Below are 72,089 nucleotides of genomic sequence, written 5' to 3' on the forward strand. Positions count from 1 at the left end.
TCTCCCATTCTGTAGACTATTGCCAAATTAATTTTTGTGCAATTTAAGATCAACTGGATCTGGTTAGCCTTCTGACCTGACTTCTGGGACTGTTCTCTGGCCCAGGCTTGTATCCTTCCTTCATACTATAGGATGTTCCCACTTTCCAGTGTGTCTGCTATGTAAGAGTTAGAAAAGCTAGACATCACTAGTGGCTTTAGGAATTGTCTTGGTATGCTCTCAGCATTCTGATCTCTTTGATTCCTGGATCTGACTGCTTAGTTCTAATCTTATTTTGGTGCCTGGTCTGATGGCGAATTACATTTTCCTTTTGGTACTGAAGTATTATGTCATATTACTGCCTAGCAGTTTTGGTTGTTGTTTTTAATGTCTTGAGTTTAGCCACCTATTTGAAAGAGCCCAAGAGCTCTTCAACCTGGCATTCATGACTTCCCTTCAACTGGAACTCTTTTTTTTGTTAAGATTTTATTTATTTATTTGAGAGAGAGAGAGCGAGCACGAGTGGAGAGAAGGAGCAGAGGAAGAGGGACAAGCACATTCCCCATTGAGCAGGGAGCCCAACATGGAGCTCAATCCCAGGACCCTGAGACCATGGCCTGGCTGAAGGCAGATGCTTAACTGACTGAGCCACCCAGGTGCCTCTCCTTATATATCATTTAAATGCACCTTCCCAGCACCACCATGTTGCACAACTCTAAGCAGGATCATTCATGTTATGAATCATTCTATGTTAATGATTTCCCATACTACAACATCCTATAGTTTATTTTATTTTTTTTTAAGATTTTATTTATTTATTTATTAGAGAGCGAGTGAGAGAGAAACAGCATGAGAGGGGAGAGGGTCAGAGGGAGAAGCAGGCTCCCCGCTGAGCCGGGAGCCTGATGTGGGACTTGATCCCAGGACCCTGGGATCATGACCTGAGCCGAAGGCAGACGCTTAACCATCTGAGCCACCCAGGCGCCCCCTACAGTTTATGTTTTATGTTCTCTTTTCCCAACCCATTGTGGCCATTCTTTCTCCACAGTTGTGGCTCCTAGATGCCCACCTATTGTCAGGGCCCCACTCCCATTTCTAGAACCACTTCAGGCCAGAAACAAGAGATTTAATAGTTCTAGGACTCAGTAGCATCTTACTCCTATAATTAGTCCAGTGTTATCACTCTGTTCTTCAGTTCTATTAAATGAGCTTCTTTCCAAGACCTGGGTCCTAGTTCTGGTACCTTGTGTTCTGTTTTGCCTTGGTAACACAACCAGGACTTTAGTCCTACAGGGAAGCTCTTACTTCATATTAAAACTCCCTCATGTCGGGCGCCTGGGTGGCTCAGATGGTTAAGCGTCTGCCTTCGGCTCAGGTCATGATCTCAGGGTCCTGGGATCGAGTCCCGCATCGGGCTCCCTGCTCCTTGGGAGCCTGCTTCTCCCTCTGCCTCTCTCTCTCTCTCTCTCTCTCTCTCTCTGTCTCTCATGAATAAATAAATAAAATCTTTAAAAAAAAAAAAAAAAACTCCCTCACGTCAATTACTTGCTAAAATGTCTGGCCAACTGTTGCCTATTGCCATATACTTGGGCTGCTGTTGGCATGCTGGACTAGACTTATAGCTGGGCCTGTCACGTTTACTGCCAGCCTCATCCCAGTAGAAGGGTCTAATCACATCTTGTGACCATTTCTCAGCCTTTCCCACCATGCTGTTCACTATGCCTAGCAATAGCTATCTCAAAATGAAAGAGTATTTAAGCTCTTTTAAAATGTGTTGCTCCATTGGGTGCCTGGGTGCTCAGTTGGTTAAGTGTCTGCCTTCAGCTCAGGTCATGATCCCAGGGTCCTGGGATCGAACCTCACATCAGGCTCCGTGCTCAGCGGGGAGTCTGCTTTTCCCTCTCCCTATGCCCCTCCCCCCGCCCCACTCCTGCGCACACATGCACTCTCTCTAATAAATAAAATCTTTTTTTTTCTTAAGGATTTTATTTATTTATTTGACAGAGAGAGACACAGCGAAAGAGGGAACACAAGCAGGGGGAATGGGAGAGGGAGAAGCAGGCTTCCCGCGGAGCAGGGAGCCCGATGCGAGGCTCCATCCCAGGACCCTGGGATCATGACCTGAGCCGAAGGCAGACGCTTAACCATCTGAGCCACCCAGGCGCCCCTCTAATAAATAAAATCTTAAAAAAAAAAAAAAAAAAAAGTGATGTTCCAGGGGATCCTGGCTGGCTCACTTGGTAGAATATGTGACTCTTGATCTTGGGATCTTGGAGTTTGAGTCCCACATTGGGCATAGAGATTACTTTAAATAAATAAATAGATAAAATGTGATGCTCCAATCAGAAAAGCAGTATTGAGATGTTATCTGATCATGAATATCAACTCTTTTGTTATAGATACTATATACTTATATATATATATATATTTTTTTTAAAGATTTTATTTATTTATTTGAGAGAGAGAATGAGAGACAGCACAAGAGGGAAGAGGGTCAGAGGGAGAAGCAGACCCCCCGCTGAGCAGGGAGCCCGATGCGGGACTCGATCCCGGGACTCCAGGATCATGACCTGAGCTGAAGGCAGTCACTTAACCAACTGAGCCACCCAGGCGCCTGATACTATATACTTATATTAAGTGAATTAAAGTCTCCTTGACTGTAAGAGCAGCAAACTTTTTTTTTTTTTTTAAGTAAACTACTCCCAACATGGGACTCAAATTCACAGCCCTGAGATCAAGAATTGTATGCTCTACCCAACTGACCCATCCAGGCATCCCAAAATTAGCAAACTTCTAAAATATGACTTTCTAAACATCTTTACCATATTGGGTACTTTATCTTCTACTGGTTGACATAAAATATATACTGGTATGAGTTCCTCTGAATCATAACAAAGCAAAATTCAAAAAGGAGTAACAAAAAGAAGAAATAACAAAAAGAATCATATCAAAGTGATCAAAATAATCCCTAGCAACTATAACCGTAAATTACAGTAAGTGAAAGTAAAAAGGACTGATTTGATGGATTACCTGCCCAAGTTATTTGTTCAAATGCCAAGAAGCAACTTCTGTACCATAAGAGTGTTTCCATATTTTCTTTTGCTTTCCTTACTCTAGAGAGAAATCTCAGGTGTGCTTACTCATATTATCAATTTATCACCTCATTAAATTCTGCCCTCCCCAAAATCTATAAAGTATATTTGGAATTACAACTGCAAAAAAGCAATGAAAAACCTTTATTTTGTTCTTGTAAAACTTTATTTCAGTTTAAACAAACAAACAAAAAAAGCAAATGTTATTTATGTCATAAAGGGATAGGTGGTGGGAGTATGATCATCCTTCATAGGTGCTAGCTGGCAAACTCCAAATGAGAGATGTAATCCAGGTAAAAGACCCTTATTATTCCAGAGTATATTTACCTCCCAAAGAGATAATGAAAATTAGTCAAAAAGATTAGAAAAATTTTACATGGAGTCATATCAGAAAAGCTGAGAAAGTGAAGCCTAATGCTTTGAGAAATTCTGCTTCCACTTAATTCAGAAGAATTAAACCTTAAAGGTCAAGAACAGGTGGTTTATACCATACGTATTAGAAACAATGATATGTACTTTCGTCAGTTTCATATGATTATTAGGATTCAAGACATTATTTAAAATCTAGATGTAGGCCCAAACAGTTAGTCACTGCCAAAAAATGGAAAATTTTGTTTAGAAGAAACATAATGTTTAGAGGAAACACAAATATATGACTATTTGGGTCTTTTAAGTCCAATTTTAATGTGTACCAAAAAGAAAGGACATGGTAACACTGTTACACCTGAAGATTCCAAACAGAATGTCCCCATTAACAACAGCAACCAAGAAATCTAATTGTCTACAGTTTTTATTTCTGATCAAGTATTAGTTTCAGTTCTTTTTTTTGAGCCTCCCTTCTGTTAATAATGTACAGCTTGTCAGATAACTATATCACTGATTTCTAAGCTCCCCTCCCACTGCATTTTCTTTCCTTTTAAACTAAGATGTACCTAGAAATAACGAGACAACTCAGCATAGCTGTAGTGGCCTTCAATAATTTTGGTTTACTAATTAGTTGATCTTATTCCAGTGAAGGCTAATATCAAATTTATCCAATAGTCTTTGATTTTACAATTACTTATAATAGAATACTGCATCATATACAGAACTCTTGATCAATAATCTACTTACATCTCATAACCAGTTATCTTTCTAAACAATTTACAAATGTAAAATATGCAATGTTCTTTAAAATAAATATACAATATATAGTTTCTACATTCTCAGACAAGCTTAAAAATGAGGTAATAAAAACTTAAATGATTAAACCTTTACCATTCTGGAAATGGCTTAGGGAAATGATGGCAAACTTGTTTTGTTTTGTTTTTCTTTAGGTCTTTTCATCTTTGAGTGCTTCTGAGTACCTCCTTTTCTATGCTGAAAAATTATGTAAAAAATCCTTAAGCTTTGTTGGATAGTCTGTCATCACCCCAGTTGCTCCCAAATCAAAAGCTCGTTTGTATTCTTGTTCTTCATTCAATACCCAAATATAGACCTGAAAATTAGAAGCATGAGAAGTATGAGATGAAAGGTTAAAATTTTATAATAGCCTTTACACACTACAATCTCAGCATACTTAGAAACAACCTTTTAAACCTGTAATTTTAAGAAATCATTGAACCCTTTGAATTTTTTTTTACTTTACCCATTAAATTTTTTTTACTTTACCCATTAAATATACACTGTCTGGCTTCAGCTACTGTCACCTATACATAAGTGGACTCCAGTTACTAAAATGCCAATGCTTTCTTGTTAAGTTTAAGGTCTTCATATGTGAACCAGTAAAGCAGCAGCATCAGAGTTGGAACCAAATTAAGTTCCTGCCCTTTACACTACTGTTAAACTGGTGAGCTATACTGTTTCCAAAATGCATCATTCCGGGCGCCTGGGTGGCTCAGTCGTTGGGCGTCTGCCTTCGGCTCGGGTCATGGTCCCAGGGTCCTGGGATCGAGCCCCACATCGGGCTCCCTGCTCAGCGGGAAGCCTGCTTCTCCGTCTCCCACTCCCCCTGCTTGTGTTCCCTCTCTCGCTGTCTCTTTCTGTCTTTCAAATAAATAAATAAAATCTTAAAAAAAAAAAAATGCATCATTCCAGAAACTTACCTGAATGCCTCTGGCAGTGAGGTGGTCAAACAAGGCTTTTCTCATTAGTAAGCTGGAAAAGAAAAGCAGGACAGATTTAGATATCTCTTAACTCTAACGAAGGACTCTTAGTCCTTAATCCTAATTTAGTCCATTTAGAGTTTGTAATTCCTAACTGAATTTAATCCCAATGCTGTAGCAACAATAAAGCAATGGCCTCAAGTAATAACTGCGGTGGATGCATTTATGTTCTAACCGCTGGATCTCCTTTCACTGCTGGCTGGCCGCTTGCTGGTGGACCACCAGAACCTCCTATTTCTTCTGTAACTACATCCTCAAGAGACCCAATCTTATTGAAGCCACTCAGTAGACAAGAGGCCTCCTCGATTTCCCTGTCGACACCATAACAAGTGAGAAAGAGCTGGGAAGTCTGACTGACATTCCAACTTAAAATAAGGCAGTGAACTTGGGCCAAGTTCTAGAATATCATAGTTCATTTATAATGGATTAGTCTTTCATGTGCTATCTTAGAAACCTAATGTCCATTGATTACACTATAAATAGGAAAACTGCAGCTTTTTTTAAAGTGCTAAATAATTGACTTAAAAGTGAACTCTTAGAATATAAATCACTTGAGCATGATGGGAACAAACTATACTGGAAAGTTATACATATTATTTCTATTCTGTTTATGTCTATTAAAGTGATGAAATAAGAGAAACTAAAAATCATATGCACTCAACACCAATTAAAAATGCATCCTTGAAAACTAGAAATTAAATCAGGAATAGAGCAAAAAAGAATAAACCCTGTGGCACAGAGAAAAGATAAAACTAGTTTTCCAACTCTCTGAGAGAGGAGGTTAAGTAACTTAAAAGGTTGTGATTTAGGACTATTATTTAAGCATTCCGGGTTCCATTTTAAAGCAAAATATAGCACAGCAACATTGTGTTATTTACCTAAAATTAAACTCAACATGTCTGAGAAATGAAAGTATTTTCTTTAAAGGAGATGCCCACCCTAAACGTGGGGCTTCCTGTCTGCTATTAAGTCTTCGTGCAGATTTTTCAGAGAAATGTGCCACTAATCAATATACACTTTTACATATACTTGTATTGCTATACACACTTCTTTCTGCCATGTCTCTGACTGCAGGTTAGTGAAAACAGCAAATAGGTAGAAGGGAATGGTTATACATACCACCACCTCTTCTACCTAGCTAGATAACCCTAAGTTAATCATTTACCTTTGGTTAGGAGGGCATTCAGTTTTCTCCTGAAGCTGGATGAGATTATCTCTCAAGATTCCTCTTAAGGTTTTGTGACTAGTAATTAAAGTAGTTCTAAATGATTCATATACATCCACCCACAGAGTAGGTGCTTATCATCCTTGTTACAAATCACATATAGAAAGCTTGCTCTAAATTATAAACATAGTATTTAATAGATTCAGCTAAAACAATAACTCGTAAATCAAGAAACTAAAATTCTTACATATCAGAAAGCCAGATGAGAAACTTTTGACTTCTGGACATAGTGTGTGGTTCTTTTAGCCTGAGGCAAAATAAAAATTTGAATCATAAATTAGAAACACAAGAAGGTATATCACTGTGATAAAATGAGTCCCAAAACAAAGTTGCCTTGCACTTAGTATGTGCTTAAAAAATACTTGTAAAAAAAACCCCAAAAGTAAATTAAAATAAAACCCATTTGGGTTCTCTGTTTTTTTTTGTTTTGTTTTGGTTTGGTTTTTTTAAGATTTTATTTATTTTTGACAGAGAGATAACGAGAGCAGGAACACAAACAGGGGGAGTGGGAGAGGGAGAAGCAGGCTTCCCGCTGAGCAGGGAGCCCGATGTGGGGCTCGATCCCAGGACCCTGGGATCCTGACCTGAGCCGAAGGCAGACGCTTAACGACTGAGCCACCCAGCGCCCCGGGTTCTCTGTTTCTATTGATTTTGAGACGACTTTTAGCTACTACTACTAAAAGGTAAAAAAAATAATGAAAGTAATCTTTCTAGACCCTGGGTGCCTGGGGCTCATGTCTCTTCTCTTTTTTGGTGAAGCTTCTTTCTCTCACTTTGTCTGCTATAACTTAGTATATAGTAGATTTACTATATGTGCTGCTGAAGTGAGCACTAGTATATAGTGAACTTAAACATACAACCAAACTTTACTACAAATTAAAAGATACATGGGGCAAAAATGTGACTAAAAAAACCCTAAAAGCATGTTTTTTCTTCCCCTTTCAATATTTGAAGACCTGGGCCCTGTTCTTTGTTTTCCCAGTTTTTATTTAAATTCCAGTTAGTTAACATACAGTGTAATATTAGTTCCAGGTGTACGATATAGTGATTCAACAACTCCATACATCACCCGGTGATCATCACAACAAGTGCACTCCTTAATCCCCATCACCTGTTTAACCCATCTCCCACCCACCTCCCCTCTGGTAATCATCAGTTTGTTCTCAGTAGTTAAGAGTCTGTTTCTTGGTTTGCCCCTCTCTTTCGCTCATTTGTTTTGTTTCTTGAATTCCACATATGAGTGAAATCATATGGTATTTGTCTTTCTTTGACTTATTTTGTTTAGCATTATACTCTCTAGCTCCATCTATGTCATTGCAAAACGCAAGATTTCATTTGTTTTTATGGCTCAGTAATATTCCATTGTGTTTATATATATATATAAACATACCATACACACACACACACACACACACACACACACACACACCATATCTTCTTTATCCATTCATCTATTGATGAACACTTGGGCTGTTTTCCATAACTTGGCTATTGTAAATAATCTGCTATAAACATCCAGGTGCCTATATCTCTTTGAATTAGTATTTTTGTATGCTTTGGGTAAATACCTAGTAGTATGATTGCTGGATTGTAGGATGGTTCTATTTTTACCTTTTCGAGGAACCTCATTACTGTTTTCCGCAGTGGCTGCACCAGTTTGCATTCCCATGAACAGTGCATGAGGATTACCCATTTCTCCACATCCTCGCCAACACCTGTTGTTTCTTGAGCTTTTTATTTTAGCCATTCTGAGAGGCATGAGGTAGTATCTCATCATACTTTTGATTTGCATTTCCCTGATGAGGAGTGATGTTGAGCATCTTTTTATGTGTGTGCTGGCCATCTGTATATCTTCTTTGGAAAAATGTCTATTCATGTCTTCTGCCCATTCTTAATTAGATTATTCATTTTTGGGGTACTGAGTTTTATAAGTTCTTTATATATTTGGATACTAACTCTTTAACAGATCTGTCATTTGCAAATACCTTCTCTCATTCCGTGGGTTCCTTTTAGTTTTGCTGATTGTTTCCTTTGCTGTGCAGAAGTTTTTTATTTTGATGTAGTCTCAATAGTTTTTGATTTTGTTTCCCTTGCTTCAGGAGACATACCTAGAAAGAAGTTGCTATGACTGATGTCAAAGAAGTTACTGCTTATGTTCTTTTCTAGGATTTTTATGGTTTCAGTTCTCACATTTTGAAATTCTTTGTGTATGGTGTAAGAAAGTGGTCCAGTTTCATCCTTTTGCATGTTGCTGTCCAGTTTTCCCAGTGCCATTTGTTGAAGAGACATTCTTTTTCCCATTGGCTATTTTTTTCCTGCTTTGTCAAAGATTAATTGACCATATAATTATGGGTTCATTTCTGGATTTTCTATTCTGTTCCATTCATCTGTGTGTCTATTTTTGTGCTGGTATCATACTGTTTTGATTACTACAGCTTTGTAATATAACTTGAAGTCCAGAATTGTGAGGCCTCCAGCTGTGTTCTTCTTTTTCAAGGTTGCTTTGGCTATTTGGGGTCTTTTGTGGTTGCATACAAACTTTAGGATTGTTCATTCTAGCTCTGTGAAAAATGCCGTTGGTATTTTGATAGGGATTGCATTAAATGTGTAGATTGCTTTGAGGAGTATAGACATTTTACCAATATCTGTTCTTCCAATCCCTGAGCATGGAATGTCTTTCCATTTCTTTGCGTCATCTTCAATTTCTTTTCAGAGTACAGGTCTTTCACCTCTTTGGTTAGATTTATTCCTAGGTATCTTATGGTTTTTGGTACAATTGTAAATGAGAGTGATTCCTTAATTTCTCTTTCTGCTTCCTTATTGGTTTATAGAAATGCAACAGATTCCTGCACATTGATTTTGTATCCTGTGACTGCTGAATTCATATATCAGTTCTAGCAGTCTTTTGGTGGAGTCTTTTGGGTTTTCTATTATAGTATCATGTCATCTGCAAATAGTGAAACTTTTACTTCTTCCTTGCCTATCTGGATGCTTTTTATTTCCTTTTGTTGTCTGATTGCTGTGGCTAGGACTTCCAGTACCGTGTTGAATAAAACTGGTGAGAGTGGACATCCCTGTCTTATTCCTGACTATAGAGGAAAAGCTCTCAGTTTTTCCCCATTGAGGATATTAGCTGTGGGTTTTTCTCAATGGCCTTTACTATGTTGAGGGTTTTTATTATATATGGATGTTGTACTTTGTCTTTTCCCTATGCTTTTTTGCATCTATTGAGATGATCATATGGTTCTTATCCTTTCTTTTATTAATGTGATGATGTAGCACGTTGTTGGATTTGCAAATATGGAACCTAGGCCCTGTTCTTTTTAATTATCCTTTCTATACTTGACCTTTGGACCTATGCTGAGTTTCTTCAATTTCCTCAGATGCCTGGAGCAGCACAACTACCTGTGTCATTAACTTTGGGTTGTACACATAGCAAATCTCTGGTAAGCCTCTCTCTACTATCAAAACTTCTCAGCTTCTAAGTTTAACAGCACGCAGTGATTTCCATTGCCCCTGGAGCTTCACTTCTTGTTTCCTTTCTAATTCGTCCTGTCTATACTCTTGGAATAATTCTGAGTCTCCACACTTAAATTCCTTTTTTTTCCTTTCTCTCTGAATTCAGTTTTTATTAGAAGCTCTCTAAATAAAATCCTCTTTTCCCTCGCTGTAGCCCAGGTGGGAAGTACTGCTTGCAACTTCTGGAATCTCAGGGACTTAGTATCTCAAACACTAATTACGTCATTAAACAAATGATTACTTTGTCTTAGGAAGTACCCACTGTCATCCATAAAAAAAAAAAAATTAAAATACACACAATATTCTACCTTGTCTTAATCCACAATTAGTTTTTAGAGAAAAGATTAATTCTATGAAGTTTGTTCATCTGTCTGTATTTCAGTAATACCTGCTTCTAAGAGAACACATGGAGATAATCCAGAAAGAACAACAGTCCATGCCAAGCCAGAGGAAGCTTAAGTATTTCAGGAGTAAATGGTCAGGAATCATTTTAATCCAGCAAATGAAAATGGTTTCTTTGTAGGCAAGAAGTGATTTCCATTCTGTCTGAGAAATAACTACAAAAACTGCCCATAAATGTAATTGGGAATAGATAAAATAAACATGCTCATCATGAAGAAACTCAAATTGGAAAACAAGCATGAAACATAAATGCTGAATACAACGGTACCAACCAAATTGTTTTTCTTACCAATATTTCCTAATGACTGCTGCACTAATGTTCAGCTTGATCTTTTAAAGTTCTGTTTGGGGATGAAAAAAGTTTCCATGCAGGTGAGATCACATTTAATTTAATTTTTTTTTTTAAGTAATTTCTAGGCCCAACATGGGGCTTGAACTCACAACCCTGAGATCGAGTCGCATGCTCTTCTGACCGAGCCAGCCAGGTGCCCTGAGAATTTGGAGTTTAATTGAATTTCAGCTGCATATTGCAACTGAGGTATAAATAAGTTAGGGAAGTTGGAGGGCAATTGCTATTACATGTTAGAATAAAAGAATTATTAAGCTTCAACAGTTAAGCTCAATTCTTTGTACCTGAATTCTGAGTACACAGGCACAGAAAGTCATTGTTACCTGAAATGGGTCCAGATGAAATACTTATCCTATATTACTCATTTTAGAAAAATGTGTCTTAATGATATCAAAAAGTATTATTAATACAGGTCAGTTAATCCAACATGTAAATAACTACAGCAATCTATTTTTTTTTAAGATTTTATTTTTAAACCCCCAATGTGGGGCTCAAACTTACAACCCCGAGATCCAGAGTCACATGCTCTACTGACTGAGCCAGCCAGGCGTCCCTATAGCAATCTATTCTTTATCATTTACATTGATATTAATGAGCCTTGATCTTAGTCCCCCTATAATGATAACTGATGAAAACAGAGTAACCACTTACTTCAGTATGATAGAAGGCATTGGGATTTCAAAAAACTGTTCTCGAATGGGCACAAAGGGCAAGAGGCCAGTGAAGAAAAGGCCAAGAATGAGCAGAACACGTTGTAGACTGAAGAGTATAGGAATATCTGAATTCTAAAAGACACAAGCAATATTATGTTACTTTACAACTGCTCAAATGAAGAGGATTATTTCACATCCTCAAAATTTCCAAGACTGTATCTGGACATTCGTTAAAAGTACTCCCTGAATTATCAATATCCATCTCCAAACCCACCACATTTAAAAATGGCTAGTCCTTGCCAAATGGGTCAGGATTTATTGTCGAGCTCTATGCTGTTAATTGATGATACTTAAGTATCTCTATTCCCTATTCTCTGCTTGCAACACCACTTCTGTCTGTTGGTGATAGTGCTTATCACTAGAGATTAAAAATACTGAACCTAATGGAATAAGACAAAGAAATGAAGAAATGAAATATTCAGTAACCTTACTCCTATTTAAAAAACATATAACTAAAAATTGATATATATTCATATATATCCATATAGATATATAGGTGTTCCAATCTATAGATATAGTTATATATTAGTTAAGCAGGATATGATATTGATATGTATAGATAAAATATAAACACTGTTGCAAATATGTCATCTTTCAACTACATTATGCATCAAATATAAATAGGATTTTGTAAGCTAGTCGAAGAATCTAGCCACCATTTTAGATTTCTATTGCAAAATGTGTTCAAGATCCCAAAACGCTTAGAATGCAAGCTCTCTCTCTATATATATATATATATGAACTCTTTTCATCTTGTAAAACCGAAATTCTATGCTCAGCAAATGGCCCCTCATATCCCCATCTCCCTAACCCCTCCTATATTTGTCTTTAAAACAAACAGAAATTATGGTACAGTTGATTTTTTCCTTTTTTTCCTTTTAAAGATTTTATTTATTTGAGAGAAAGAGCATGAGAGAGAGAGAGAGATCACGAGCAGGAAGGAGGGATAGAGGGAGAAGCAGACTCCCTGCTGAGCAGGGAGCCCGATGCAGGACTCGATCCCAGGACCCTGGGATCATGACCTGAGCTGAAGGCAGACGCTCAATGGCTTGAGCCACCCAGGCGCCCTAAAGCTGATTTTTTTCTATACAAAAGTAATATATTGAAGAAGTTATGCAGAAAAGTAATTTATTTTAAATATTACCTCTAAATTACCCACTTCTTTATTAAAAAAAGAATAGAGTAAATAAGTTTGAGGATTTCTTTTGCCCCTATGTTCACATGACGCTTTGTAACATTTTAGGCTTATTTATATTCAGGTGTTTCAGCTGTAACACAATGTACAAGTCCCTGAAAAACTTGATTTCTGCAAATTCATGCCCTAAGAGTAACAGAGCTTATGGGAAAAACAGGGTTCGGGCCGACCCTCAAAACTTACACAACTTCGGACCCAGAGAACTAAAAACAATAACTGGTACTTCTGGAAAGCCATGCCAGGCTGCCCAGGGTGGGAGAGGGCGGGAGAGGGCGGGGTGTGGTATGCTGGCCCACCACTGACGTAACAGCTGGTGCCACTGGGTATCTTCTAAATTAGAACATCTGAAAATCTTGCCATTTACAACATGGATGGACTGAGAGGGTATTATGCTAATGAAATAAGTCAGACAGAGAAAGACAAATACCATATGATTTCCCTTATATGTGGAATCTAAAAAACAAAATGAATAAACAAACAAAAAGCAGAAACAGACCCATAAATACAGAGAACAAACTGATGGTTGCTAGAGGGGAGGGGAGTGGAGGAATGGGTGAAGGGGAGTGAGAGATACAGGCTTCCAGTCAGGGAATGAATAGGTCATGGGAGTAAAAGGTACAGCATAGGGAACACAGTCAATGGTATTGTAATAGTGTTGTATGGTTAACAGCTGGTAGCTACACTTTTGGTGAGCACAGCCTAATGTATAGACTTGTGGAGTCACTAATATCACATCGTGTTTCAATTATACTTGAATGACATAAATAGAATTTATGGAATGGGACCCAGGCATTAGTTTTGTTTTGTTTTGTTTTGAGACTTTCCAGGTGATTCCAACATACAGCCAGGCTTAAGAACCACTGCATTAAGTAAGAATGAATTAAAAATCATTGCGTGAGACTAAGCGCCACATGTTTTCCCCTCCCCACTGTGTGCCCCATTTTTCTTTTTATATTTTTTTTTGTTTTTTTAATTTAAATTCAATTAGCCAAGTTATTTTTATATTTTTAGTTTCTAGCATTTGGGAATTAAAGGGCTAATGTAAAATTCTTATAAATCAATGACTTAATTATATGGCATGTTCATAATATGAATAACAAATATGACTGAGACATTTTTACTATGATGTTTGAAAATTACTGCTGGAGGTTTTGGAGTTTTTAAATTCTAAAATGACAGAAAGCCAGAGGCTTTGAGAAAAATATGTGAATCAAGGGAAAACTTCTGCGATTCTGAGTCAGAAGTGGACTTCTTCTTATTATTATTTTTTAAGATTTTATTTATTTATTTGACAAAGAGAGACACAGCCAGGGAGGGAACACAAGCAGGGGGAGTGGGAGAGGGAGGAGCAGGCTTCCCGCCGAGCAGGGAGCCCAACGTGGGGCTTGATCCCAGGATCCCGGGATCATGACCTGAGCCGAAGGCAGACACTTAACGACTGAGCCACCCAGGCGCCCCAGAAGTGGACTTCTTATTTTGAAACAACAAATTCACAAAAAGTTGTAAAAACACAGTCCCATGTACCCTTAACCTTTCCCAAATGGTAACATTTGATGTAACTGTAGTACAATATCAAAACCAGGACTTGACACTGGTAGATCACTGGTGTTTTTGGTTGTTTTCTTTTCTCTTTCTTTCCTTCTTTCTTTTTTTCTTTCTTTCTTTCTTTTTCTTTTCTTTTCTTTATTCCTTCCTTCTTCCTTTCCTTTCCTTTCTCCTTTCCCCTCTCCTTTCTCCTCTCCTCTCCTTTCTCCTCCCCTCTCCTTTCCTTTCTCCTCCCCTCTCCTCTCTTTTCTCCTCTCCCCTCCCCTCCCCTCCCCTCCCCTCTCCTCTCCTCTCCTTTCTTTTTAACACCCTACCGGCCTGGCATATCACTGCTAATTAGGCTATAGATCTTACTCAGTTTTCACCACTTTTAAAATCTGCATTCATTGTGCATGTGTTTGGTTTAGTGCAGTTTTGTTTTTGTTTTTGTTTTTTAAGATTTTATTTACTTATTTGAAAGAGAGTGAGAGAGGGAGCACAGAGGGAGAGGGAGAAGCAGACTCCCTGCTGAGCAGAGAGCCCAATACGGGGATCAATCCCAGGACCCTGAGATCATGACCTGAGCCAATGGCAAATGCCTAACCAACTGAGTCACCCAGGTGCCCAGGTTTAGTGCAGTTTTAGCAGTGTTTCAATTCGTGTAACCACCACCACAATCAAGATACAGAACAGTTCCATCACAGCCAAGAACTCCCTCCCCCTACCTTTTTGTTGTATTTGCCCCCACTCTCTACCCCACCCCCAGTCTCTGTCCCCTGGCAGCCACTTATCTGTTCTTCATGTGTATAGTTTTGAGAACGTTACATAAATGGAATCATACAGTATGTAATCTTTTTGTTTTGTTTTTGGTTTTTGTTTCTTTGTTTTAATTTTTTTTTTTAATTCCAGTTAGTTAACATAGTTATATTAGTTTCAGGTGCACAATATAGAGATTCCAGTATGTAATCTTTTGAGGTTAATTTTTTCACTAAGCAAAATGTCTTTGAGGATTAGGACAGTCCAGGTTGTTACAGGTGTCAGGAGGTCATTTCCTTTCATGGCTGAAGAGTATTACATCATGTGGTTATGTCAGTTTGTTCAGAGATCTACCCACTGAAGGGCATTCTGGTTGGTTTCCAGTATTTTGCTATAATAAATAAAGCTGCTATAAACATTCATATACAGGTTTTTATGTGCATAAGTTTTCATTTTTCTGAGATAAATGCCCAAGAGTGAGACTACTGGTTAATATGGTAAGTGTATGTTTAGTTTGGTAAGAAATCTACCCAACAAATGAAGAAAGTGGCTGTACTATTTTACGTTTCCACCAGCAATCTGGAGAGATCCAGCTTCTCCTCATCTTCTCCAGCATTTGCTGTTATCACTATTTTTTATTTTTTAAAAAACATTTGAATAATGTATAACAACCAGCAGGCCATGAGGCCTCCCGTACAGTCACTTTTAATGACACGTGAAAATACCCTTAGACAATGATTAGTTATGGAAAAGTCTTAGCACTAAATTCTTAGCATCTGAAGCCATTTATCCCAATGATCACTGTTTTCTCCTTGTGTACACAAGCTACCTTGGAATCTCAGAGAGCCTGTGGCACATAAATAAAACTTACTTGCCTTAATGAAGGCTTCAACGGTACTTTTAATTATAATGGTGCCAATTCTGGATCTATGTTTCTGCCTTCTTTGCTAGGAAGAAAGGCCTTCCCAAAAGAAATCTTTGTATTTTGAATTGCTATTTGTGTCACAGTATTTCTTCTGCACTATCACTTGTATTCTGAGAGAGAGTCTTTAATGCTTAAGGTTTTTTTTTTTTAACATTTTGAATTTCATATTCTCCTAGCTATACTTGCTGTAGTATATAAGTATATAAACTATACTTATAATAGCTATAGTATATAGCTAAACTTGCTTATAGAGGCTTAGCATACCATGTCTAAATATATCCAATTAACTTTTTATAGATATATTTTCTTCAAACAGAAAAATTTCGGTGGGTAGATGGCCCTACTTTTATATACCACCTGATAACTATGATCTTGGCTTAATCTGATTAATTCTGTTTGGGAGGTAGGGAACAGAGAAGAAGCTTGAGTTATAGAGTTGAAGGACTAAAATCCTTTCCTCAATTTAAAATTACACAAAAATTTCAATAACCTAACAAAAAACAGACATTGTAAGACAGGAATCATATCTTGTTTCATAATGTACATAATAAAATGTTGGCAAACAATTAATATTATTAGCATGTGAAAATAAGAATTCTGTGAGCCAGCCCACATACATTATTTCTATTAAATCCATTACCTCTATTAGTAAACTTCTGGTTAGGTGCCTCCACCCAGTACTATCTGTCTTTGTATCAAGGCTTTGAAATAAGATACTTTTAAAAATTATTAGTGTGATAACATTTATAGATACACAACAACAGCAAGAAAGATCATTCCGTATCATGTTTGAAGCTTACCTCTCTGTAGCACTTTTCTACAATTTCATAACTGGCGTTACCCCACACCGTTATGTGTTCTCGTCTGTACTGCTTTACCAGCTCTGAAACCTACATGTGAAAATGCAAAAGTTCATGCATGTGCCTACTGGTAAATCCGCTTACATTACTTCACTTAAAAAATGGATTACAATTGGGGCACCTGGGTGGCTCAGTCAGTTAAGCGTCTGCCTTCAGCTCAGGTCATGATCCCAGGGTCCTGGAATTGAGTCCCGTATCGGGCTCCTTGCTCAGCGGGGAGCCTGCCTCTCCCTCTGCCCCTCCTGTACTCACCCCCCCCCAAATAAATAAATAAATAATCTTTAAAAAAATGGATTACAATTGACTTTCTGCCAGTGAATAATATAAACTTTGGGAAGAACCAATATGTGAATTCAGATTATTTTATAAAATATAAGCAATTACTTACATTTTACCATTCTATGATTTATCTAATAGAAGGCAACTATTTAGTCATTTGATATAAACTAACTACAAAGGAAGCAAGTAAATTTGAAGAAGTTAATTATATCGATGCCAAACAACTGGTTCACAGGAGCTCACTTTTATCCATGACTGGGACAGGACAGCTTGCTCTGGAAATAGGCCTTCCTACAGTAAAGTGATCTCTTCTACCAGGGCATTATTTAAAACAATACTGATCCCTAGAGTGTCACATTTCCTTGAATATTATCAATCTATGAAGTCACCTACTGTAGCCTTATTCAGTTTGTGAAATCCGATACAACATACCCAGAAGAGGGATTGGCTCACGTACCTTCTTTATCAGCACATTGTTGTTGACCTTGATATCGATGTTAATGGGAGTGTTAGGAAAAGCCTCAAAAACTTCCTTTAGTAATGGAATTCGGTTATCTTTTCCTTCACATTGGCATGCTGAGAAATCAAGATTTTTAAAGGTATTTTTAAAAGATAACTTTCACTTTTTTGAGGATTGGGAGAAAAAAGATAAAGTATTGTTTTCACAATAGTATGTATTCATAGAAGACATTTACAAAATGATGAAAAGTAAAGAAAAGGACAATCATCTAAAATCCAACAATTTAGATATAACCATTGTGACCAGTTAGTATACTTTCTCTAGTCTTTTTTTCCTATGCATAATTTAATACAGTTATAATATAGTGTACCTACAGATCTTAACCTGATCTTTTTACATAAGTAAAAAATAAATATTACATGTTAATACACTTAGAATTTAGAATTATGATTTAAAAATATTTTCATTAAACTTTTTGAGATAACTATAGATTCATTTGGAGTTATAAGAAAAATATACAGAGATTTATGCACCTTTTACCCAGATTCCCCGATAACCTCTTGTAAAACTACAGTACAATATCATAACCATGACATTGGTATTATTATAATCCACCAATCTTATTCTATTTATTATTTTAAATGGTTTTAAAATGCTCCATTGAGTAGCTATGCAACAATTTAATTATTTTAATTTAAACATTCTCCCAGAAAGGTAAGAGTTTACCATTCCAAAATATGCCACTTTGGCATAAGGATTATTTTTAACTGAAGGCAACTGAAATGAAGCAGATACAAAAAAAGCACTCTGTCCTTTCCCATTTGCCTAGGAACAAGACTTAAATTTGTACAAACATAAATCACCAACAACTTTAGACCCTTATCAGCACCACAGAACTCTGCATAACAAACTATTGACTAGCCTTTATCTTCCATTATTCACCCATATATTTACCTTCCCATGAATATATCTACCCTAGAAACTCAAAATCCTTTTTATTTGTCTTGTCAATTCTCTGAAAATGTATTGGATTTTTTTGTTAAGATGCTATATAAACTCAAGTTCTAGCCAGGCTTTAAGTTACTCAACCCTGAGTTTCTACCATGATACATATATTAATAAATTTGTTTGTTTTTCTCTTGTTAATCTCTCTTTTGTTATAAATCCTTGCTGAGAACCTAGAGGGTAGAAGGAAAAAAAAAATCCCCTATACTCTACCAGTGGATATGGAGGTTGTTTGGAAAGTTTTACTGATATCACCACTGAAATTTTCAGATATTGAGAATATATATATGTTCAGGCAAGGGAAATAAATGCTAATTCAGGAATGTGTTAAAGAATTGTATCAGTGCAGCTACTCAAAGAAAACTGAGTCACAAAAAAATTAGAAGAAGATTTTTAGTCATTTTTTACCTTTCCTGAGCGTTATTTTCTTTATTCTTTCCCTAATCTCTTTTGCCTTGAATCATTTACATAATATACTATGCATGCTATATAAGTATCATAAAATTTTCCCTTCCATCTGAAACTTCAATCCCATTACTATATGAATAACAAAACGGTAACAGATCCTTTATTTCATTTTCATTGTACAAAGTGTATCAACAAAGTAAATTAAATCCATGTCAAAAAATTATTTATAATTAAGGCTCATATGAAAAGGCAGCATATAGGGGCGCCTGGGTGGCTCAGTCGTTAAGCGTCTACCTTCGGCTCAGGTCCTGATCCCCTGGGATCGAGTCCCGCATCGGGCTCCCTGCTCGGCGGGAAGCCTGCTTCTCCCTCTCCCACTACCCTGTGCTTGTTTTTTTTTTTTTTAAAGATTTTATTTATTTATTTGACAGAGAGAGAGACAGCGAGAGAGGGAACACAAGCAGGGGGAGTGGGAGAGGGAGAAGCAGGGAGCCCGATGCGGGACTCTATCCCAGGACCCTGATATCATGACCTGAGCCGAAGGCAGACGCTTAACGACTGAGCCACCCAGGCACCCCTCCCCGCTGCTTGTGTCCCCTCTCTCGCTGTGTCTCTGTCAAATAAATAAATAAAATCTTTAAAAAAAAAAAGAAAAAGAAAAGGCAGCATATAAATGAGAAAAAAAAAAAGGAAAAATGTGTTACTGTTTTGTCTGTTATGTATTCCATTCCTATTGCCTTTTTACTACTCCTTGTAATGATGGGGCTCTGGATCATTTTGACCAGACTCTCAATCATTTGGCTCTGTCTCCCTGGCCACAAAGAGAGCACATGGACCTTAAGCATAACACTGTAAACATGAGGAGAGGTCTCCTGAAATCCTCAGCTGAATGCATCATATATTTTTGATGTTGGCAGAGTCCATCTTTATGTGTAGAAGGTCTGCCTGAAAACAAAGCTAACATAAATGAAACCAGACCAAGAAACAGAGATAGAGACTGATTATTAGTTAAGCAACTGAAATTAGTCACGTCTGAAGGCATAGAACCTCTAGGCTTTTTAGTTAGGAGGACCAAATTTTTTTTTTTTTTTAAGAACCAAATTCTTAAAAAAAAATTGCTTTTGAACTATCCTGACATGGATTTCTAGCACTATAATTGAGTTTAGACTTACTGTACACTACCTAATTGAACTGTAAAAATTATGTTAACATATAAAAATTTAGCTTGTTTTTACCTCCCCAGCACCCTTTCTTCCCTTGGAAAACTGCATCTCCCTTAAGTCACACTGTTCTGATTGGGCTCTCAAAAACAGGACCCACTCCCCCTTTATTCTCATGGGCATGCATATGACCTAGGTCTGGTCTATTATAATAGCCTATTTTTTTGTCCACAGTGACTATGTCAAGGATGGACACATGACCCATGCTGGGCCAATCAGTGTCTTTCTCTAGAACTTTCCCTTGAAGCTCAAAGGAAGATTGCTTTTTTACCCTTGGGTCAATGTGTGGGCAGGATATAAATGAGTTGTCAGTGATCATGTTCCCTGCCACAAGGACAAACTCCATTTACACTGGAAGAAGGTAACACCCAAGAGAAGCAGAACCACAGAATGACTCAAAAAGAGTCCCCTTTGTGCCCTTGGGTTCAATAATGTTTAATATCAGATCCACCATTATTATAGACAGTTAATGATAAACTAAATCTCTTGTTTCTTTTTTCCCTTAAGCTAGTGTAAACTCGTTTCTGTTAACAATCTGAAAAGTCTGAACATGATGTTCTAGTCCTGCACTGTTTAAGATGGTAGCCACTAGGGGCGCCTGGGTGGCTCAGTTGTTAGCGTCTGCCTTCGGCTCAGGTCATGATCCCAGGGTCCTGGGATCAAGCCCCACATCGGGCTCCCTGCTAGGCAGGAAGCCTGCTTCTCCCTCTCCCACTCCCCCTGCTTGTGTTCCCTCTCTCAGTGTCTCTCTCTCTGTCAAATAAATAAATAAAATCTTAAAAAAAAAAAAAAAAGATGGTAGCCACTAGCCACACAGGGCTATTTAAATTAAAATTAAATAAAACTAAAAATTCAGTCCCTGAGATGGACTAGCCACATTTTAAGTGTTCAACAGTCACATGTGGTTATTGGCTATTGTAACTGACACTGCAAATACAGAACACCTCTATCACTACACTCCATTTAAACAGTGCTGCTATTTTTTTAGTTAAGTAAAAATTTTGTTAGCTTGTTAAGTATGGAAAAATTAATTTCGCAGTCAAAAGAATTGCCATAGGCAATAGCTATTCACACCCAGGTAAGATGTTTGCAAGGATTAACTTAGGGGGCGCCTGGGTGGGTCAGTCAGTTAAGCGGCTACCTTCGGCTCAGGTCATGATCTCAGGGTCCTGGGATCGAGTCCCACATCAGGCTTCTCAGCAGAGAGTCTGCTTCTCCCTCTCCCTCTGTGATCTCTCTAGTTCTCACTCTCTCGCAAATAAATAAATAAATAAACAAACAAACAAACAAACTTTGAAGAAAAAAAAGGATCAACGTAGAAAAAAGTCAAACAGGTAACACTAACTTTGGAATGTTATACAATAAGAATAATATTACATCTAATAGTGGGAGAAACAAGGAAATTAAAGTTACGTTAATAACAAAGGGGAAAAAAAGCACATGCTAAAGTGATGTGAAGATATTTACATTACATGCCTTAGCCAGCATAGAATGTAGAAAATGAGTTGGGGAAAGAAATTTGTCCCCACTATTGTTCTGGGCAGAAGATAACCACTGGGAAATACTACAAAAAGAGAGAGAGGAAAACAAGAGTGATAGGCAAGGAATATACCATAAGATGTGCTGGGCGATGGAGTGAGTGAAGTGGCCTCTCTAAAAGTGCTAGAACTTGAAAACTGACCATTCTGACCAACTCTAGATTACCCAAATTATGTATTTTTCATGAAAAAAAAGGCTATTTTCAAGTAAGCAGGATAGATAATAACAAACCCTTTGGGTAACACATTTTTATATTCTTTCTTTATATTTATTTTTTAATGCAGCCTGTGGCACATTAAAGCACCTTAAAAAAAAATTACTTCTTCAGTAAAATTGCGAACCACAAAGAAAGCCAGAGGCCTAAAATCTGTATTCCTCTGAGAGCTAGTAGTCTCTCTCTCTCTCCAGTATTTAAAGAAAAGTAAGCAACAGTTCTGAGTAGGGAAATAGGACCAAAAAAAAAAAAAAAAAAAAAAGGAACAACTATCGCCTAATCTGAATCAAGTTTTTACAGTATTATATATTAGCCTATTTCAAATGTAGTAAACTTCACATTTGATGCAGAGTCTTAAGTTAATTGTGATAAACCGAATGAAATATGAACAAAAATTAATTCTTTTTATAGATGTCTAAAAAGTGAGACATGGCAGTGCTATTAATAAGGCATTTGAAGAGAATCTAGGGGCGCCTGGTTGGCTCAGTCAGTAAAGCATGTGACTCTTGATCTCAGGATCATGAGTTCAAGCCCCATGTTGGGCAAGGAGCCTACTTAATCAAAAAAAAAAGAGAGAGAGAGACTCTTTAGATGGAGAGGCAGCATGGTGCAGCTGAACACTGGGCTGGTTAGAAAGAGACCTAGTTTCAAGTCCTAGATCTGTGATTTATTTGTTGTATGACCTTAAGTTAATTTACATCCTTAAGCCTCAATTTCCTTATCTAAAACAGGAAGAGACAGAATTATATGGTCTCAAAGGTCACTGCATATTCAAAAGTTTTATGACTTTGGGCGCCTGGGTGGCTCAGTTGGTTAAGTGACTGCCTTCGGCTCAGGTCATGATCCCGGAGTCCCAGGATCAAGTCCCGCATCGGGCTCCCTGCTCAGCGGGGAGTCTGCTTCTCCCTCTGACCCTTCCCCCTCTCATGTGCTCTCTCTCTCTCATTCTCTCTCTCAAATAAATAAAATCTTTAAAAAAAAAAAAGTGTTATGGCTTTATGAAAAATGGTATATAAATAAAAACTTAAAAAAAGAAAGAAAGGAAAGTATAAAACCTGAAAAAAAAATTAAAACATTTTTTTCCTCAAAGGACCTTTTAATCTTTGTGAAGCTTTGGCTTTGCTCTACAAGGGAAAAAAATTAAACAAAACAAAACAAAACCCCCCCAAAACAAACAAACAAAAAACTTCACTTATGAAATGTTTTTAACCTTCACAAATCCATAATTGACACAAATGTAGTAGCTTGGCAAGTATAATCCTGTTAATCACAAGAATGAAAAAAATGTTTCTGCAAACCAACACAGCTTAATGATACTCACCTGGAAAGTAAAATCAAACAATTTTCAGATCTAAACATTCTTTAGAATAGCTAATTTAAACAACTTTCTGATTCTTATTTGGCTTTCTTAAATTTTCCAATCAAGGAGAAATTATACTGACCAATTTTTAATCTAGTTCACAGAGCAGTTACAGTTCTTTAGATCCTTGACATTTAACCAGGGTTTTAACTATATGCAAACCATACCACACCAAGGACCACAACATGTAGCATCTTGTAGTTTTACTGAGTTACATTTGAATCATTCAGCACATGAGGCTGAATTGTGATAGTGTGGGACCCTGTACCTGCTCAGCAACATGTATCTCTAGCTGTGTATGTTCCATTCTAACAAATCCAACAAACAGCCAAGGAACATGCTCCTTTGTGAGAAATATTCCCTCACAAGAGAGAAAACTGCTATGCTGATGATGAAAAAGTGATGGTGACCAGGAAATGGGTGGTTAATCTGAGTAATAGAATTCTCTCTAATAATTTAAGATAGGGAGCACTGAAATGACATAAAATCAAATGGTATAGAATCAGTAAGGATCCGAAAGGAGGTCTTTCCAATGTCTTTTCATTTGTTTGTTTGTTTTTTTTTTTTTTTTTTTTTACCTATGGTGGATTATTACTACAAGTTATAGTAATCTTCTAGAATTTGAAGCTTCAGAAATGCAAAGTAGCCCTAATAATATCTGGGTTTCTTGTAATTAGTATTCAGGCTTAAATTAACTGTACATAAACTTAAATAGAATGAGCCAATTAAATCTTTAGCCTTCATCTCAGGGTCAATATTTCAGATTTGTAGGTCTGAGACAATAAGTATTGAGGGCAGTACCTTTAGCCAGAACTTATTATCAGAAGAAAACACACATGTATATCTAATTCTCAGTGTAAATAAATACACTTTAATGTCAATATGTAAGCTGCAAATGGGAAATATTACCTCTTTGAAATGTGACATCCAGTTTGCCAAGATAAGGTGGGAGTTCCTTTAAAAGATATGATTGAAAAACAGTTAACTCTCAAAAATTTTAAAGTATTTTAGTGTCTTACAGTAAGACAAAGATTTGCTTCTTCAAAAAAATAAAATAAAAACATTACCTATGTTTACATAAGGCACGCTTTAGCCAAACATCCCAAACAGCAAATTAAACATATAACTACTTACTTTCACAATTTAGAAGAAATCTGTACTATTTAATATGGACCTTTTCAAATAATAAATATATAAATATCTCAGTAGACAAGTGTGAAGATAGACAATTTTATTTTATTTTATTTTTTTATTTTTTTATTTTTTTTAAGATTTTATTTATTTATTTGACAGAGAGAGACAGTGAGAGAGGGAACACAAGCAGCGGGAGTGGGAGAGGGAGAAGCAGGCTTCCCGTGCGGAGCAGGGAGCCCGATGCGGGGCTCGATCCCAGGACCCTGGGATCATGACCTGAGCTGAGGGCAGACGCTTAAGGACTGAGCCACCCAGGCGCCCCGAAGATAGACAATTTTAAAAAATGACTAACATACAGTAAAATCTTTAAACTCACAAATAATCAAATAAGTGCTAATTAAAATTTAAATTTAGGAAATTTTTGTTATTATAATACCCAATAATGGTAAGGGTACAGCAAAATGGGAATTCCTCTAACACCACATTTTTGCACTTTTTAAGAAATTTTTACTTTATTTTTAAGTAATGTGTGGCTTGAACTCACAACCCTGAGATCAAGAGTTGCATGCTCTACCAACTGAGCCAGTCAGGTGCCCCAGATTTTGAAACTCTTAAACACTTTTAGAAAGCAAGTTGGCAATAACGACTTTCAATATATATTAAGCCACTAAAATATTCCTAATCTTTTACCCAATAATTTCCCTGCTGGGAGTTTATTTAGGGAAATAATTTTAAAAACAGAGATAATTTGTGCTTGCTTTGGCAGCACATATACTAACAATAGAGATAACTTTTATTTTTATATTGATATTTTCAATAAATATAAATATATTTATATAGATGCCTTCACAAATATATATCTTTTTTTTTTTAAAGATTTTATTTATTTGAGAGAGAGAGAATGAGAGACAGCATGAGAGGGAGGAGGGTTAGAGGGAGAAGCAGACTCCCTGCTGAGCAGGGAGCCCGATGTGGGACTCGATCCCGGGACTCCAGGATCATGACCTGAGCCGAAGGCAGTCGCTTAACCAACTGAGCCACCCAGGCGCCCCTAAATATATATCTTTTAAAAACTCTATATAAGCATATAAATATAGAGAAAGCTTTATCTTTATGTATGAAGATGTTCAGTGCAGTGTTATCTCTAATGGTGAAAACTTAGAACTAATTCAAATGCCCAACAACAGAGGAGGAATGGTTAAAAATAACTCTATATCCACTCAATGGAATAACTGCAGTCACTTGAAATGTTTATGAAAAATAAGAAGGGGATCTGAAAGGGCTAAATACGACACAATTCCAAATATATAACATTCTGGAAAAGGTAAAACTATGGAGACAATAAAAAGATCAGTGGTTGCCAGGGGGTGGGGGGGGCAGGAAGGATGAACAGGCAGAACACTGAGCATTTTAGGGCAATGAAACTATTATGTATGACACTATAATAGTTGATACGTCATTATACGTTAAAACTGACATGTCATCCTATGTTAAAAACCTATAGAATGTACACCATTAAGAATAAACCCTAGGGGCACCTGGGTGGCTCAGTCGGTTAAGCGGCTGCCTTTGGCTCAGGTCGTGATCCCAGGGTCCTGGGATCGAGCCCCGCATCGGGCTCCCTGATCGGCGGAGAGCCTGCTTCTCTCTCTACCTCTGTCTGCCGCTCTGCCTACTTGTGCTCTCTCTCTATCTCTGTTAAATAAATACATAAATAAATCTTTTAAAAAAAAAAAAAGAATAAACCCTAATGTTAACTATGGATTTGGGGATGATAATGTGTCACTGTAGGTTCACAGACTGTACCAAATGTACCACTCTGGTACAGGATGTTTTGGGGGGGGGGGGGGCTGTACATGTAGAGTCAGAAGCTATTCTGTACTTTCTGCTCAATTTTGCTGTGAACCAGTAACTGCTCTAAAAACTAAAGTCTATTTAAAAAAAAAAAAAAAGAAAAAGCAGGGGCGCCTGGGTGGCGCAGCTGGTTAAGCGTCTGATTCCTGGTTTCGGCTCAGGTCATGATCTCAGGGTCCTGGGATCAAGCCGCACGTTGGGCTCTACAGGGAGTCTGCTTGAGGATTCACTCTCTCCCTCTCCCCCTGCTTTCACTATCTCTCACTCTCGCTCTCTAAAATAAATAAATCTTTTTTTAAAAAAGCATGGAAAAATGTGTATCATGCCATAATGTTAAAGTGTCCAAAAACACAATCTATAGGGGTGCCTGGGTGGCTCAGTTGTTAAGCGTCTGCCTTTGGCTCAGGTCATGATCCCAGGGTCCCGGGATCAAGCCCCGCATCGGGCTCCCTGCTCGGCAGGAAGCCTGCTTCTCCCTCTCCCACTCCCCCTGCTTGTGTTCCCTCTCTCGCTGTCTCTCTCTCTGTCAAAAAATAAATAAAATCTTTAAAAAAACAACAACAACACAATATATGTAATATACAGTAGAATCACAACCAGGCAAAAAACATACAGGGTACACATACAGATAGCATCCTGTTAATGTAAGTTTTCTTTAGGTGGTAAAATAAAGCATTATTTTCCATCCATTTATCAGTCTTTACTATAATGGCAAGTAAACTACTAAAATCGGATTTCCCATACTTGAAGACTAAAACTAATTCATCTATTTAATCTGAATCAAATAAATTGTAGAATACTTCAAGAACTTTGATGTCCAATAGTTTTACATTTGAGGACTTTGGTAATCTTGTTAAAATACTTATAAAAATAAGTCTCCAAAGATGTATCCACAGATTTCTGTAGTGGGTATAAATCCTCACTGGAAGTTAGAATAGTTTTTAGAATTTCCTTTGGCATTCATTATTTAATCACTATCATTTATTTTTTACTATTTATTGGAGCACTATCTGGCATTCATTGTTTTTAAAAATCCTACAGGCCCTAATGTCTACTAGATATTAGTTTATCATGCATTTTTACTTACACAGTACTTGAGATCAGAGATGTTTACATTGACCCCAGTTGATCTCTTTAAATTCTCATCATGGGACACTACAACTTGCTCATCTTTTGTGATATGGCAGTCCAATTCCAGCATATCAGTTCCAATTGTAACTGCACTGAAGAAATGCAAAGAAGAATAATGACATTCTGAAAGTTAAGTAAACTTCATTTACATTATATGCATCAGATGTAAAAATTAGGAGTTACAAATCAAATAGCAAAACATCTCATAACACTAAAATTTCTCTACACTGTCATCTCTTATGATTTATTGGTGTCATATTCTAAAGTAAACACAGAATAAGAGAATCGTGTTGCCCCTTTCCATAACCAGCTATCCATATTGCTGTTAACCTAACATAATGGAAAGAATACCAGATCAGAAGTTAAAAAGGTCTGGATGCCAGTTCCTGCTTTGCTACGAACTTGCTGTAAAACTATGGGCAAGTAAACGCCTTTCTCTAGGCCTACATTTTCACATCTATAAATTGATAGGATTAAAGAACAAGAAAACGGTGCCAGCCCTTGTCACTTTAATTCAACATAGGATTAGAAAATTCCAGCCAGAAAAAAATAAAAAAAAGAAAAAGAAATTCCAGCCAGAGAAATTAAGTAAGGAAAAAAGGGGGGTTGGGCGTCCAAATTGGAAAGCAGGAAGTAAAATTATCTCTGTTCACAGATGACATGATCTTGTATGTAGAAATCTTAGAGATTCTACACACAAATAAAACTGCTAGAACTAATAAACTCACTAAAGTTGCAGAATATAAAAATCAACACACAGGGGCACCTGGGTGGCTCAGTTAGTTGGGTGGCTCAGTTAGTTGGGTGTCTGCCTTTGGCTCATGTCATGATCTTGAGGTCCTGGGATCGAGCCCTGTGTCGGGCTCCCTGCTCACGGGGTGTCTGCTTCTCCCTCTCTCTCTGCCCCTCACCCCACCCCCCACTTGTGCTCTCTCTCTCAAATAAATAAATCTTTTTAAAAAATCAACACACAAAAATCAGTTACATTTCTATACATTAAAGTGAATGATGTGAAAAGGAAATCATAAAACAATCCATTTATAATAGCATCAAAAAGAAAAAAAAAAAAAGGGCGCTTGCATAGCTCAGTCAGTTAAGTGTCCGACTCTTGATTTCGGCTCAGGACATGATCTTAGGGTCATGAGATCGAGCCCCACATCAGGCTCTGTGCTGGGCATGGAGCCTGCTTAAGATTCTCTCTTTTCCTCTCCCTCTCCCCCTCCCCCCCAAACAAACAAACAAACAAAAACTTAGGAATTAACTTAACCAAGGAAGTAAGAGACTTGTACAATGAAAACTGTAAAACATTGCTGAAAGAAATTAAAGGAGATATACATAAATGGAAAGACATCCCATGTTCATGGATTCGAACACTTAATATTATTAAGATCTATGGATCTACACATTCAATGCAATTCTTATCAAAATCCCAATGATTGTGCAAAAATAGAAAATTCCATCCTAAAATGCCTGAGGGGCACTTGGCTGGCTCAGTCGGAAGAGCATGTGACTCTTGAATTTGGCAATTTGTAAGTTTGAGCCCCATGTAACTAAAAGAAAAAACTTTAAATTTATGAAATCTCAAGGAAACCCAAAGAGTAAAAACAATCCTGAAAAAGAAGAACAGTGGTGACTGGGTGGGTCAGTTGGTTGAGCATCTGCCTTCAGCTCAGGTCATGATCCCAGGGTCCTGGGATTGAGCCTGCATCTTGCTCCAGTAGGGAGCCTGCTTCTCTCTCTGCCTGCTGCTCCCCCTGCTTGTGCTCTCTCTCTCTCTGTCAAATAAATAAATAAATAAAATCTTTTTTTTTTTTAAGATTTTTATTTATTTATTTGACAAAGAGAGACACAGAGAGGGAACACAAGCAGGGGGAGGGGGAGAGAGAGAAGTAGACTCCCCGCGGAGCAGGGAGCCCGATGTGGGGCTCGATCCCAGGACCCTGGGATCATGACCTGAGCCAAAGGCAGACGCTTAATGACTGAGCCACCCAGGCGCCCCAAATAAATAAATGAATAAAATCTTAAAAAAAAAAAAAAAGAAAGAAGAACAAAGTTGGAAGACTCACACTTCCTGATTTCAATACTTACTACAAAGCTACAGTAATCAAAGCAATATGGTGCTGGCATAAAGACAGACATATAAATCCATGAAATAGAATACAGAGTCCAGAAATAAACCCTCATATATTGTCAAATGATTTTCAACCATTCAATGGGGAAAGGGCAGTTTTTTCAACAAATGGTGCTGCAAAAACTGGATATCCACATGTAGAAGAATGAAGTTGGATCCTTACCTAACACATATCAAAAAATAAACTCAAAATTGATCAAAGACCTAACCATAACACCTAAAATGAAAAAACTCTTAGAAGACAACATACAGGAAAAGCTTCACCACACTGGATTTGGCAATGATTTCTTGGCTATAACATCAAAGCACAGGCAACAAAAGAAAAAAAAAGACAAATTGTACTTCATCGAAATTAAAAATTTTGTGCATCAAGGGACGCTATCAACAAAGTAAAAAGGTAGCCCACACAAACCATAAGAGACTCTTAATCATAGGAAACAAACTGAGGGTTGCTGGAGGGGAGTGGAATGGGGGGATAGGGTAACTGGGTGATGGACATTAAGGATAGCACCTGATGTAATGGACACTGGGTATTATGTAAGTGAGGAATCACTGAACTCTATCTTTGAAGCTAATAGTACATTATATGTTAATTAAATTTAAAGTTTTTTAAAAAGTGAAAAAAAAAAAGTAGCCTACAGAATGGGAGAAAATACATGCAAATCATCTACGTGATAGAGGATTAATATCCACAGTATATAAAGAACTCCTAAAACTCAACAACACAATAACCTGATTCAAAAATGAGGAAAGGACTTGAACAGATGTTTCTCCAAAGAAGAAATGCCAATAAGCACATAGAGAGATCACTAATCATTAGGGCAATCCAGTCAAAACCACAATCAGAGGGGTGGCTGGCTGGCTCAGCTGGAAGTGTGCAACTCTTGATCTCGGGGATGTAAGTTTGAGCCCCACATTTGGTGTAGGGATTACTTAAATAAATAAATAAACTTTAAAAAACCCCACAATAAGACTATTTCACACCTATTTGGGTGGCTATTATAAAAAAAAAAAAAAAGGAAGGAAGAAAAGAGAAAAAGAAAAAAGTATTGGCCAAGATGTGGAGATACTGGAACCCTTGCATATTGTTGGCGGGAATATAAAATGGCAGTTCCTCAAGAAAATTCAACATAGATTTACCATATGATCCAGCAATTCCACTTCTAGGTACACACAGAAAAGATTTGAAAGAAGGGACTTAAATATTTACACAACCATGTTCATAGAAAAATTATTCATAATAGCCAAAAGTAGAAGCAACTTGTCTATCAACTAATGAAAACAAAATGTGGTTACAAAGAAGTATTATTCAGCCTTAAAAAGGAAGGGAATTCTGGAGAAGCCTGGCTGGCTTAGTTGGTAGAGTATGTGACTCTTGATCTCGGAGTTGTAAGTTCAAGGCCCATGTTGGGTGGAAAGATTACTTAAAAATAAAATCTTGGGACGCCTGGGTGGCTTAATCGGTTAAGCATCTGCCTTCGGCTCGGGTCATGATCCCAGGGTCCTGGGTTGAGCCCCGCATCAGGCTCTTTGCTCATGGGGAGTCTGCTTCTCCCTCTCCCTCTGCCTGCCACTTCCCCTGCTTGTGCTCTCTCTCAAATAAATAAAATCTAAATAAATAAATAAATAATTTTTTTTAAATCTTAAAAAAAAGAAGGGAATTTTGATATATGCCACAACATGAGTGAGTGAATCTTTAAGACATTATGCTAGGTTAAGGAAGCCAAAAACAAAAATACAAATACTTAATGATTCCACTTATATAAAGCTACCTAAAATAGTCAAGTTAATAGAAAGTAGAATGGTGGTCACCAGGGCCTGGGGGGAAGGGGGTTAGTGAATTATTATTGAATGGGTCCAGAGTTTTGGTATAGAAAGATGAAAAAGTTCTGGAGATGAATAGTGGTGATGGTTGCATAACAACGTGAATGTATTTAATGACACTGAACTGTACACTTAAAAACAGTTAAAATGGTAAGTTTTATGTCATATATATTTTACCATGATAAAATAAAAAATTAAAAAAAAAAAACCAAAAACTGAAAGGATTAGATCAGACAATCGCTAAGGTTCCTTTCACATTCAAGATCCTATGACTTTTACAAAAGGGAGTATCACAGTGGTTAGGAGTACAAACACTGCCCCCAAAAAAGGGTAAATATGTGAGGCAATGGATGTGTTACTTAACTTGATGGTGAGAATCCTTTCACAATGTATACACATATCAAATCATCACATTGTATACTTGAAATATAATGTGTCAATTATACCTCAATAAAGTTGGGGGATAAAGAGCATAGACACTGGCTCTGCCACTTACTTGGGCAAGTTATTTAGCTTCTCTATGCTTCAGTTTCCTTACTTGCAAAATAGTGATGATAATATTAGCTCCTCCCCTTACACCTTACACTCCAAACAGCCCCACACTTTCAATACTCTTGCCTGAAATGTCTTTTGCAAAAACAAAAAACAACGAATATACAATAAAATAATAGATGTAAATTTGAACAGGCACTTCACAGATGAGGATTTCCAAATGGCCAGTAAGTGTATGAATAGATGTTCAACATCAAAGTTCAACAGGGAAATGTAAATCAAAACCACAAGGAAATAGCACTATATATCCACCACAATGGCTACAATTAAAAGGACTGACAACAAATTAGCAAGATAGTGGAGGATTGGAACTCTATATTGCTGGTGTGAGGGTCAGTTGGTACAATCACTCTGGAAGGTATAAATGTAGACCTACCCTATGATCCTGCAATTTCACTTCTGCTTAAGTATATATCTGAGAGGGATGAATGTATTTGGCTATTAAAGAGCAGATAACAGGGGCGCCTGGATGGCTCAGTCGGTTAAGCATCTGCCTCTCGGGCTCAGGTCATGATCCCAGCATCCTGGGATCAAGCCTTGCTTCAGGCTCCCTGCTCAGCAGGGAGTCTGCTTCTCCCTCTCCCTCTGCCTCTCTCCCTCCGTCTCCCTCCCTCCCTCTCTCTCTCTCTTTCTCTCATTTTCTCTCTCTCAAATAAATAAATCTTTAAAAAACAGATAACATTATTTCACACATCATGGATGAATTGTACAGGTATAAACTGAAGAAAGAAAAGCCAGAGACAAAAGTGTAAATACTGTATGATTACATTTATGTTATCGGGAACAAGCAAAATCAATTTATCATAATAGAAATTAGAATAATGGCTATCTAGGGGCAAGTAATGTGGACTGGGAAAGGTCACAAGGATACTTTCAAGAGTGCTAGAAATGTTCTATATCTTTATCTGAGTGATGGTTACAAAGGTATATACATTATGTTAAAATTTACTGGGCTATACACTTAGATTATGCATTTTATGGAATGTATATTATATACACACCGTAACAGGTTTGTTTGTTTGTTTTTAAGTTTTTCTTCCTCCCCTTATCTGCTCTTACTCATCCTTCAGGTCTAAGCTTAGAAACCACCACTTCAGGATATCTTCCCCAATCTTCCCAGATTAGACTGGGTCACCAGGTTATGTACTGCTAAATTGCCAGGACTTCCTTTAGCACCTGTGTTTACTCTGTCATAGTATTTACCATGCTGTTTTGAATATATCCATCTATCTCCCCCCTGCCCAATGAGACAGGAGATCTTTAAGTAAAGGATTTGTGGACTATGTCTAGTTTACTGTTGTATTCCTAGTGCCTAGGCAGAGGACCTTGCACAGCTGGTACTCCATAGTATTTGTTTAAAAAACTCTGTCTATGTAAAATGCCCACGTAGCACTTTATGCACTAATCACCACGGGTGACATTTCAAGATGAAGAAAAAGTAAACATGGGTGGAGCAGGGAGAAAGTTTTAGAAAGAAACATTTTTTTTCTTTTTAAAATTCAAGAATGGAAAGAGTAAGAGCTGTGGTGAGCAGAGTAGGGTGAAAAGATACAAAAGTAGATAAATTACTTTTGTGCAATATATTCCCATGCACTTAAATTGTTTACTAGTCGTTTTATATGAGGTTAGGTCTCTACAACTAGATTAAATTCCTAAAGAGGAAAGGCCTATGTCTGCTCCATACTTTCTAATGTTCATGATGTTGGGTATATTGTAGGTATCTAACACATTTCTAAATGAGTGGAATGAAGCCATGTTTTACTTATCTATTAGATATTTATTAACATTTTGGAGCGCCTGGGTGGCTCAGTCGTTAAGCGTCTGCCTTTGGCTCAGGTCATGATCCCAGGGTCCTAGGATCGAGCCCCGCATCGGGCTCCCTGCTTAGCAGGGAGTCTGCTTCTCCCTCTGACCCTCACCCCTTTCATTCTCTCTCTCTCTGTCATTCTCTCTCTCTCAAAAATAAATAAAATTAAAAAAATATTTAGAATATAAACTTCTAAAGTGCAAAATAAGGATACTTCCATTATTAATATATCTAAAAGACAACATTTTGAACACCAATTTATTCATCACCAACAGAAAGAATTACAGCAGGAATTTAATCTAAGAAAAACTGAACATCCTTTTAAATATATAAGCACTCATGATTCTTATTTTGCCTGTGATCTCCTATGTGGGGTGAATGTATCTTCTGTTTTATACTTAAACTTGAAACACGTAATATAAAAATACAAATATAAATTTGTATATAAATATATCAATTAAGGAATAAAGTTTTAGCAATTGAGTAAAAGTTTCTTAATGTTTTTAAAACAAACTAACTTGGCTCCTTAATGTAATTCTTACTAAGATGTAATAACTTTATGTGTCCTCTTCTAAAGGATAAAAGAGAATATTTATTGGTCAGTTGTGTGTGTAAAAATAAAATGCAAACAGAAATAAGCAAATAGGGGCGCCTGGGTGGCTCAGTCGTTAAGCGTCTGCCTTTGGCTCAGGTCATGATCCCGGGGTCCTGGGATGGAGCCCCGCATCAGGCTCACTGCTTGGCGGGAGGCCTGCTTCTCCCTCTCCCACTCCCCTTGCTTGTGTTCCCTCTCTCACTGTGTCTCTCTCTGTCAAATAAATAAATAAAATCTTTAAAAAAAGAAATAAGCAAATAAAACAGTTTTTGGTAGAATTACTTTTCTGTATTTTTAAATTTCCTTAAATATTATTGTTATACTGTGTTCAATTAAAAAAAAAAAAGAAATGTAGAAACTGTAAGCAATACATGCAGCCAGCAAACAGTTTTGAAATAAAATCCTAAAATCCTTCATATAGCTAAAAAAAAAAAAAAAATTGGTACTACTGATTTTTGGTCATGTGCATATCTTACTTTCTTTTGTTATTTTTTTTGTATGAGTATGTGAAGGGGAGTAAGAGCAAGCGTTATCTATATTTTCCTGTATTTAAAAACAATTCTGCAGGGTACCTGGGTGGCTCAGTTGGTTAAGTGTCTGCCTTCAGCTCAGGTCATGAGCAGGGAGCCTGCTTCCCCTTCTCCCTCTGCCCCTCCGCCCTGCTTATGCTCCCTCTCTCTTGCTCTATCTCAAATAAATAAATAAAAATTTTAAAACAACAAAAAATATATAAAATTAAAAAAATCTGCATTGGGCTCCATGCCGAGCATGGAGACTACTTAAAATAATAAATAAGTAAACAAACAAATAACATTTTAGTATATGTGCTGCCGAGGCAAGCACAATAAAATTTTAAAAGTCAATTAAAAAAATTAAAAATAAAAATAAAAAATTTAAACATTTTACCTAAGAAATCTTTCTAAATTTGAAGTTTGCCTTCAGCTGAAATGTGGGCTGTTTTTAGACATGTTTAGGAATTATATACAAAATAGTTTCTATTTATTGTAGGCTTATCTCTTATCAATAAGCTAATAAAAACTTAGAGCAATAGTAAGTGAGTGCATCCAGGACAATTTGTAAATGATCCCAAATTTGATACACAAATAGCTAGAACATAGCCAGAAAAAGGAAAAAAATTTTTATCACTTTGGCCTTCAAAATTTCCCATAAATAATAATATGCATCTACTTCAACTGAAGCGCCAGGTATTTTATAACTAAATTTCTTTTCTTTTCTTTTTTCTTTTTAGGATTTATTTATCTTGGAGAGAGAGAGTGTGAGCAATCAGAGGGAGAGAGAGAGGGAGAGAATCTCAAGCAGACTTCCTGCTGAGCATGGAGCCCCACTTGGGGCTCCATCTCATGACCCTGAGATCATGACCTGAGCAGAAATCAAGAGTCCCATGTTTAACCAACTGAGCCACCCATGTGCTCCAATATAGGTGACTTTCTGACAAGCTGATTACCAGAAAAAGAAAACTCTAGCTCTAAAAGATGTGAAATTACTTGAAATTCCACAGAAACAATACATAACGATTTAAAACAGTCCCTATACACTATATGTTAACTAACTAGAATTTAAATAAAAATTTGGAAAAAATAAAAATCGTAAATCCAAAAACAATAACAGACCCTATATTAAGGAATTTATTTGAATCTCATTTATTCCTCACACCACTGAGGTTTGTTACTATTCCCATTTTACATACGAGAAATTAGTATTGTATTAATTAGATATTCTGAAAAATGTATCATGAGAACCAGGTCACTGATTAATTACTTTGACTGTCTGCCAACTTGTACTTCCAGCTACTGCTAAAACAATTTGTTTCTTTCTTTCACCATTCATGTTAATACCACAGGGATCAAATTGTCCTATGGGTATTTACAAAGGCAGCCTGGTTTAATAACCTAGTTTTATTAGCTCTTAAGAGCTAGATTTTACATACTCAAGGTCTTAGTGACTCTGTGTGTGTGTGTGTGTTACAATTCCTTAGTTTCTGGTTTTGTGCTTATTATGGATGGGGTTCTCTCTCCTTCATTTGTCTTCTGTTAATGTTCTGCTTTGTTCCTGAGTGCCCCATTCCATTATCTCCTTTAGTAAGTAACTAGTGAGAGTCTATTAGCATCAGAACTAGGTGTTAAGGGTTGAGAGATCAATAAGGAAAGATTCTTGTTCTCAAAGGAATCACAAAAGAGCCATATTCATAACCTAAGGTGTTTGTGAAAGCATTTTATAAACCACATTACAGGACTTTTTATAAATTGTGACATACAAAAAGAAAAAGAAAGAGGGAAAGAGAGAAAGAAAGAAAGAAAAAGAGAGAGAAAGAAAGAAACAAAGAAAGAAAGAAAGAAAAGGAGAGAGAGGGAGGGAGAAAGGAAGAGAGAAGGAGAAAGAAAAGGAAGGAAGGAGGGAGGGAGGGAAGGAAGGAAGGAATTTTTTTTTTAAGATTTTATTTATTTATTTGACAGAGAGAGACAAGGCAAGAGAGGGAACACAAGCAGGGGGGCAGTGGGAGAGGTAGAAGCAGGCTTCCCATGGAGCAGGGAGCCCGATGTGGGGCTCGATCTCAGGACCCCGGGATCATGACCTGAGCCAAAGGCAGACGCTTAACCGACTGAGCCACCCAGGCGCCCCAGGAAGGAATAAATTAATTGTGAGATATGATTATTTCTCTTCAGTCCTAATTACTTCTTTTTTTTCTAAATTTTTTTAAAGATCTTATTTATTAATTTGAGAGAGAAAGAGTATGAGCAGGGGAAGGGGCAGAGGGAGAGGCAGAAGCCAACTGCCCGCTGAGCAGGAAGCCCAATGTGGGGCTCAATCCCAGGACACCAAGATCATGACCTGAGCTAAAGGCAGAGGCATAACTGACCGAGCCACCCAGGTGCCCCATTCCTAATTACTTCTTTAGACCCACTATAATGAATTAATTTTCCATACATTCTTAAAGTCCTTTCAGTTTCCCAGATGTATCTTGTCTACATACCCTCACATCTTTTTTTTTTTTTTTAAGATTTTATTTATTTATTTGACACACAGAGAGAGAACACAAGCAGGGGGGAGTGGCAGGCAGAGGGAGAGGGAGAAGCACGCTCCCTGCTGAGCAGGGAGCCTGATGTGGGACTTGATCCCAGGACCCTGGAATCATGACCTGAGCCGAAGGCAGACGCTTAACTGACTGAGCCACCCAGGCGTCCCTACCCTCACATCTTAATCTCAAACATTTCATGTTTTTTTTCCCTCCCTTTTTTTTTAAAGTAATCTCTACACCCAACATGGGACTTGAACTCACAACCCCAAGATCAAGAGTTGCATGTTCTCTGGACTGAGACAGCCAGGTGCCCCAAACATTTCACATTTTAAAAATAGTTTCTTGGGGTGCCTGGGTGGCTTATTTGGTTAAGCGTCTGCCTTTGGCTCAGGTCATGATCCCAGGATCGAGCCCTGAGTCAGGCTCCCTGCTCAGCAGGTGAGTCTGCTTCTCCCTTTCCCTCTGCTTCTCCCCCCAGCACGTGTTTGCTCTCTCTCTCAAATAAATAAAATCTTTAAAAATAATAAAAAAATAAAAATTGCTTCTTCCTCTGTACCAAATGGTCTTCTAGTCCTGGTATCTTTTCAATTTTCTGGTTAATCTTAACCAGGCTTCCCCACCAATTATTTATACTTTCTGTAATATCTTCTTGTTTTCCCTTCCATGTTATAATATGTATGCTTTGTGAAGTGTTTATCTACACATGCACATAAATAAGATCTAAGTTTTAGCTGCTCATTTTATTTTTACTATTTCTCCCTATCAAAGATATACCATACTTAAGCACAGTATCTGTCTTTTGTCAATTATGTATTATAACTCCACATTCTTAATATACTGTACCTTGAAAATAGTATGTTTACATGATTTTTTTCTTGTTGCTCATGAAGCAGGTATTAAAAAAACAAAAAACCTCCTAAGTATCCCAGCAGTTAAAATATTCTACTAATAGAATATTTGTAAATGAAAACAAAAGTATTTGTCGATAGCAAGAGCACTGATGCATAAGATAAAACACAAAAACCACCACCAACGAATTTTTGGTTAAAATCAGGGGGTGCCTGGGTGGCTCAGTTGGTTAAGTGTCAGACTCTTGATTTCGGCTCAGGTCTCAGGGTCACAAGATGGAGCCCCAACTGGGCCTTCATGCTCAGTGAGGAATCTCCCTGAGAGTCACTCCCTCTGCCCCTCCCCCCATTCACACACACTTGTGACCTGTCTCTCAAATAAATAAATCTTAAAAAAAAAAAAAACCCGCTGAAGATGGGAAATGTAATGTTGTATCTAGCAAGTAAAAACCATCTAAGTAAGACATTCTCTGAATACCAAAAAACTTTTCAGATGATCAAAATCTTCAAAGATAAAAATACTTATACCCCATCCTTAGAAATAATTTATTATACAAATGTACCATTCTTAGAAAGTTTATTATATAATTGAGTATTTTAATTTCATAAATAAGGGTGGTCGGTAAAAATTTAACAAAAAATATGGGGAAAAACTTACAAAATAATATACCTTAAATATAAAGAATGCAGGGGCGCCTGGGTGGCTCAGTTGTTAAGGGTCTGCCTTCCGCTCAGGTCATGATCCCGGGGTCCTGGGATAGAGCCCCGCATCGCAGGGAACCTGCATCTCCCTCTCCCACTCCCCCTGCTTGTGTTCCCTCTCTCACTGTGTCTCTCTCTGTCAAATAAATAAATAAAATCTTAAAAATATATATATATATAAAGAATGCTAAAATCACTCAAAGTTATAAGCATTTTCTCCCCAGGTAATATATATCACTACATCCCCGGGAACAAATATTTGATAAATCATAGTATACGGGGGGGGAGGTATGTGTATGTATGTGTCTCAGTGTAAACTGCACAAATAAAATTATATATATATATATATATATATATATGCATTATATATGTTATATATAATTATATACATCTAGATTTATATATTATATAGATATCTAAAGGTATCTACATATATGATCTCAGTAGAGAAGATAACTTAAAGTAATTTATTTATTTTATTTTATTTTGACTTAAAGTAATTTAAATTATTTTGTTTCAGAATCTGGAAAGTTTTTTCCATAGACAGGAGGAAAGTTTTTGCATTTTTAGGGTTTTAGAGAATTTGGGGATTATAGTCAAAGGCATTGTAATAGAGAACACAAAGAATAAGCAATGACAAACACAGGAGGACAGGATTTAGATGAAACTAGAATATGGAGCAGCAGTACATTTGGACCTGATAACAGGAAAAATAAACTCTCAGGTGTCTTTGTTATTTTTATTTTATTTATTTTTAAGTAATCTCTATGCCCAATGTGGGGCTCAATCTTACAACCCCAAGATCAAAGGTCACATGCTCTACCAACTGAGCCAGCCAGTCTCCCCTAAATTCTAAGTCATTTTAAATGATAAGAAACAGAACAAAAACTTAAGCCAAATTCTGATTTCTCAGTCCCAACTGTATGCATAAAAATGGTTCAACAAATGTGTCAGAAAACATTTTTCTTACTAAATATGGAAAGGTAATGTCTTCCATGGAGTTTAACTTTTCATATCCTCTGCTTTATTTTTCAGGGAAAAGAAAACAGTGTTTTCACCATTACCACAGACTAATGATCATTTACTCTAAGACAGAGAACAAGGTATCAATCAGCTTTCATTCCTGTCTCTCCTGCTGCTTCTCTGTGAGGTGCTCTAAAAGAGATCTATAGGAGATATGAATAACTGAAACATTGGGGATAATCTAATTTACCTTATTCGAAAAAATAAGACCAACACTCATAAGGCTTCAAACAAGAAAGACCAGATCACAGGTTCAGGTCTGTAGAGGAATTACAGGGCAGACACATAATCTTATTCATAAACAGCAACCAATGTTAACAGTTGTTTCATTTTCTCCTTTTCTCTTTCTCTCCAAGACTAATTAGCATTACACAGTGTGTTCCTTGTTACAAAAGCCTTCTTTCAGCTTTAGAACTATAGTATCTTTTGATTACCCACAACTCTGATCTAGTTTTTCAGTTATCCAGAAGCCAGACACTCTCTAACACTTCAGACTAGCTAAAAAAAAAAAAAAAAAAAAAAAAAAAGGCTATTTTAATAAAAGAGAAACAACTGTAACAAGTGGATGCAACATGTATACTATCTTCACTTTGTGAATCATCATCACTTCAAAGATAAACTATAAAAGAATACCTTTTTATATACTTACTGCTGAAAGGCTGCCATTGTATTCTCCAAATTTTCTCCAGCCCCTGTGAAAACATTAAATTTAAATTTCATTTACTTAACTAATTTCAACTTTTTAAAAATTTTTTAAATTTTTAAGAAGATTTTATTAATTTATTGTATTAATTTATTCACACACACACACACACACACACACACACACACACACCCATGAGCAGTGGGGAGGGGCAGAGGGAGAGGGAGAAGCAGGCTCCCCGCTTAGCAGGGCTCTGGGCTTGATCCCAGGACCCTGGGATTATGACCTGAGCTGAAGGCTGATGCTTAACTGACTGAGCCTCCCAGGTGCCCCTAATTTGAACTTTTTAATTTTTTCAGAAATTCACTTTAATAAGAAACATCTAGTGAATCTTGATGTTTCTATACTGTGTAGACATTACAAGTTTTTTAAAGAGTGTAATGGTATTTTGAATTGCTTTTTGGCTGCACCAGGAAGAATCAAAGATTAAAACAAAGCCACAGCAACACAGAAAGGTTAGAACCTAAACATGTTTTTTAACCTACAATATCTGCTTGTCATAGGAAAGACAGAAGAGGACTTGGTACATATACACCTCCTCAGAAACAGTTAAACCATCTCCTCTACATCCCCATACTCTCTTATGCATCTCTCTAATAAGAATTTATCATATCATAAATTATTAAACTGACTCCTTTTCCTACGAATTACTGAAAATAAGTGACTGTTTTAATCACTTTGGCTGAAGGCAATATAGTGTAAATAAAATCTTTAAAAAAATATATAGTGTAGTAGTTGAAAGTGGAGTTAGGATCTTTGCTCTCAAATCTATCTGATATTTGCATGACCTTGGGAAAGTTACAAAACCCCTCTAGGGCTGAGCTTCCTTATCTGTAAGAAATGAGGGATGCCTGGCTATCTCAGTCAGTGGAGCATGAGACTCTTGATCTCAGGGTTGTGAGTTTGTGCCCCACATTGGGGTTAGAGATTACATTTAAAAAATAGAATTAAAAAAAAATTTTTTTATTAAGTAAAGTCTACCCCCAAAGTAGGGCTCAAACTCATGACCCCTGAGATTAAGAGTCACATGCCCTACTGACTGAGTCAGCCAGGTGCTCCCCCCAAAAAATAAAATCTTAAAAAAGAAAAAAAAATGAGGATAAAGATGGCACCTATCTCATAGGATTGGTGTAGTTAAATGAATTCACACGTCAGGTGCCCTATGTCATCAATTCAAAAAATTAGTTTTCCCCTTTTTAAAGTTAGGGTGCATATTACAATGGATGGATGGTGTGTAAGAGTTTATTTAGCAAGATTTTCTCTCTCAGCAGCATATTAAATATGTGCATTTTAGGTGCGCCTGGATGGCTTAGTCAGTGGTGTCTGACTCTTGCTTTTGGCCCAGGTCATGATCTCATAAGCCCAAGATTGAGCCATGCGTTGGGCTCTGCACTGGGGTTGGGGTCTGCTTAAGATTCTCTCTCTCCCTCCCTCGGCCCCTCCCCCACCTTGAAAAGAAAAGGAAATATGCATTTTATAACTAATGGCATTAGATTTAATGAAATAGTGACTATTCAGTAAAAGTAAAGGATTATTGCTATTATTATTACTATTGCCACTATTATAGTAACTGGTGCTTGGTGAATGTCCACTGACTGATGAATGAATAACATTGCAATGACAAAAAGGACACAGATAAAAAGTATCTCATCCTCTAATATTATATATACTAGGTAGAAACAATTAACATAACATGCTAGCCATAAGTTTTAAAATATTTTAAAACTAAAAGATTTCAGTATTACTAAATACTTAATGGGATGTACAGGAAAAACACTTATGAAATACTTTTCCAAATACTTAAGAAAAACAGCCAATTTCTTTTTAGCAAAAAGAAACACTTCAAGTTTATGGTACTGTTCAAGTATTAGCATTAAAATGTTTCACATACAGTGCCATCTGGACATATTTGTGAGAGTATTAAAATTTTCTTCTTTTATATTGTTAGATTTTACTTTTATGGCAACCTAATTAATAATCAATAGAAACACAAAGTATGAAGAAATGAATATATTAACTGAATGTTCTAGAGTCCCATAGTTTAGTAGAGAGAACGGAATACCCATGTGAAAAAAGCTACTTTGATTTTAGGTTTTACAGTTGATGCACAATAGAAAACATATGAAGTAAATCTAAGATTATAGCTTTTGTCAAATAAGTGCTCTTTAAAAAAAAAAGTAAGTGCTCTTTAGGTTAAATGACTTTTTCTGTTTATTTATTTACTTGACAGAGAGCGAGAGAGAGAGCACAAGCAGGGGGGGCAGCAGGCAGAGGGAGAAGCAGGCTCCCAGTGGAGCAGGGAGCCCAATTTGGGGCTCAGTCCCAGGACTTCGGGATCATGACCCAAGCCAAAGGCGACACTTAACCAACTAAGCCACCCAGGAGCCCGGTTAAATGACTTTTAAAAATCTAGTTGGTGTTGGGGCACCTTGGTGACTCAGTCAGTTAAGCCTCTGACTCTTAAATTTCGGCTCAGGTCATGATCTCAGGGTGGTGAGATCGAGCCCAATGTCGGGCTCTGTACTAGCTTGGAATCTGCTTAACACTCTAGAATATGACCAAAAAGGATAAAGAGTGCTACTATGTTATTCATTTAAACCTAACAGCTTAAGCATGAAAACACTGTTACTTAAGATCTTCGATTTTATAAATTTATGAAATTAGTAGACAGTATTAAACAATGAAAAGACAATCAAGATATTAATAATTAATAGAAGCTACACATTGTACTTAGCACTTTATATATCATTTCATTAAAACCCCCACAACCAGAAAAAAGTTGGGTACAGTCACATAGCCAACGAGGGGAAATACGATTCAAGCATAAGCTATATGATTTCAGATCCCATCTTTTTTACCACTATGTGGCAGCTTCCATGCTGCCATTCGTAGACTGCCTTTATTTCAGTTTTACAGATAAGTTATTCATATTGGCCCTTATTCCCATATTCTTCTTGTTTATAAAGCTTGAAGATAAATTCTACAATGATAACACCCACAAATTACCTGTTAGATTCATATGGTGAAAGCCTGGAGAGTAACTAAGGGACTAATTAAAAAGTATGCCATTCCTCTCCAAGGAATTATTTGGTGGTAGCTCGTCTCATGAAATTATTTGAATTCCTTTTCTTTCCAGTTATATCATTTATAGAAGCATGCTTGCCACTAATTTTCCTTCTCTTTCAATAATCAGTTTAAACAATGCCTGGCTTTGCAAATCACCATCCAACATATAAACAAATGTTTAATTTTTAATTTTTAATTAGTTCTTAAATTATGAAATGGGAAAGAGAATGAGTGTCACAGATTTTACATGCTGTCCTAATGTTTATAATTCCTCTGCTTACATCATACTGCCTCCTCTTCCAGTTCACACTTTTCACTTGAGAAAACCTTCTCTGAGAAGTCCCAGTTTTCTTTATTTATAGCTTCACTATGTACTTCCCAAGTTTTCATTCTGTATTAACTTTTTCTCTCTTATATAGTGCTTCATAATTACTTTGTAACCAGTTAATCTTTCTCTTTCTTCTTTCTTTCCTTTTCTTCCTTCCTTCCTTTTCTTTCTTCTTTCTTTCTTTCTCTCTCTCTCTTTCTTTTTCTCCCTTCCTTCCTTCCTTTCAGAGAGAGAGCAGGGGGAGGGGCAGAGGGAGAAGGAGAGAGAATTTCAAGCAGACTCCACGCTGAGCATAGAGCCTGACAGGGGGCTCAGTCTCATGATCCTGAGATCACGACCTGAGCCAAAACCAAGAGTGACACCTAACCAACTCTGCCACCCATGTGCCCCGTGATCAGTTAATTTCTGGACAGGAAAAGTAAAGGAAACATTCTCTTTTGTATCTTTAATTAGATTTTTTTTTTTTAAGATTTTATTTATTTATTTAACTGACAGAGAGAGAGACAGCGTGAGGGGGAGCAGAAGTAGGGGGAGTGGGAGAGGGAGAAGCAGGCTTCTGGGTGAGCAGGGAGCCCGATGCGGGGCTCGATCCCAGGACCCCAGGATCATGACCTGAGCTGAAGGCAGTCGCTTAACCAACTGAGCCACCCAGGCGCCCCTTTAATTAGAGTTAGATGCTGTGAAGGAAAGAAATATCTGCTTAGTTTTCTTTTTGTCTCCCAAATGTTTTATATACCAATAAACATTGTAGAGTTGTTTTATAGATGTGCTCTAACCACCACTATTATTAACATCTTTGTATACATGATAAATGTGTGATGTTTATAAAACCAATGACAAATATGACCATGTGCATCAGCCACATGCACACAAAGAAACCTTCAAAATTAAATATTTTCTGATATTGGAAAAGACTTAGTGCAAATAAAACATATCCTAATGTTTGAGATATGATCCTATCTCAACTCAAAATGAAATTTTTCAATAAATCAAGCAATAAAGTAAGTTCCTTCTTCATTTCTTTCCTCTTTCTTTCCCTTCCTTCCTTCCTTCCTTCCTTCCTTCCTTTTTTGAGAGAGCACACAAGCAGGGAGGAGGGCAATGGGAGAGGGAGAGAGAATCTTAAGCAGGCTCCAAGCCCAGCACAGAGCCCAACACGGGGGCTCAATCTCACGACCCTGAGATCATGACCTCATGATCTGAAATCAAGAGTTGGGACCTTAACCAACTGAGCCACCCAGGTGCCCTCTTCTTTATTTCTAAATTCATTTGTTCATTCAACATTTATAGTGTGCCTTGGAAATAGTATATATGACTTACATAAGAGCATAAAGAGCTTGTAAGGAGTAGAGATGGTATATACCAAGAGCATTTCTCAATATGAGTTCCCTGGAACACTGCACACTTTATTTCTGTATCTCAAAAGGAAAAAATGGTGAAATCTGTATTCACAGGTATAAGAAAAAATTAAACACATCAATAGCACAGAAGGATGTTCAAACTGTATACTGATACCCAGGCAGCATTTACTAACTACCACATGTATACTCTCTTCAATGATAAGTGGTTTTTGTTATGTATCTGGTCATAATTTCAATAATTTTTCTATAATGATATTTTTTATATTTAATTTTTCTAAATTTGTATACAATTTAAGACATATATATCTTTTAGCCATTGCTGAAATTAAGTACATTTTAGTTTGCTTTCTTAAGCAGGAAAGTACTATTAAATAAATGATAAATGACTTCATTGCTAATAAGGTATTGGTAGGAATGAGTGAACCAGTTGAGGAAATGAATAAGGAAAAAGTCCTTGTTGAAAGGGCACCTGGCTGCCTCAGTCAGAAGAGCATGTGACTCTTTTTTTTTTTTAAGTAAAGATTTTATTTATTTACTTGACAGAGAGAGAGAGCACAAGCGGGGGGGAGCAGCAGGCAGAAAGAGAGGGAGAAGCAGTCTCCCCATGCGGGACTCAATCCCAGGACCCCAGGATCATGACCTGAGCCAAAGGCACATGCTTAACCATCTGAGCCACGCCGAGCATGTGACTCTTGATCTCATGGTTGTGAGTTTGAGCCCCATGTTGGGTGTAGGGATTACTAAAAAAAAAGAAGAAGAAGAAGAAGAAGAAAGGAAGAAAAAGAAAGAAAGAAAGGCAAAGAAAAGAAAAAAGTCCTCATTGAAAAGTGAGAAGAGTTCCTTGAAAATAGGACTGAGGGAACAAGAAGAGAAAGAATTGATACCCTGACATGGAACATGTTTCAGGATGCAACTGCAGAATGCCACTTCCATTGACACTTTTGAGACAAACTGATGCTTCAATTTCTTCCTTGAACATCCAATTAAAGTTTAGGACCCAGAAGCAGCCAGTATCCGACAGCAAACTTACCCTCAAACTTATTACTTTCCAAATCATTCTGTGGCAGGATACCCAGATTGTGACAATACTCTGTCTCAAGAACAAGGGTGAAAAATTAAGAGGGAAGGGGGGATTTCATGGGTTGGTGATTTTTTTTATTAGTTGGCCACTGAACCCTAATACATAGACTTTTTTTTTTTTAAAGCCTGTTGCTTAATTCAATTGGCTCATGCAGATAGATTAAGGAGTATTAGAGTATGTTATTTACATATTTCCCTGCAACTGTACCTCTAGCCAACTCAGTTGGCATCTGAAATAAATGTATATATACACTATGATTCCAGGAGACGCCTGGGTGGCTCAGTCGGTTAAGCATCTGCCTTTGGCTCAGGTCATGATCCCAGGGCCCTGTGATGGAGCCCCGCATCGGGCTCCCTGCTCACCAAGGCGCCTGCTTCTGACTCTCCCCCCTGCTCATGCTCTCTCTGTCATAAATCGATAGACAGACAGACAGATAGATAGATAGATAAAATCTTTATATATGCTATGATTCCAAATACCAGAAAATAGGTTTTTAAAGGATATACTTCAAAATGTTAACACATTATGTCTGGATAGTAAAGTCTTAGGAACTATTTTTTCTTTTTTCATTTCTATATTTTCCAAATTTCTACAGTGAACATGAGTTACTTATGCAATTGAAAAGAATATTAATAAAATTCATGCTTTCATAGAGAAATTAAGAAAATGGCCTTTGAGAGTATTGCTTGCTCTCCATTTGATCCAAAGGATATATCTTTGATCTTATTGGTGTTTCATCAATACATTGTAGTTATAAAAGGTGTTCTTTGGTCAAATAAACTTAGGAAACACATGGGAGGGATCTAGCGTGCAGTAATTAGCAGACAATAATTTATTATTGTAATTATGTTAGGATCTGCACTAGAAGCTAGAGACAGAAGCATTAATAAAATCTGAAACCTCCCCTTAAGAAACTCAGTCTAGTAAGGGAGACAGATGTATTACATATCCCATTACAATATAATGTAATACAATGTATGCGCTAAAGAGGCAAGAACAAAATAAACCTACAGCATTTAATTTTTGAAACATTAAGTTCCTCTTTCAAGGACAATCAATCTTAGTAAAAGGCAATATGTTCATTCAAATTTTGAAAACATTAAGTATAGGGTGATCTTATTCCTTCTCAATCAATTCAAAGTTCTACTACAAAACACATATGTAGATCCCTGTATCCATGCAGATATTTCTAAACAATTTTCAGTTTTCAAAGTGCATTTATATACCTTATCCTTCTAACAACCCAAAGAGAAGCAAACAGTCCCCATTTATAAATAAGGAAACTAGGTCTTCTCCTCAAGGCTAACTAGTGGTCCAGAATCTGACCCAGGTGATAATGCAGCCATAATATAGTTATAGCAATGCTGGTGTATGTACTTTATAAGATATATTGATCAATGTTTCAGTCTTGGAATGGTCATACATCTGGTTTACATGAAATAATCAGGTATTTGAAGTTAGGGAAATAGAGAATTAGCCTAAATGTTAGTAATATGCACAGAGAGACTAGTGATTGCTGTTGGCAGTGTCCAAGACAAAAGTAAAAAATAGGGGCGCCTGAGTGGCTCAGTGGTTAAGCATCTGCCTTCGGCTCAGGTCATGATCCCAGGGTCCTGGGATCGAGCCCCACATCGGGCTCCCTGCTCTGCGGGAAGCCTGCTTCTCCCTCTCCCACTCCCCCTACTCGTGTTCCCTCTCTCACTGTCTCTCTCTCTGTCAAATAAATAAATAAAATCTTTAAAAAAATAAATAAATAAAAAATAATCAAGGAGGTGACTTCTTCCTTGACTATTATTTTCCAGAAACTTAGTATCTTGAGTTACAAAGTATTTTTTAGTAAATATCTCCTCTGTCACTCTGGATTTAATTGTATTATTTGGTGCACATACTCAACAAAAGCATATTAAGCACTAACAACATAGGAACTTACTACAGTGCATTAGGACCATCATACAAGTAAATAGATTCAAGTCTGCAGATATTTAACAAGATTCTCATGACAGGTGCAGTTTGAATATACAAATACTGATCCCATATTTGCAAATAGTGAATGGAAATTTTTTATATAAGGAGTGAAATTGAAACAACCGAAAATGACTTTATATCTAGGGGAAAATATTTTTAAAGTATTTCTGACAGTAAGTGAGAACTGGAGATCCGGCTTATCCTGGTTTTGATACCGGCTACGTTGATTTAGCACACATTTTTTAACCTCTATGGAGTACTGGTTTTTTCACCTGTAGAGTGTCACAAAAATTCAAAAATTAACATGTATTTCTTCTAAAATAAAATTTAGATCACCCACAATGACAGTTTAGATAGCTTTTTAGAGGATCTAGTTTTGTTTTGTTTTGGGTTTTTAGTAAGCACATTTTTCTTTTTTTCAAATCAGTAAACACAGGGTGCCTGGCTGGCTCAGTCAGAAGAATGTGCAACTATTGATCTCAGGGTGGTGAGTTCAGGCCCCATGTTGGGTGCAGAGATTACTTAAATAAGTAAATAAACTTAACAAAAAAACCAACTGTATAATTAAACCAAATAAGCATGTACATGGCATTTTGCTGGTGACCCCTTAAAACCTTTGATGCTTTGCATGAGTAAGGAGCCTAGCATCTATTGAAGTCACGCTTTAGAACTATGTTTAACATAAAATTGTACAGATTACACAGAATACTAATGTATTTCTGTCATATTTAAAACTGTATTCCTGGCCAATTCTTGTTAGAAAGGGTGTTACGGTACTAAATCAAGTTTTAAACTGTAAACTACTAGAATTTACTATTTCAAGTATTAGTCTGTAAATTCAAGCAGTTTTAACCTAGTTTAACATTCATCTGTAAAGACCAGTTAAAATTGATTGACTTAATCCAATTTCACAGCATTTTATATATCATGCTTGAAATGAAATAAAGACTCATTATTCTGAGATAATGAAGAGGCAAAGATTTGGCCTGCTGTTTGGGAAATTACAGGGTGGACCACCTAGGCTCCTTTTAGTAAGATGCTTTTCCAAGAAACAACTTCTTTGTTTTCTTTAAACAATACAGTCCTGTCATAAACTACATCATCTTTTTGTCTTTAGGAAATCCAGGTGTCATTGCTGAGGTGCAAGGTGGGGCTGGAAAAAAAAAAAGCAGGTGGAAGGTTTGCTGCCTTGGTAACCAGGATGCTCCAATTTCTGTCCCAGTCCACCCCAAGTCTAACTGTGACCTTGGGAAGTGTCCCCAGGTCAGTGACTAGGTTTCCCTCTCTTCTTAATTCTCAGTGCTCAGAGAGGGGGACAGGGGTGGGGTGGGGGGCAGGGTAGGAACCAGCCCCCAGGGACTGCAGACAACCAGGCTACAGCACGCTCCAGGTTCACGCAGTTCCTCAAACCTCGTCGCCCTGGATCTCCCTACAAGCTCAGCCACTGGCTCCGCTCAGAGCAGTCCGTTCCCGTTCCCCCGGCGGTACCCTGGCTCTGCTCCGCGCCCCCCCCCCCCCCGCCTTGTGTCTCGCTGCGAGGAAGGGACCTTGCGATCATCCTTCCATTTGCCGAGAAACGCTCCATCTACCCTTAATTCTCACCCTAGTCCTTCCTCCTTCAGAGAACACCTGACACCGCTGCACTCGACAGATCCCCACCATGGCTCTGTCTCAAGACCCATTATCTTCCCTCAGGAGACCTCCCCTTCGCATCGCCTTCACCTCCAGGGAGCCCTCTTTCGCACACCCCATTCTTCCTCAAACTCTCACGCCATTTCCACCCGCCAGCCTTTTGCCGAGCTCTAAAGGACCCTCAGCTCTAGTGGGGGAAAAAGCCTCCCCCACCTCCGCCATCGGGATCTGGGGACCCCTCTCACCTCCGCGGTGGGAGATGTGTTTACTGAGGAATCGCTGCTTCTTTCTCGGGTGCAGCAAGGTCGGGTATTTGAGCAACAAGAATGAGGTCACCAAGTACCCTCCCAGGGTGGAGAGAAGGTAAAAAGCCGCGGTGGACGACATCTCAGCCACCGTATGGGAAGTCTCCCACCTCCGGGCCCTGTGAACTCCGCTGCTGCGGTCGCAACGGCTGCGGCGGCTGCGGCAGCTGCTCGAGGTCTGCTCGCCCCCAGCCGGTGCCAGCGGTGCAGCGCACTTGTCGGCGCCAGCCCTCCACGCAGGCGCAGCCAGATCCCACGCGTCTGAGCAACAAAGGGGCTGCGGTACGCAGGCGCGCTCTGGCTGCTGGGTAGGAGCCTGCAGAGGTCCGGTAGTGAGCATTTGTCACCTAGCTTTGTGGTAGAACCCGCTGCGCTGCAGGAAAGCTCCACACTGAGGCGAGAGCTTGGAAACCTGCCAGTGCCTTCTCCATCACTCAGGCAGAAAAGGCTATTCAAAGATAGCCTGAATTCAGGAAGACCTGACATAATTAGAAAATCCGCATCAAGAAAGGAGAGATTCCAGGGCACATCTTAGCTGGTGCTCTAGGAAGTGCAAAGAACTGTTAGCAATGGAGGAGTTAAAGCTTGCTAAAACAAATTATAAACCCATCCATTTGTCTAGCCAAGATACAGTCTTCCCTATTGTTACACATAACCATAAGAGGTACTAGTTTATCAGTCGAATATTTGAGGGGCAGACTCCTTTCTCATTTCACTGAGAAATGAGATCCCACGCCTTGTACAGGAAAGGCAGGCAAGAAATATTTGTTGACTTGCAAGTCTACTTACAATAAGAAAACGTTGACAAGGTTATAGGTTATTACTTAAAAGTCTTAGATAGGAAACTCAATCCCAGAAGGCCCAACTAGTTTTCCTTTCATCCATACTTCCAGGTTTACATAAGGAAAATGTGGGACAAAGGTGGGTGGCTACATGCAGGAGGAGGGCAGTGAAGGTCAAGTTGATCACTGTCTTAAAGTCAATCATGGGTGGGGTCTTGCAGGTTCAGGGCAGGCTCTATTGCTTAAGTGGGTAGTTTCATTCCCATCAGGTTATGCTTTGCCTGCCGGATCTTTTGCCTGAGTTAAGAGATAAGCTGGAAAGAAGAACTTAATCAAGTAGAAAGTCTGAGGTCAAAATAGATAGTTGAAGTCCTCTTTCCAATGAAGATTCTAGAAAACGGTGGCCTACATTAAATTAAAAAAAAAAAGTAGCTGAAAAGGGGGCTCCTGGGTAGCTCAGTGGGTTGAGCGTTGGCACTGTTGGTTTCAGCTCAGGTTGTGATCTCAGGGTTGTGGGCTAGAGGCCTGAATTGGGTTAGGAGCTCAGCACAAGTTGGCTTGGGATTCTTCCCCCCTCCCTCTCTCCCCACCTCTGCTCCTTCCCCTGCTTGTGTGCTCTCTAAAATAAAAATTAATAAAAAAAATTTTTTTTTAAAAGTAGCTGAAAAAGACTTTTGCATCAGTTTACCACTACAGTAAGTCTATTTCTTGATCTAATATCAAAATATCCAGAGAAATGTTAAAGCCTTTATGGAAGAAAAAGAACTAAGTATAAAAATTCCCAAATATAACCACACTTTTTAAATTAAAACATTTTAAGGAAACTCATGAGTTGAAAAATATTGCCTTGTTAGGAATTAAGGAAAGTATCTGGTTAGGGCTGTCAAATTATATACTATAGATCAGCTGATGGCATGGTTCTGCTTCCCTTTACCAAAATCTCACCTGATAGCAACTTTTATCTAAATTCAGTGACTACTATTTATGATGGGAATAAACACATGTATATGATAAATATTACCTGGAAAAAAATCTATGTAACTAAGAATATTTAACCTTCAAATATAGAGGTAACTGTGGCTTAGTAGATAGAGCTCTGAACTTAGAACCCATAGATACAGCTATACGATTTACAAGCTGAGTGACTTTGAGCATATTACTTATTTTAAGCCTCTGTTTCTACATCTGTAAAATGAGGATAATAGTATCTAACCTCACAGGGGCATTCTGAGGATCTAATGAAGTAAAATGAAAGCATTAAAAGTATCCTATATAAGTAAAGCATTGTCAAAAGTTAAAATAGGGGTGCCTGGGTGGCTCAGTTGGTTAAGCAACTGCCTTCGGCTCAGGTCATGATTCTGGAGTCCCGGGATCGAGTCCCACATCGGGCTCCCTGCTCAGCGGGGGGTCTGCTTCTCCCTCTGACCCTCCCCCTCTCATGCTCTCTGTCTCCCATTCTCTCTCTCAGATAAATAAATAAAATCTTTAAAAAAAAAAAAAAAAGTTAAAATATTTTTCTCTAAAATATCACCAACAAATTTGAGAAAAGTATACATAATTGTCAAAATAAGTAACCAAGCAGGTTATTGGAGGCCCAAGAAAATTAAAACTAATGCAAGAACAGGCAAGCAATGATAATATAATAACTTTTTTTTTTTTTAATTACACCAATATGACCAGAGAAGTCGTCCAGGATGAAGGAGTCAAATTTTCAAGAGCCACCAAAGTTAATAAGGTATTATTTAAACCAAGAATGGAATTTAGTACAGTCAATTATCATAGGGAGGAAAATGTTAAAAAAGAAAGTGTATCAGAAATCACTGGCCTGTTTATTTATTTATTTTTAAGATATTATTTATTTATTTGACACAGAGAGAGACAGTGAGAGCAGGAACACAAGCACCGGGAGTGGGAGAGAGAGAAGCAGGCTTCCCGCCTGAGCAGGGAGCCCAATGTGGGGCTTGATCCCAGGACCCCGGGATCATGACCTGAGCTGAAGGCAAATGCCCAATGACTGAGCCACCCAGACTTTTTTTTTTTTTTTTAAGATTTTATTTATTTAACATAGAGCAAGCACAAGAAGGGGGAGCGGCAGAGGGAGAAGCAGGCTCCCTGCTGAGCAGAGAGCCTGACCTGGGGCTCCATCCCAGGATCCTGAGATCATGACCTGAGCTGAAGACAGACGCTTAACTGACTGAGTCACCCAGGTGCCTGGCCTGTTTCCCTGTAAAGAAAAAACTGATGTCTGCAGAGGTTAAGTACTTTGCCCAAGATGCAGAGGTTAAGTACTTTGCCCAAGACTACATAGCTAGTAGCTGATGTTATAAAAAGGTCACCAATCTCAATTCAGTTCAAGGGGTTGGTTGGAGAAGATAGTATTGATCTTCTGAAAAATAAAAGGTTAATTAATGATTCCTTAGGTTGGGGCGCCTGGGTGGCTCAGTCGGTTAAGTGTCTGCGATTGGCTCATGTCATGATCCCAGGGTCCTGGGATCGAGTCCCACATCAGGCTCCCTGCTCAGTGGGGAGCCTACTTCTCCCTCTCCCTCTGCCCCTACCCCTGCTCCTGCTTTCTCTCTCAAATAAATAAATAAAATCTTTAAAAAACAAACAAACAAAACAAAATTATTCCTGAGGTTGTCATTTAAATCCCATCTACAATTGCATTGCCCAAATCATCAGTGCTCTAGATAGCAGATGCAATTGCCTAGGAATATACATCATTGGGATCAGAGATATTTACCCAAGAGTTCTGAAGAAATTCATAAATTTTTTTTTTTTTTTAAAGATTTTATTTATTTATTTGACAGAGAGAGACACAGCGAGAGAGGGAATACAAGCAGGGGGAGTGGAAGAGGGAGAAGCAGGCCTCCCGCCGAGCAGGGAGCCCGATGCGGGGCTCGATCCCAGGACCCTGGGATCATGACCTGAGCCGAAGGCAGACGCTTAACGACTGAGCCACCCAGGCGCCCCTGAAGAAATTCATAAATTAAACTGAGATATTTTTCAGAGTAAGAAAATTTGTGCTGATTGGATTGATGGACTGCCATCAGGATTCCTAACTATGACATTGGGAATCTGAAACTAGGCTAGAGCATGGTTCAACTTTCAGTAGGGCAATTTAGCAATATGTGTCAAAATGCAAAATGTATATATCCCTTGCCCCATAAATCCAAAGTCTTAACAGTTTATTCTGCAAAGAAAAGTTCACAAGTATTAATAAAAGACATATGCATGTGGGGCGCCTGGGTGATGGGATCAAGCCCCATGTCAGGCTTTGTGCTCAGCGGAGAGTCTGCCAGTCCCTCTCCCTTGGCTCCTCCCCCCACTCATGCTCTTTCTCCCAAATAAATAAAATCTTTTAAAAAATCTAAAAAAAAAAAAAAAAAAAGACATATGTATGCATCATCATGTTCCATCATTGTTTGTAGGAGCCCTAAATTGGAAAGAACCCAAATACCAAATAATAAAAAACAGACTGTGTAAATCATATGGGAAAATGATATAGCCATTAATAAGACTTCTATTTATTGACAGGAAACATGTCTACCACATGTTGTCGAGTGAAAAAAAGTACATTACAAAACAACTGTATTCTTGTATTCTATGATTGCAATTATGTAAGATTGAATACATATCTTCATGTACATATATGCATAGAGATGCCTAGAAGGATATTCACTAAAATGTTGAAAGTGTTGGCAAAATACTGGCAAAGCAGTGGAATCTCAGGTAACTTACTCTTATCTTTAAAAAAAATTTTTTTTCTTAAGGTTTATTTATTTGAGAGAGAGTGCACGCGAATGAGGTGGAGGGAAGGGCAGAGGGAGAGGCAGAAAGTGAATCCCAAGCAGACTCCACACTGAGTGCAGAGCCCAACTTGGGGCTTGATCGCAGGACCCTGAAATCATGACCTAAGCTGAAACCAAGAGCTGCTTGACAAACTGTACCACTCAGGTGCCTCCCCCCCAAATTCTTAATAACAGATATAGTGACTACATATTAGTTTTACAAAAACAACAAAGGTATGTTCAAAAACGAAAACGTTTTAAATGGGATTATAAGCTAGGTACTCTTGCATTTATATTGAGAAAACAGCTAGTATAAAATCAAAGATAAAAATTACTGGAAATTCAAGTACATATAACTTAGTAGGAGAAAGGAAGTAATAATCAACTGTTGTAAGACAGTCCTCTAAGAGTGGAATAAAAGGGAACCATAGTATATAATTTACTCTTTAGAAATTTGTTTTATATCTATTCAAACAGAAAATTATTTTTAGGGGCGCTTGGGTGGCTCAGTCAGTTAAGCATCATCTTTGGCTCAGGTCATGATCTCAGGGTCCTGGGATGGAGCCCCACATTGGGCTCCCTGCTCAGTGGGGAGTCTGCTTCTCCCTCTCTCTCTGCCTCTCCCCCCTACTCATGCTCTCTCTCAAATAAATAAATAAATACTTGAAAAAAAGAAAGGAAGAAAGAAAAGAAAATGATTTTTAGGGGCACCTGGGTGGCTCAGTTAGTTGAGCTTCCAAGTCTTGGTTGTGGGATCAAGCTCTACATGGATCCCCAAAACGGGCTCCGCACTCAGTGGGGAATCTGCTTGAAGATTCTTTCCCTCTGCCCCTCCCGCCACGTATGCACTCTCTCTCAAATAAATAAATAAATCTTAAAAAAAAAAAAAAGACAAAAGAAAATGATTTTTTTGCTATACTTATGGGCAGGATTATTTTTAGCACGGAAAGATTTGGGAAAAATAGTTATGTTGTATTTATAATCTGATAGGATCTGAGCTCAGTTACAAAGAATAATAACTATCCTTTCTATTTATAACAGTTTGTAAAGGACTTCAATTAACACAACTTTAAGAGTTTGAACCAAGGTTATCTTTTGAGGTAGGTAAGGGAGTTATTATCCTCATTTTACAAGACCAACAAACTAAAGCTTTAGATGGTATCCAGTGTTTGGAGATGCAGTAAACTACTTCCTTAAAACACCAACCCAGTGAGCTGCTGTGCCAATTTAGGCCAATAAACATAATTCAGAATATTGAAAATTAAACATAAACTAGTAGCTGGCCTTTGTTCACAATTGTGCAGCATTCCAAAAACTGAGTGCAGTTCTATTTGCCACATCTTAGGAAAGGCACAAAATTGTAGGAGACAGAAAGGAGTGAGAAATGGCCAAAGGATTTGAGAGGTGTCATATCTGAAGCATAAACAAACAAAAATTAGATCAGGGTTAAAAGACCACAGAAAGATACAAGAGGAAAGGTACAAATCAAGTCTACAAAACTGCTACACGTCATGGTGCTTACATAGGGTTTTGCATGTACTAGACACTGTTTACCTGATTATGAAAGGTAGGACTAGAACTAACCAAAATGTATTCACCATCTCCAAAACTTGGAATTATGGGATACCTTTAAAAAGTGAATTCAAGATAAAATATCATTATCAAGAATTTATTTATATGCCCCTCTGTTAGGAGCTTTATATATACTCCTTTACTCCTCACAGACACCCTTTGTGATAAATAGTAATTATCATTACCATTTTATTATTTATTATTTAATCATTACCATTTTAGAGAAAATAATACTCAAGAATTGAGTAAATTGTTTAGGTTTCTTTTTCTTTTCTTTTTTTTAAGATTTATTTATTTATTTGAGAGAGAGGGGTGGGTGGGTGAGGGCAGTGGGAGAGAATCCTTAAGCAGACTCCCTGACTAGTGCAGAGCCCGACATGGGGCTCAATCCATCTGACCCATGAGATCATGACCTGAACTGAAACCAAGAGTCAGTTGGTTGCTCACCTGACTGAGCCATCCAGGTACTCTTGTCCAGGTTTCTTAAGCAGTAGAATCTTTTTTTTTTGGCTCCAATCTACTTTAGTACTACTTCATACAGGAGAAAATCTGGAATGAGAGATGGTTTAATATAAAGATTCAATACAGTTTAGAGAGAATCAAGATTCATAGTCTTAAAAGAAACTAAGATATTTTGGGGGTATCATGCCCAATTTTTCTTTTTTTTTAAATATTTTATTTATTTGTCAGAGAGAGAGAGAGCACACAAGCTGGGGGAGTGGCAGGCAGAGGGAGAAGCAGGCTTCCTGCTCGATCCCAGGACCCCAAGATCTTGACCTGAGCTGAAGGCAGACGCTTACCGACTGAGCCACCTAGGCACCCCAAAAACTCACCCATTCACAAGTCTTAAGACCATAGTCAAATATTCAGTTGGAGGAAATGACATGCAGTTTTCAATCTTATTTTTAAGAAAGCAGGACACAGGAAGAGTACAGCTTTGAAATCAGAGTCCTTGATTTAAATTCTGACTTTGCTACTCCCTACTATGTGACCCTGGACAAATTATTTAACCACTTCAAACTTTAATTTCTTGATCTGTAAAATACATTTATCTTGCAATGTTTTGAGGATTAGAGGCAATGTATGCAAATGCTTAGTAAAGTACCTAACAAGTGGACATTCATGAAATAGCTATTATTATTCTGTGGCATTCAGTAAAGAGTAGCTATTGTTATTTTTGTGAATCAGGCTTTCCTAGTCCCATTTTTCTAATTTTCTTTGCTTTACTGTTCCTTGGAAGTTTTTTGTTTTTCAACTAAAATACAGATTCCCTGTTTAAGTACTACAGGGAACCTAACTTTATTTATTTTTTAAAGATTTTATTTATTTGACAGAGTGAGAGAAAGTGAGAGCAGGAACACAAGTAGGGGGAGTGGGAGAGGGAGAAGCAGGCTTCCCACCGAGCAGGGAGCCCAATGCGGGACTCGATCCCAGGACCCTGGGATGACGACCCGAGCCGAAGGCAGATGCTTAACGACTGAGCCACCCAGGCACCCGGGGAACCTAACTTTAAACCAACATGTGAAGCCATTTTAAAAAATCAAAATAACATAATTTACATGAAAGAAAGATTTATCATATTAGTCCTTTAAATAATGCACTCCTTGAATAAGATATAATTTACTTCTTAAAATTCCATACAACTTTTCATAGACACAACGGACTTACCAATAGGCCAAAGGATATCCTGTGAAGTCCCTTCTGACCTAGTGATTCTTTAAAAAAAATCATTTTGATGCAAATTCCTTATCATATTCCAGGCCTCCTGAATTGGCACCTGCTCTTATGGGGCCCAGGTGTCTAGATTTTTAAAAAGTTTCCTGGGGGGTTCTTATCTATTTAATATAAATGAACTTAACAGTTCTTCAGGGGAAATAAAGAAGCAGTAGTACATTAAAAAGTTACATTGAGGGCGCCTGGGTGGCTCAGTTGGTTAAGCGACTGCCTTTGGCTCAGGACATGATCCTGGAGTCCCTGGATCGAGTCCCGCATCAGGCTCCCTGCTCAGCAGGGAGTCTGCTTCTCCCTCTGACCCTCCCCCCTCTCATGTACTCGCTCTCTCTCATTCTCTCTCTCTCAAATAAATAAAATCTTAAAAAAAAAAAAAAGTTACATTGATTGTAAAAATGCATCCTGATTCAGAAATATTAAAATATTGGTAAAATGTGCATCTTAAAAAAATCATTTTGATTCATCTGCTTATATCTCAATAAAAAAAGTAACATCTGCTAAGCAAAGGACAATTCAAATGCTGCTACAGAAGAAATATAATTTTTTTTTTTAAGATTTTATTTATTTATTTGACAGAGAGACACAGCGAGAGAGGGAACACAAGCAAGGGGAGAGGGAGAAGCAGGCTCCCTGCTGAGCAGGGAGCCCGATGTGGGGCTTGATCCCAGGACCCCGGGATCATGACCTGAGCCGAAGGCAGACGCTTAACGACTGAGGCACCCAGGCACCCCGAGATATAATTTCTTTAATAAAATCATCACTTTGGAAATTTGCTGAATAAGGTTTATATCACTAATGTGAAAGGCAGTAAGCAATACAAATTGTATAGTCCACATTTCTCTAATGCAACATTCTCTAAACCAATTTATGGATAAAAACATGAAGAAGTTCTGCAATTGTCTTTTAAGCAGGCTGTAAATACAAATAGCATAAAAATTTTGTATTTAAAAACTACAGAAATTCAAATTAGGGTGGCTTCTGTAATCAAAAATAATTAAGGAGGGGCGCCTGGGTGGCTCAGTTGTTGGGCGTCTGCCTTCAGCTCAGGTCATGATCCCAGGGTCCTGGGATCGAGCCCCGCATCGGTCTCCCTGCTCTTTGGGAAGCCTGCCTCTCCCTCTCCCGCTCCCCCTGCTTGTGTTCCCTCTCTCGCTATGTCTCTCTCTGTCAAATAAATAAATAAAATCTTAAAAAAAAAATAAGGAAAATCACTCACTAATTTAAGCAGGAATGTAAAATTTTTTCACATAAGAATGACATCAAAAAAGAAACAAAAAAAAGACACAAGTTTGCTCTTTTGATACCTTATTTGTTCTTACAAACTACTTTGTTACAGTTCCTTTAACCTACAAGTTTACACACCCTGTTATTCAAGGCTATTAAAAAACAAAACAAGGGTGCCTGGGTGGCTCAGTCGATTAAGCATCTGACTCTTGGTTTCAGCTCAGGTCAGGATCTCAGGGTCATGAGATCAAGCCCCATGTCTGGTGTCATTCTCAGTGGGGAGTCTGCTTCTCTCCCTCTCTGGCTCCCTCTGCCCCTCCTCCTACTCTCTTGCTGCCTAAAATAAATAAATCTTTAAAAAAAAACAACTAGTAGTACATGTCCTACAGAGCAATCTAGCTGTATTTTCCAAATGCCGTGCACTACTTAATAAAACCAGCCAATGGGGAGTGGGCCTACTCCTCGCCTTTAAATAAAGACCAAGAATTATTCACTCTCAAAAAAAAAAATAAATAAAAAAAAATAAAAAAATAAAAAAAAAATAAATAAAACCAGCCAAAAACCATGCTTAGTATAAAAGCAATTGTGATTGTTAAAACTGATATACAAGGAATGAAAAATTAATAGGATTAAAAATAAGGATGAGATGCAAGAAGAATGTAAGTTAATTTCCAGAGTTGGAGTCCCATGTTGGGTGTAGAGATTACTTAAGAAAAAGGGTAAAAAAAAGTTTTAGTTCAGATAGCATTCATGTAAAAAATGAAATAAAATAAAAATAAAAAAATAAAAAATAAAATATGACATCTCATCAGTTCAGGACTAAAATAGTAAGAACAAAACAGCCTAACTCAGGTACCAGAATTGTGAGCCAAACAATAGGGCTTTTTTTGCAATTAAGTCCTCATACCATTACCTACTGGATCATCTTATTTTGAAGATAATTTCAGAAGTGGCATCCTAAGGAAAATCCCAGCTAAAACATCGTTTGAACCAAAACAAAGTTTTGGCTCAACATGATTATGTAACATTCAGTTATGATAGAAACATATTTTATTATGGACAGTGAAACAGGAACAAAAGAAAATAGAGGTATCAACCAGGTATTTGATGTCCTTTTCTAGAAGAACCAATGTTTATTAGCAAGCTGTAGGCCCATTTACAATAAATATCAATAGTATCATGAAATAGTGGAACAGTTACTGTCCCAATACTGAACTCCTGTAACCAAAGCACATTTTGAATTCAAGAAAACACAGCATACATGTACCAACACCAAAACCAAAACCACCCCCCTTCCCAAACACACCAAAACCAAACACCAGCTTTAAGATCGAATTGGTTGTAAAACACTTATTGTGTTACTGCTTTCAGAACTCCACGGAGCACCTTGTAACTCATTAACTGCACGTTTTCCTTAGGAGGGAAACAAGGTCCTCTCTCAGTCACATATGCATAAGGAAATCTCAAAACCCAGAGGCCATCTGGTGGGAGAGTGATTTCTTGTTTTTCTGGGTAGAATACTGGACACGGTGGTGGGCCTGGTTGAACCTAAAAAATAAAGGTAATGTACTTAATGTACTTATTTTTACATTTTTCAATGAGATAAATGCCTAAACAAATAATAGGTTCAAAGACCATATAAGATTAAGGAGGTAATGGGTACACTCGTAACTCTAATCATATTCAATATTATATTACTTAGTCTCAAATATTATCCTACTTTTCTACAGATTTTTAACTTCAAGTTCTGCCTTTGAACTATACAATGTGAATTGATAGTGTGAACTGATTAACACGCTCATGATTTATTTTTCAAGAACTAGAATATTAGGTAAAAAAGGTATTTAAAATCTAGAACTGTTTAATGAAATAATTAATATTATCCCGTACTTTAAAAAAAATCAAAACAAACATCAGCATTTTTTGTTTGAAGATGGAAAAGGTCTTATTTCTTACCTGGGGCATTAGTATTATCTGCAAAGGAGCATCAGGAACTACAACAAAAAGCCTCATAAGTTGAGCATAATGTGGTTTTAGCCCTCTACCCTGAGATGATGACAGAATATATAATGGCATATCACTATTCAAGGCTTTTAAAGCAGACTCCTTTGGCCCACTTCCCATTACTTTCATTACTTTGTCAGGTCCTGAGCACATAAACCTCCGACCTCTAGAGTCTTCATATTCAAACCCCACAAATGCTCGAGCTATGTCATCTCTCCGTCTTCCTCTTCCCATTACAACTGCACTTCTCTTTCCAGGAATAGCTTTATTTGGAGCAGGCCAAGAATTTGTGTCTAAGTCTCCTTCATCTTCGGCTCTAGTCCTGATGACAATGTCCCAAGGCATAAGATAGTTTGTTCCTGGAATGAAGCCCTGTTGGTCTAAACCTGTATGAAAATTATAAGACTTAGCAGGGCCTAGTTTAACTAATGACCAGCTGGAGAATTTGGGTAGGAGACCTTTAGGGCAATTTGAATGTAGCATGCCTGGGAGATACTCAACTGTAGATGCCTGTCTATCAACCAAGTTTGGTCTCTTCTCAGTTTTTACTTCTCCTTGACCATGAACTTCTGGATTATCTCCTCCTGCTTGTGGATCAGCTGGATAGGTACCTAAACTATCTGTGGATTGGCCTAAACTCAAAGCTAAACTCAGGCTTGTGCTCTCTCCTTGAGTCTGAGGTTCTTTTTCTTTAAGTTTATCAGCATCTGCATCTGGAGGGGCAGGAGAAGATTCATTTTTGGCAGGAGCAGGATCTGGAGTACTTGGTTCAAATACTGGGAAATTGATATGATCCAGTTTTCCACAACATTTTTCTTCCAGAAGCTATAGAGGAAGAAACAAAATAAAATTAACAACCTTGTTAACTTTTCATTTAAAATAACACACTCTGGGCGCCTGGATGGCTCAGTTAGTTAAGCAGCTGCCTTCGGCTCAGGTCATGATCCTGGGGTCCTGAGATTGAGCCCCACTTCAGGCTCCCTGATCAGTGGGGAGCCTACTTCTCCCTCTCCCTGCCCCTCACTCGTGCTCTCTTGCTATCTCTCTCTCTCAAATAAAATCTTTTAAAAAAAATAAAATAAAATAAAAATAAAATAAAATAACACACTCTTCATTCTAAAAAACAAGATAAACAATTAATGAGTAAGCAAATAAATACATATAAAAAACTTTCCCTTGTCTCTAGATCACACTCCAGTCACATTTACTTTTCTATGTACTTTGCTTCTGAAAATATGTATTTTTACTTAAATGACAATTAACAAAAAAAAGAGGGGGGAGGAAAAAGAGGAAGAAAAAACTTAGAGTCTACCTGATAAAAGTCATAGTTAGCTGCCTTGATGTCAAAGGGATCATCTCGAGGTGCTTGTTTCCTTCCACAGTTACAGGCACCAGTAGATCGAGCTCGGCTATTGTGATACAGCACAGGAGGATTTCTATCGGCCTCTGGTTTTTCTCCTGGAAAATATAACACTCACTATTAATTTCATACACACAATGCAGAATCAAATTTATTTTACATTCTATAGCATCTAACCCCCAAATTTCTCCAAACAGTACTTTGGAAATGAGAAGGAAGAAAAAGAAAAAAAAAACACCTAGCAAAAACACAAAACCTTGACTAAATGCACACAGCAGGAAAAGCAACTGAAAATACATAAAATGACATATATCTTCAATCTAAAGTCTTAGGTTTTCTAAGACAATTTTATCATCATCATGGTGACCTTATATTTCATTGTATTCTTTTTAGTTCAACAAAAACTCCAAGATAAAAATGTTAATATGAAATTTTTGAAAATTTATATTAACAGTTCTCATTTACTAATTCCCTACGGCTCATCCTTTAAATACAAGAAAATAATTAGTAGTCATAGCTGTTATTTTCTTTTTACAGCAGAAGAGAAAACTTAAATTTGATGCAACTAAATTTCTGTAGGGCTCTTTTTAAAGTATCAATACATAATGAAAGCCTTTCTTAAAACAAGAATAAAAGGGTGACTCGCTGGTTCAGTAAAGTATGTAACTCTTGATCTCAGGGTCGTGAGTTTGAGCCCCATATTGGGCAAAGAGATTACTTAAAAAAAAAAACAAAACACACAGCTCAGTTCTGATTTCAAAATGCTGAGAGAATTTTAGCTACCTGATTTAGGTAATGAGTGAAATTTATGTACACAGTGTTGATCAGTTAAACTCCTCTCCTCACAGAGCTGATGGCCATTGCTCCAAAACTTGTAGCAGTCCTCGTGTAACTGCATGGCATATTTGTGAAAGGCTGGACCCCTAGCATGTTGACTGTACACTCGAAGAGCCTGAGCAAGCTGATTCTTATGGACAGTCATTGTGTAATTATGAGGCAAATTTGACTGATAGGCACTATGGGCCATGGGCAAAGCTTTTTGGCACCGGTTTTCTGAGAATTTGGTGTCAATATCCAAAAACCCTTCCAAGACTTTAATACTGCTTAAAATCTTAGATGTTAGCTCCCCAGTGGGAGACCCCAGGTCCTCCTCTTTCCCATCAATAGCTACTTCATACAGTTTTGAAGCTGCTGAGATCCACTTCTGGTAAGTGGGAAGTTCAAAATGGGAAGGCTGTGGGTTCCTGCCCACACTGTCATCAAAACCTTTCTTGCTGAGGACTAGCTCCACATGCTGCCACAGAAATTCCCGAAGAGTGAAATCCACTAGCTGCCCTGAAGAACTGGAACTGCTGCTGTCAATGTGGAAAGAAAGCTGCTGCCGGCTATGTTGCCTCATCACCTGGTATCGCCTGGGCCCAGAAAGGGGTGCAGGCACCAGCAAAGATTCTGGGTCCTTCACAGTACAATGACTCCTAAGTTGGTCCAGCAACATGCCTACTGGGTCCTCCTCTTGGCTTCCTGGAACTATGTACACAAAAGCTTGGTTGGCAGGCACAGTAAAGAGGCAATTGATACTCTGATTAGTCAAGACACGACTCTTCCTAAAGATTCTATAGATCTGGTCCTCCAGGGCATGTTGCAGTCTCCTTTTGGGAGAATGCTTCTTGGGCTTGTCTGGATGAGCTGGGTCTTGGCTCCGAGGGGGTTCCACCTTGAGGGCTCCATTGAGTTGAAAGAGGAAAAGGAGTCTGGGTGGGCAAGGTCGGCAGTTTAGCTTCCAGTCTTTGCCAACTGGACAATCCTTAATGGCTGTTTTGAGGAGGGGCAGTACTTTCTGTCTGAGTCCATCCAGGGCTCTGAATACTCGATCATAAGTGATGTCAAAGGAACAAGTGGGATGGACCAGAAGCAGGATGTGACAGACGGAGAAAAGGTAAAGGAGACTGAGACACTGCAGCTTCTCTTGATGCTTCCAGAACTCGTGAGCTTCAGCATGAGGTAAAGAGAGGCCACCTCCAGCTTCCCCGCTCTGAAGGGCATGACAAGCCCGCAGAAGCTGCGAATTGTCACAGATGGAAGTGAGAAGAAGATAAAGAACTTTGCTCTCCTGATTGTAATAGGCCTGCAGAAGGCTGTAGTCCTGGGAGCCCGGCTCAGGTCGGTTACCGTCAGCGGCAGCTACACCTCCCCGAACCGAATCCCCCGTCCCAGCCCCAGCGTCTCCGGCTCCACCAGCCTCCCCGACGGCTCCAGCCTCGGTCCTGATTCCAGGCCCTGTATCCCCAGGATCTTGGTGGCGAAAGAGGGGAAAGACCTGTCGGTCGCAAACCGTGTTCACAAGTGAGAACTTCTCGGAATTCAGTCGCAGAGCCGTCTTGCCGAAGATTCCCACCACGCAGATCTCATCCTCTCGCCAAGGAGGCTCCGGTCCACCAGCCACGCTCCCTCCGCCCTCTGTAGGGGATCCCTCCGGACTTTCAGAGCCGGTCCAGGATGAAGCTCCCATTAGAAGCTCTCGCAAGCTGACAGGACCCGCCATGGTGCTGAGACTTCTCTAGATTCTTTCCGGTCCGCGCTGAAAACCCAACCGGCGTTCGTCCACTAGCGAAATCCCTCCTCCGCTTCTTCAGTCCCTGCTTTCCTCTCACTTTAGGTTCCGCCTCCCGCTCCTCCTAGTTTTTCGCGGTTTCCCTATTGCTACACCACAGCTTGTTTAAGGTTTGCCTTAACCGGGGACTGTAGGAATTGAGAGATCAAAAAGACAGTTGGAAACAGGTAGTTTGCAGTTCGGGGAATACAAAAACACTGCAAAAGAAGCTGGTCAAGTGACTCTTGCAAAAATAGAAAAGTGATTCAGTTTAAACTCTAGAACCTTGTTACAGAAGGCGTAGTCTGCAGGTCCAAGTGGGAGCTGGTTAGAAATGCAGAATCTCAGTCCCTAACCCAGACCCCACTGAATCAGTACATGCATTTCAACTAAATCCTAATGATTTGTACACACTTTACAGTTTGAGAACCACAGCTCTAGACATACCTGGCAAGGCAAGGTAGGTGAATGGATTTCCTTTCTTCTGTCCTATTCCTAAAGAAATTTAATTCACTCACATCCCCGGAAAAGAAAGCCAGTGGCTTTGAAAGGTTTATGGAATACAAGCTTTAAAAAATATTTTCTCATTCTCGGAAGACTATATACCAAAATGTTAAAATGTATATTGAAATGTTTAAAACGTATTAGAATTTGTTCACTTTTATTTCTTTACTCCCCCCCCCCCCCCCGCCTTTTAAAAAAGATTTTATTTATTTGACAGAGAGAGACACAGCGAGAGAGGAAACACAGCAGGGGGAGTGGGAGAGGGAGAAGCAGGCTTCCCGCAGAGCAGGGAGCCCGATGCGGGCTCGATCCCGGGGCTCCAAGATCATCACGCAAGCCGAAGGCAGATGCTTAAGGACTGAGCCACCCAGGTGCCCTCCTTTTTCTTTTTTAATAGACTTTTATTTTAAAACAGTTTTAGGTTCATAGCAAAATGGAGCAGAAAGTTCCACTGTAACCTCTGGCCACCCCCCCCCCATCCTCCCTCCACCCTCTGGCTCCAGAATGGTACATTTGTTACAATCTATGAACCTACATTGGTTGACACATCATTATTATCCCCAAATTGATAGTTAACATTAAGGTCTATTCTTGGTGTTGTACATTCTATGGGCTTGGACAAATGTATAATGACATGTATCCGCCATTACTGTGTTGTATATAATAGTTTCACTGCCCCAAAAATCCTGTGCGCCACCTATTCATTCTTCCTTTCTCCAACCCCTAGCAACCACTGATCTTTTTACCATCTCCATAGTTTTGCCTTTTCCACAGTGTCATGTAGTTGTACTCATACAGTACATAGCCTTTTCAGGTTGGCTTCTTCACTTAGTAATATGCATTTAAGTTTCCTCTATGTCTTTTCATGCTTTGATAGCTCATTTCTTTTTAGTGTTGAATAATATTCCATTATCTAGATGTACCATTGTTTATTTATCCTTTTGCCTACTTAGTTGCTTCCAAGTTTTGGAAATTATTAATAAAGCTGCTACAAACATCTGTGTACAGGTTTTTGAGTAGACATCCTCTTTATTGTTTTTAAAAATGTATTTATTTTTATTGAAGTAGAGTTGACATAAAATATTACATTAGTTTCAGGTGTACACCATAGTGATTCAAAAATTATATATTATGAAATGCTCACCATGATAACTGTAGTTACCATCTGTCACCGTAGTTATTATAACATTATTGACTATATTTCCTATGCTGTACTTTTCATCCTTTTATTTTTATCTATTTACTGTGGAAATAATTTTGCAGTATATACATATATCAAGTCATTATGTTGTATGCCTTAAACTAATACAATGTTATATGTCAGTTATATCTCAATAAAACTGTGGTGAGGGAAAGAATTATTTAATTCTCAAAGGAAGGATGGAGCCCTAAGTCCATAGTGGTGGTGTTTTTAATAAATTAAGCTATACTTGGCTTCTCAACCAATTCTTATTTACTAATAAGAATTCAGAAAGGAGTAGGAGTGGTTTTTTTTAACATATTTTAAAAAAAAATTGTTTGTCGGGGTGCCTGGGTGGCTCAGTCGGTTAAACATCTGCGTTCAGCTCAGGTCATGATCCCAGGGTCCTGGGATTGAGTCCTGCATCAGCTCCCTGCTCAGCAGGGAGTCTGCTTCTCCCTCTCCCTCTGCTGCTCCCCCTGCTTGTGCCCTCTCTCTGTCTAATAAATAAAATCTTAAAAAAAAATTGCTCTCATATACATATTTAAAAAACCTGTCTATTTGCTTTTTACTTGTTCCCTTCTCTACTTCTGTATGTTCAGATCCTAGCTCTCTTTTTAAAGTTTTATCGACTTATTTGAGAGAAAGACAGCATGGGGGGCAGGGGTAGAGCGAGAGGGAGAAGCAGGCTCCCCACTGAGCAGGAAGCCCGACGAAGGCCTTGATCCCAGGACCCTGGGACCGTGACCTGAGCCAAATGCAGAAGTTTAACCGATTGAGCCACCCAGGTGCCCCCAGATCCTATCTCTTTTTGAAAATCCAACTAAAGGGGCGCCTGGGTGGCTCAGTCGTTAAGCGTCTGCCTTCAGCTCAGGTCATGGTCCTAGGGTCCTGGGATAGAGCCCCACATCGGGCTCCCTGCTCGGCGGGAGGCCTGCTTCTCCCTCTCCCACTCCCCCTGCCTGTGTTCCTTCTCTCGCTGTGTCTCTCTCTGTCAAATAAATAAAATCTTTAAAAAAAAAAAGAAAAAAGAAAATCCAACTAAAATGAGAAATTCTACATTTATCAATATAAACTACACTGTGATCCTCACCATGTGTATTATTTGCTGTTTAGTATGTGACTTTGCTGATATAAAATCATCTTAACAATTCTTGGACTTATAAATCCAGACAAGGGGCGCCTGGGTGGCTCAGTTGGTTGGGCAACTGCCTTCAGCTCAGGTCATGATCCTGGAGTCTCCGGATTGAGTCCCGCATCGGGCTCCCTGATCGGCGGGGAGTCTGCTTCTCCCTCTGACCCTCCCCCCTCTCATATGCTCTCTCTCTCTCATTCTCTCTCTCATAAATAAATAAAATCTTTAAAAAATAAATAAATAAATAAATAAATCCAGACAAAATAAGTGTATATTAACCATAAACATTGTACAGATTCCCAAGTAAACAAAATGTTGAAAAATCAATAGAAAAGACTCTTTTGAAGAAAACAGGAGCAACAAGAACTCTTATACTTTGCTATACCATGGATTGGTACAACCACTTGGAAATCCAGTTTGACAGTATCTAGAAAATAGGCACGCTTCATAACCTAGGAGTTACACTCCTAGATATACATAGTAGAGTAATTCTTTCTTTTTTTTTAAAGATTTTATTTATTTATTTGACAGAGAGAGACACAGCGAGAGAGGGAACACAAGCAGGGGGAGTGGGAGAGGGAGAAGCAGACTTCCCGCTGAGCAGGGAGCCCGATGCGGGGCTTGATCCCAGGACCCCGGGATCATGACCTGAGCCGAAGGCAGATGCTTAACGACTGAGCCACCCAGGCGCCCCTAATTTATGTATTATGTACTTTTCTGTGTTATATTTCTAGTAAAAACAATTAAACAAGAGAAAAACCAAAGGTTTTTTTTATTGCTCTTTATTTTAATTAAAAACATAACCAGATGGACCTTGGTGTTTATATTGTCTGGTTGTTATTCAGTCTGAAAATAAACATTGGAAATATATAATTAACAGTGTAATGAAGCCATAGCATTCACAGGATTCTCAAATGGGTACAACATAAAACCTGTCATAAAAATTAGTAAAAGGTAGAAAACATTTTAATACTGGTACAATGGCAATAGCAGCTTTATAAATGTCTATATATAGGATTTCTATAGCATTTTTTTTTCTAAAGATTTATTTATTTGACAGAGAGAGAGACAGCGAAAGAGGGAACACAAGCAGGGGGAGTGAGGGAGGGAGAAGCAGGCTTCCTGCTGATCAGGGAGCCGGATGCGGGGCTCAATCCCAGGACCCTGGGATCATGACCTGAGCCGAAGGCAGACGCTTAACGACTGAGCCACCCAGGCGCCCCTTCTATAGCATTTTTTAATGAACCCTTATTCCACAAGAATGATCAAATAATCAAATCATTTAAATTAAATTGAGACAGTACACGGTGGTTTATTAATATAAGCATAAGTGCCCCATAAAACACTGTCACAAATACTCAAATGTTTTATTCTCAGTGATCATTCCTTTTATTCTTATATAATATAAATGTAGCTAGCAGGTTTTGTTTTTTGTTTTTTAACTAGAAGTAGGTATGTTTCTTAACTTCATTACCTGTTTAATTTTCATTCATAAATGTGTTTGTAAACATAAATGTGGGTCTCATAAGAACAAAACATGGCCCCCTGGTCTGCTTTCCAGTCTGGTGACTTTCCACAACACTCTATTTGGCATCTCAAAGCAGCATTTATCTGTAGAAATATAGGCATTTCTGGGAAATCTTTTGTAGCCTATGCTAAAATGATGATATTTCAAGGATATCATCCGTGTAGCTGCTTCCTGTCAGGCTAGGAAGTTCAGTGAAGATCTGAAACACCTCATTTCCTATCCATGAGGCAGTTGCTATCCTTATTCTTAGAACTGCAGGGATCAAAGCTAATCCTGAACCTTTAGTCACAGGAATTCACCCTAATGAGACTTCCTCTTCCTCTGTGATACTTAACACATTAATAATGGGGAGCCTGCCTGGAGCTATAATTGTGTCCACTGCTAAGTAGATATGTCTGACAAGCTGGGGGCTCCCAGAAATACTTGGCAACTTTGTAGGGGACTGACCAATAGAGTGACCAGATACAATAAAGAATGCCCCATTAAATTTGAATTTCAGATAAACAATGAATAAATTTTTTAGTATAAATATATAGCTCCCATGCAATATTTGGGACATACTAAAACTAAAAAACCTACCCATTGTTTAACAGGACATATTTATATTTAAAAGTTATTTGTTTTTTATCTGAAATTCAAATTTAGCTGTCATATATTTATAATTGCTAAATCTGGCAACCCTGGACGGGCAGGAAAGAACAAAAATCCAGTGAGGTGTGCATTATTACTGTTACTGAAGCTATAGGCTATTGAGGACAGGAATTAGGTCTCACAGAGAATCTGCTATGGACTTCAGATAATCCTTGGCAGGCCACTGTGGAAAATACAAGGTTCATGTTGAGATCCTCATAAAACTTAAAATAAGCTGCATGAATGTGGACAGAAAATATCAAAGAAAGGAATATCTCAGACTTCAGCGAACCAGATATGACTACCTAAATATCATTTCTAACCACTAGAAATGGTACATTCTAATTTTTAAGTTATATTGGACATTTTACTTCAAATCCATTTGGAAAATAATTGGGTTGGGATGGAGGACGGTCTTACCTCTTAACTGTTTACAGTAAACAGAAATCAAATCTAGAGGATCTTTTTTACTGATCGAGTCTGTAGCACTTAGTGAATGCATTAGCTTTACAGGCTGAAATACTTTTCTTTTTAATTACCTGAGAATACTCAAGGAGAATGGGAATCGGGTTATTTCATTTTATTTTTTAAGGAATCAGGTTATTAATGTCAAAACTGCACCTACTGAGTATAAATTTGTTATCTAGTTAAATTTGAACAACCTCTCCAACCTAAATTGGGTAATTCCAGAATAAACATCACTTTGGGGAATGCATTTTCCCATCTGTTCTCTTATTGATCATGCAAACTAAAAAAATACCCAAATACCCACTTTATACCACAGTATGTATGGGGGCTCCGTACATACTTTAATTCTTCAAATGGAATTATATATTAGTATAATTATTTATACACACCCTACTACATTAAAAAAAAAGGGTCGGGGTGATTTTATCTGTGTATTTTATGGATCATCATGTGGTGTCAGGCAGAGTTGGCATCAGTTTTGTTCATCAAAGCTGCTTGTAGAAAGCGGTAGAGTTTGAGCTGGGCTTCTAGGGTGAGCCATCTATGAAAAAAAAAGGGTCCCAATTATAATATGAATTATGTTCCTGTGGCCAACACAGATCTCCTTGCTCACTAACAGAATCCAGATTTTGTGCAGGGCAGCAATACAGCCAGACTCTAAAAACCCCTTTTCCCAGTTTTTCTGATATAATTAGAAGGTGGATAGCACCTGTTTAAAGAGAAGAGGGATAACTTAGCTAGCATACCCTTTTGTCCTTTGCCTTTCTCCTTATCTTGCCTAGAATGTGGACACTGGGCTTCAGGAGGTGTAGGCATTCTTTACCATGAGGATAAAAGCCACACATTAAGGATGGAAGAGCAGGGATGACATGTGAAGCTGCTGTCCCAGTTATGGGCTGCCTACTTCCCAAAGGAATATGCAGGTAAGAAAAATAAGCCCCTACTTGGTCAAGCCACAATGGTCAGATTTTTGTTACCTAATGCAAAAGCAAATTTTGTTACCAAATGCAAAACCTAACTAATACAGTTGCTTCAGACTTAAAGGAAAAAGGAAGCCTAAGGACAGGGGTGGGGAAGGGGGAGGGTCATTTTATGTTGAACAACAGTTTTTAAAAAACTTCCTCCTACTAAGTGGATTTTGGTGAATACCTCATATGGCAGATATCTTTTCTAGGATTTTTTATGTTGTTGCTCAATATGTGTGCAAAGTGTCAGCAGAGAAGTCCGTGGTGTGTCTCTATCTCCAGAGGGAGATGGAAATACAAGTTTCATAGCCAAAGGGGCCAGCAGCCCTGTGTCCCAGCACTCTAGTAGGAGTGGCAGAAGGGTGGCTACTCCCCACA

General features: G+C 38.1%; 3 protein-coding genes across 4 annotated transcripts in view; all 3 read right to left on the reverse strand.

Moving 5' to 3' along the window:
* Positions 1–3,214: 3,214 nt before the first annotated feature.
* GDPD1 (glycerophosphodiester phosphodiesterase domain containing 1) lies at positions 3,215–50,449 on the reverse strand. The gene is made up of 10 exons (XM_078064501.1): positions 50,188–50,449; positions 40,456–40,498; positions 27,244–27,379; positions 24,078–24,123; positions 17,420–17,538; positions 16,624–16,713; positions 11,362–11,495; positions 6,628–6,687; positions 5,156–5,207; positions 3,215–4,548 (listed from the first exon to the last, which is right to left on the reverse strand). Exons 1-10 carry the CDS (start codon positions 50,327–50,329, stop codon positions 4,426–4,428), a joined length of 945 nt encoding a protein of 314 aa, XP_077920627.1. The 5' UTR covers positions 50,330–50,449; the 3' UTR covers positions 3,215–4,425.
* A 9,999-nt stretch (positions 50,450–60,448) lies between these two features.
* SMG8 (SMG8 nonsense mediated mRNA decay factor) lies at positions 60,449–65,280 on the reverse strand. The gene is made up of 4 exons (XM_036106111.2): positions 63,495–65,280; positions 62,664–62,809; positions 61,304–62,176; positions 60,449–60,895 (listed from the first exon to the last, which is right to left on the reverse strand). The coding sequence occupies exons 1-4, from the start codon at positions 65,251–65,253 to the stop codon at positions 60,698–60,700; spliced, it is 2,976 nt and encodes a 991-aa protein (XP_035962004.1). The 5' UTR covers positions 65,254–65,280; the 3' UTR covers positions 60,449–60,697.
* A 3,647-nt stretch (positions 65,281–68,927) lies between these two features.
* Positions 68,928–72,089, reverse strand: part of PRR11 (proline rich 11) — a 24,354-nt gene continuing 21,192 nt past the window's right edge. For both annotated transcript variants that reach the window (XM_078064530.1, XM_078064541.1), the window contains exon 10: positions 68,928–71,287. In XM_078064530.1, coding sequence (XP_077920656.1) covers positions 71,219–71,287 — 69 coding nt within the window. In that variant the 3' untranslated portion in view covers positions 68,928–71,218. The remainder of the gene's footprint in view (positions 71,288–72,089) is intronic.

This window comes from Halichoerus grypus, chromosome 2 (assembly GCF_964656455.1).
Source record: "Halichoerus grypus chromosome 2, mHalGry1.hap1.1, whole genome shotgun sequence".
Taxonomy (NCBI): Eukaryota; Metazoa; Chordata; class Mammalia; order Carnivora; family Phocidae; genus Halichoerus; species Halichoerus grypus.

Coding starts and splice junctions, on each gene's coding strand:
- GDPD1 (XM_078064501.1), bottom strand. CDS start 50,329: ATGTCGTCCACCGCGGCTTTTTACCTTCTCTCCACCCTGGGAGGGTAC. Junction 17,539..24,077: donor GGATGTCACATTTCAAAGAG/GTAATATTTCCC, acceptor TTGATTTCTCAG/CATGCCAATGTGAAGGAAAA. Junction 11,496..16,623: donor TAGAAAAGTGCTACAGAGAG/GTAAGCTTCAAA, acceptor TGTGTCTTTTAG/AATTCAGATATTCCTATACT.
- SMG8 (XM_036106111.2), bottom strand. CDS start 65,253: ATGGCGGGTCCTGTCAGCTTGCGAGAGCTTCTAATGGGAGCTTCATCC. Junction 62,810..63,494: donor TCACTCATTACCTAAATCAG/GTAGCTAAAATT, acceptor TATATTTTCCAG/GAGAAAAACCAGAGGCCGAT. Junction 62,177..62,663: donor CTAACTATGACTTTTATCAG/GTAGACTCTAAG, acceptor CTTCCTCTATAG/CTTCTGGAAGAAAAATGTTG.